The sequence below is a fragment of the Triticum urartu genome, chromosome 2A (genome assembly GCF_056163025.1).
Source record: "Triticum urartu cultivar PI428250 chromosome 2A, HENAU_Tu73, whole genome shotgun sequence".
Classification (NCBI taxonomy): Eukaryota; Viridiplantae; Streptophyta; class Magnoliopsida; order Poales; family Poaceae; genus Triticum; species Triticum urartu.
Genome location: NC_141874.1, coordinates 729,827,910 through 729,897,329, shown reverse-complemented (window position 1 = coordinate 729,897,329; position 69,420 = coordinate 729,827,910). Strand labels below are relative to the sequence as shown.

Genomic DNA, 69,420 nt, shown 5'->3' with positions numbered 1-69,420 from the left:
GCGTGAGGTCAAAGTGTGGAAGTCCGGCCTTTGACGAATGATGGAGGACATGGCCTTGTGGTAGGGCATCATTGCCTTGAGGAATTTGCGCTTGATACAATTGTCATCCGTGTCCTTGCTCCCATGATCTCGGAGTGAGACCACGAGTTTGGTTACTCTCCGATAAAGCTCACGAGGTTCTTCATCTTCTTTCATAGCAAACTCATCGGCCTCATCTTGCACCACTTCATAGTTGGAGCGTTGAATGCTTGCGCTTCCCCGGTAGAGTGAGACAACACAAAGCCATGCGTCTTTGGCCAAGGCGAAGGGCCTAAGATGAGGTAGATCTTCGGGTGGAATTGCATCTTGAATGATGAAGAGAGCATTCTCATTGAATTGATTATCCGCGACTTCTCGAGGAGTGAAGTTGCTTGGATCATGCGGATGGAAACCTTCTTCAATGATTCTCCAAAGATTAGTGTTCACATGATTTAAGTGACGTTTAAAGCAGTAAACCCAAGAATCAAAGTCCTCATTTTTCACAATCTTAGGGGGAGTACCGGCATCATTCAAATGAGTGGAAGGAACCGGTCCACCATAAACAAGTGGTGGTTCCACATGAGCAAAGATGTCGGTGCCATTCTTACCACTAGAAGAAGGAGCCTTTTCACTACTAGCTTCCCCCTTATCGGAGGTAGCATCCGTCACCTTGTCGGTGGGATTACCCACTTTCAACGGTGCGGTGGATAGTTTAAGCCCTTCAAGGAATTTAGTAAACATGCTTTCAACCTCGGTCGTCATGGAGGTTTTCAATGTCTCCAAGGCCACATTGAACTCCTCACGAGAGACCGAGGTTTCCCCATCGCCCGTAGACGAGATCGGATTCACACCGGAGTGTTCCTCCACACCGTCTACGGTATCAACCATACTCTTCAGACGGTAAAGTCCTTAATAAAGAGACGAGGCTCTGATACCAATTGAAAGGATCGATATGTTTGACTAGAGGGGGGTGAATAGGCAACTAACATTTTTTAACTTTTCTTTACCAAATTAAACTTTGCATCAAAGTAGGTTGTCTAGATGTGCAACTAGGTGAGCAACCTATATGATGCAATAACAACAAACAAGCAAGCAAGAGAAGTAACACTAAAGAGCTTGCACAAGTAAACGTAAGAGATAACCAAGAGTGGATCCGGTGATGACGAGGATGTGTTACCGAAGTTCCTTCCTTTTGAGGGGAAGTACGTCTCCGTTAGAGCGGTGTGGAGGCACAATGCTCCCCAAGAAGCCACTAGGGCCACCGTATTCTCCTCACGCCCTCACACAATGCGAGATGCCATGATTCCACTATTGGTGCCCTTGAAGGCGGCGACCAGACCTTTACAAACAAGGTTGGGACAATCTCCACAACTTAATCGGAAGCTCCCAACAATACCACAAAGCTTCACCACAATGGACTATGGCTCCATGGTGAGCTCAACCGTCTAGGGTGCTCAAACACCCAAGAGTAACAAGATCCGCTAGGGATAGGTGGGAGAATAAAAAATCTCTTGGTGGAAGTGTAGATCAGGGCCTTCTCGACCACTCCTGAGCAAATCAACAAGTTTTATTGGCTAGAGAGATAGATCGGGCGAAAATGGAGCTTGGAGCATTAATGGATCTTGAGGGGGAAGAGGTACACTACTAGGGAAAAGCTTATAGGCAGGCGCTTACTAGTAGCGAGGCCCTCGCTACTGCTACTTACTAGTAGTGCGGATTTTTACCCCTCGCTACTACTAAGTTGATAGTAGTAGCGCGGGTTTTTAACCCTCGCTACTACTAAGCTGTCTCTACCGTGCCCCCCCGGGACATGCCATAGTAGTAGCGAGGGGTATAAACCCGCGCTACTACTAAGTTGATAGTAGTAGCGCGGTTTTATACCCCTCGCTACTACTAAGTACGAGGTAGGTGAAGTCCCCATATCCTCGGCCGAATCCCTCCTCTCTCCCTCACTCTCCCCCTCTCTCCATAGGCTCTCCCATGGTGCTGCACACCTCCTCCTCCATGGCACCCAATGAATTCACCTCCTCACATCGTGTGCCTCCTCCTCCATGGCGCCAAAAGAGGGAGGTCGCCTCGCGCCGCTAGCGTCCCGAAGCTCGCCGGTCTTCCCCGCATCTCCATGACACCACGTCAGACCAACTCACCACCGGCGACGAGTCCCGGTGCGCCCTCCATCTCATTCCTTTCTTCCTTGTTTTTCTTTTTCCCTCTCCATCTCCCTCCAATTTTACTCACCTCCCATGCCCATCCCTGCGCAGGTCGTCGACATGGCCAACGAGGAGCTCTCTGCCTTGGCCGCGAAGAGGACCCTCACACCGTCATCTTGCTCTCCTCTGCACTGGATCCAATCCCTCTACAACAGTCGTCGCTGGATCTGGTCTCCGCTGCCCATCCGCACCTCCGGCGACCCTTGTCGTCGCTGGATCGAACCATTGACATCATTGACAGCACGCACGGGGTCGAATTTTTTTTTTGGTTTTTGAAATTAATAGTAGTAGCGCGGGTCACAGTCACACGCTACAGATAGTTAGTAGTAGCGCGTGTCAAACCCGCGCTACAACTAACATGCGTACTAGTAGCGCGGGATGCAGCGCGCTACTACTACTAGTTAGTTGTAGCGCCGTAGTAGTAGCGCAGCCACCCGTGCTACTACTAGCTTTTAACCCGCGCTACTACTAGGCTTTTTCCTAGTAGTGGTAGGTCAACGGGGAAGAAGGGACCCCCTTTTATAGTGGGGGCAACAATCCAACCGTTACCCCACTAAACAGCCCCGCAAAGGGCCATACTACCGCTTGGGTGGGCGGTACTACCGCTGAGCCAGCGGTACTGCCGATCCACCTAGCAGTACTGCCGCGCAAAGGAGAGAAGCAGGGACCTGGACCCAGAGCGGTACTACCGCGGTGGTAGGGGCGGTACTACCGCTGAGAAGCGGTACTACCACCTCTACTGCCACAACTAGTGCCGCAAAACCCGACACGAGAAAAAGAGCCCTCGAGTCGAGGCGGTAGGAACCTGACAAGCCAGCGGTAGTATAGCTGCGGAGTCACCGGCGGTACTGCCGCTTGTGACCCCTCAGCGGTACTACCGCTGGGTAGCACGGTACTACCGCTGGGACCCAGACAAGACACACAATTAGAGAAAAGATCTCTCTGTCGAAGCGGAAGGGCTCGGAGGGTGAGAAGCGGATGTGTACGTGTTGATTCCACCCAAGCAATACCACAGCGGACCCCCTCTTGATAGTACGGTGCCCTCTACGCAACTAGTCCACCGTCTTGAATGACACTCCGAGGGGAAGAAATCGTCTCGTGCCAAGGATGAATCTCTAAAATGCTCAAAGCACACGATTAGTCCGCAAACACGTTGTCATCAATCACCAAAACCACATTGAGAGAGATATGCCTCAACAACATCGACGTAACCATTTACTACGAGCTCTTTGTCACCTCCATATACGAGAAACATATCCTTAGTCCTTTTCAGGTATTTCAGGATGTTCTTGACCGCTGTCCAATGATCCACTCCTGGATTACTTTGGTACCTCCCTGCTAAACTTATAGCAAGGCACACAGCAGGTCGGGTACACAGCATTGCATACATGATAGAGCCTATGGCTGAAGCATAGGGAACACCTTTCATTTTCTCTCTATCTTCGGCAGTGGTCGGGCATTGAGTCTGACTCAACTTCACACCTTGTAATACAGGCAAGAACCCTTTCTTTGCCTGATCCATTTTGAACTTCTTCAAAACTTTATCAAGGTATGTGCTTTGTGAAAGTCCAATCAAGCGTCTTGATCTATCTCTATAGATATTGATGCCCAATACATAAGCAGCTCCATCGAGGTCTTTCGTTGAAAAAATCTTATTCAAGTATCCTTTTATGCTATTCAGAAATTCAATATCATTTACGATCAACAATATGTCATCTACATATAATATCAAAAATGCTACGGAGCTCCCACTCACTTTCTTGTAAATACTGGCTTCTCCAAAAGTCTGTATAAAACCATATGCTTTGATCACACTATCAAAGCGTATATTCCAACTCCGAGAGGCTTGCACCAGTCCATAAATGGATCGCTGGAGCTTGCACACTTTGTTAGCACCTTTTGGATCGACAAAACCTTCTGGTTGCATCATATACAACTCTTCTTTAAGGTATCCATTAAGGAATGCAGTTTTGACATCCATTTGCCAAATTTCACAATCATATAATGCGGCAATTGCTAACATGATTCGGACGGACTTAAGCAACGCTACGGGTGAGAAGGTCTCATCGTAGTCAACTCCTTGAACTTGTCGAAAACCTTTCGCAACAAGTCAAGCTTTGTAGACAGTAATATTACCGTCAGCGTCAGTCTTCTTCTTGAAGATCCATTTATTCTCTATGGCCCACCGATCATCAGGCAAGTCAACCAAAGTCCACACTTTGTTCTCATACATGGATCCCATCTCAGATTTCATGGCTTCAAGCCATTTTACGGAATATGGGCTCATCCTTCTTCATAGTTCGTAGGTTCGTCATGGTCAAGTAACATGACTTCCAGAACAGGATTACCGTACCACTCTGGTGCGGATCTTACTCTGGTTGACCTACGAGGTTCAGTAGTAACTTGATCAGAAGTTTCATGATCATCATCATTAGCTTCCTCACTTACTGGTGTAGGAATCACTGGAACTGATTTCAGTGATGAATTACTTTCCAATAAGGGGGAAGGTACAATTACCTCGTCAAGTTCTACTTTCCTCCCACTCACTTCTTTCGAGGAAACTCCTTCTCTATAAAGTATCCATTCTTAGCAACGAATATCTTGCATTCGGATCTGTGATAGAAGGTGTACCCAACAGTCTCCTTTGGGTATCCTATGAAGACACATTTCTCTGATTTGGGTTCGAGCTTATCAGGTTGAAGCTTTTTCACATAAGCATCGCAGCCCCAAACTTTAAGAAACGACAACTTGGGTTTCTTGCCAAACCACAGTTCATAAGGTGTTGTCTCGACGGATTTAGATGGTGCCCTATTTAATGTGAATGCAGCTGTCTCTAAAGCGTAACCCCAAAATGATAGCGGTAAATCAATGAGAGACATCATAGATCGCACCATATATAATAAAGTGCGGTTACGACATTCGGACACACCATTACGTTGTGGTGTTCCGGGTGGCGTGAGTTGCGAAACTATTCCACTTTGTTTCAAATGAAGTCCAAACTCATAACTCAAATACTCACCTCCACGATCAGATCGTAGAAACTTGATTTTCTTGTTACAATGATTTTCCACTTCACTTTGAACTTCTTTGAACTTTTCAAATGTTTCAGACTTATGTTTCATCAAGTAGATATACCCATATCTACTCAAATCATCCGTGAAGGTGAGAAAATAACGATATCTACCGCGAGCTTCGATGTTCATTGGACCACATACATCAGTATGTATGATTTCCAATAACTCTGTTGCTCGCTCCATTGTTCCGTAGAACGGAGTTTTAGTCATCTTGCCCATGAGGCATGGTTCGCAAGTACCAAGTGATTCATAATCAAGTGATTCCAGAAGTCCATCGGAATGGAGTTTCTTCATGCGCTTTACACCAATATGACCTAAACAGCAGTGCCACAAATAAGTTGCACTATCATTATCAACTCTGCATCTTTTGGCTTCAATACTATGAACATGTGTATCACTACTATCAAGATATAGTAAAAATAGACCACTCATTAGGGGTGCATGACCATAAAAGATATTACTCATATAAATAGAACAACCATTATTCTCTGATTTAAATGAATAACCATCTCCCATCAAACAAGATCCAGATATAATGTTCATGATCAACGCTGGCACAAAATAACAAATATTTAGGTATAATACTAATCCCGAAGGTAGATGTAGAGGTAGCGTGCTGACGCGATCACATCGACTTTGGAACCATTTCCCACGCGCACCGTCACCTCATCCTTAGCCAATCTTCGCTTAATCCGTAGCCCCTGTTTCGAGTTGCAAATGTTAGCAACTGAACCAGTATCAAATACCCAGACACTATTGTGAGCATTAGTAAGGTACACATCAATAACATGTATATCAAATATACTTTTCACTTTGCCATCCTTCTTCTCCGCCAAATACTTGGGGTAGTTCCGCTTCCAGTGACCAGTTCCTTTGCAGTAGAAGCACCCAGTCTCAGGCTTAGGTCCAGACTTGGGTTTCTTCACTTGAGCAGCAACTGGCTTTCTGTTCTTCTTGAAGTTCCCCTTCTTCCCTTTACCTTTTTTCTTGAAACTGGTGGTCTTGTTGACCATCAACACTTGATGCTCTTTCTTGATTTCTATCTCCGCAGCCTTTAGCATTGTGAAGAGCTCAGGAATCGTCTTATCCATCCCTTGCATATTATAGTTCATCACGAAGCTCTTGTAGCTTGGTGGCAGTGATTGAAGAACTCTGTCAGTGACACGATCATCAGGAAGATTAACTCCCAGTTGAGTCAAGTGGTTGTGGTACCCAGACATTTTGAATATATTTTTACTGACAGAACTATTCTCTTCCATCTTGCAGCTGTAGAACTTATTGGAGACTTCATATCTCTCAATCCGGGCATTTGCTTGAAATATTAACTTCAACTCCTGGAACATCTCATATGCTCCATGACGTTCAAAACGTCGTTGAAGTCCCGGTTCTAAGACGTAAAGCATGGCACACTAAACTATCGAGTAGTCATCAGCTTTGCTCTGCCAGGTGTTCATAACAGCTGGCGTTGCTCCTACAGCGGGTTTGTCACCTAGCGGTGCTTCCAGGACGTAATTCTTCTGTGCAGCAATGAGGATAATCCTCAAGTTACGGACCCAGTCCGTGTAGTTGCTACCATCATCTTTCAACTAAGCTTCCTCTAGGAACGCATTAAAATTCAACGGAATAACAGCACGGGCCATCTATCTACAACAACATAGACATGCAAAATACTATTAGGTACTAAGTTCATGATAAATTAAAGTTCAGTTAATCAAATTAATTAAGAAATCCCACTTAGATGGACATCTCTCTAATCATCTAAGTAATCACGTGATCCATATCAACTAAACCATCTCCGATCATCACGTGAGATGGAGTAGTTTTCAATGGTGAACATCGTTATGTTGATCATATCTACTATATGATTCATGCTCGACCTTTCGGTCTCCAGTGTTCTGAGGCCATATCTGCATATGCTAGGCTCGTCAAGTTTAACCCCAGTATTCCACGTGTGCAAAACTGGCTTGCACCCGTTGTATGTGAACGTAGAGCTTATCACACCCGATCATCACGTGGTGTCTCGGCACGACGAACTGTAGCAACGGTGCATACTCAGGGAGACACTTATACCTTGAAATTTAGTGAGAGATCATCTTATAATGGTACCGCTGAACTAAGAAAAATAAGATGCATAAATGATAAACATCACATGCAATCAATATAAGTGATATGGTATGGCCATCATCATCTTGTGCCTTTGATCTCCATCTCCGAAGCACCGTCATGATCACCATCTCACCGGCTTGACACCTTGATCTCCATCGAAGTATCATTGTCGTCTCGCCAACTATTGCTTCTACGACTACCGCTACCGCTTAGTGATAAAGTAAAGCAATTACATGGCGATTCCAATTCATACAATAAAGCGACAACGATTTGGCTCCTGCCAGTTGCCGATAACTGTGTTACAAAACATGATCATCTCATACAATAAAATTTAGCATCATGTCTTGACCATATCACATCACAACATGCCATGCAAAAACAAGTTAGATGTCCTCTACTTTATTATTGCAAGTTTTACGTGGCCGCTACGGGCTGAGCAAGAACCGTTCTTACCTACGCATAAAAAAAACCACAATGCGGTATAGTGATTGCTTTTTGATCTTCAGAAAGAACCTTGTTCATTGAATCCGATTCAACTAAAGCTGGAGAAACCGACACCCACTAGCCACTTGTGTGTGAAGCACGTCGGTAGAACCAGTCTCGCGTAAGCGTATGCGTAATGTCGGTCTGGGTCGCTTCATCCAACAATGTCGCCGAATCAAGAATCAACTAGTAACGGCAAGCAATATGTATATACCCACGCCCACAACTCCTTTGTGTTCTACTCATGCATATAACATCTACGCATAAACCTGGCTCAGATGCCACTGTTGGGGAACGCAATAATTTCAAAAAAAATCCTACACACACGCAAGATCATGGTGATGCATAGCAACAAGAGGGGAGAGTATTGTCTACGTACCCTAGTAGACCGTAAGCGGAAGCTTATGACAACACGGTTGATGTAGTCGTACGCCTTCACGATCGACCGATCTAGCACCGAAGGTAAGGCACCTCCGCGATCTGCACACGTTCGGCTCGGTGATGTCCCGCGAACTCACGATCTAGTAGAGCTTCGAGGGAGAGCTTCGTCAGCACGACGGCGTGATGACGGTGATGATGTTGCTACCGAAACAGGGGCTTCGCCTAAGCACCGCTACGATATTACCGAGGTGGATTATGGTGGAGGGGGGGCACCGCACACGGCTAAAGATCAATGATCAACTTGTGTGTCTATGGGGTGCCCCCCTCCCCCGTATATATAGGAGTGGAGGAGGGGGAGGGGGCCGGCCTCTCTAGGCGTGCCCTAAGGGAGTCCTACTCCCACCGGGAGTAGGATTCCCCTCCTTCCCTTTGTTGGTTCTAGGAGAGAAGGAAGGAAATGGGGGGGGACCCCCCCCTCCCAATTCGGATTGGGCTTGGGGGGCGCCCCCTCCTTTTCTTATTTTCCCTCTCTTCCACTAAGGCCCAATAAGGCCCATATACCTCCCGGGGGGTTCCGGTAACCTCCCGATGCTCCGGTATACTCCCGATTTCACCTGGAACCATTCCGATGTCCAAACATAGGCTTCCAATATATCGATCTTTACGTCTCGACCATTTCGAGAATCCTCGTTATGTCCATGATCAAATCCGGGACTCCGAACTACCTTCGATACATCAAAACACATAAACTCATAATACCGATCGTCACCGAACGCCTACGGCTTCGAGAACTATGTAGACATGACCGAGACATGTCTCCGGTCAATAACCAATAGCGGAACCTGGATGCTCATATTGGTTCCTACATATTCTATGAAGATCTTTATCGGTCAAACCGCATAACAATATACGTTGTTCCCTTTGTCATCGGTATGTTACTTGCCCGAGATTAGATCGTTGGTATCTCAATACCTAGTTCAATCTCGTTACCGACAAGTCTCTTTACTCATTCCGTAATGATACATCCCGTAACTAACTCATTAGCTACATTGCTTGCAAGGCTTATTGTGATGTACATTACCGAGAGGGCCCAGAGATACCTCTCCGACAATCGGAGTGACAAATCCTAATCTTGATCCATGCCAACTCAACAAACACCATCAGAGACACCTGTAGAGCCCCTTTATAATCACCCAGTTACGTTGTGACGTTTGGTAGCACACAAAGTGTTCCTCCGGTATTTGGGAGTTGCATGATCTCATAGTCATAGGAACATGTATAGTTATGGAGAAAGCAATAGCAACAAACTAAACGATCATCATGCTAAGCTAACAGATAGGTCAAGTCAATCACATCATTCTATAATGATGTGATCCCGTTAATCAAATGACAACTCATGTCTATGGTTAGGAAACATATCCATCATTGATTCAACGAGCTAGTCAAGTAGAGGCAAACTAGTGACACTTTGTTTGTCTATGTATTCACACATGTACTAAGTTTCTGGTTAATACAATTCTAGCATGAATAATAAGCATTCATCATGATATAAGGAAATATAAATAACAACTTTATTATTGGCTCTAGGGCATATTTCCTTCACCCAGTTAGTTATCATCCCAACAAAGAGCAAATGAGAGTTTTTATATTAGCGTTTCTGTCACACACAAGGTGTCACAATTCTTATGTGAAGTAACTACCCGTGATTCTGCAAATATTGTTACTGTACTGGTGGACAAATAAACCAGAGTGATAAGAATGATAGGCTTGTAGTAACAATGGTAAAAACACTTGAAAGTAAGTAACATAAATAGACTTGAAAATAGAATTGTGCTTCCTGCAACGGAGAAGTTAGGCACGAATAGAACTCAGCTCATGGTATATATCAAGAGTTTTTTACATCTATGCCCCTAGTTCCTTAGCTCTACTCATGCATCCCCGCGCTCTTAACTTTTGCTCAATTTTCCCCACTCCCTTGCGAGAAACCCTCATAACTGGTCACAACGGACGTTGTCGTCGGGTCAAAGGCTTGACCATTAACTCTGACGAGTGGGGCTGCGCTGGACTGTGTCATCCTTGGACCTGACAAGTGGGTCCATGTTGGGTGGTGTCGTTGTTCAACCGTTGGGCCGTGGTTTCGTTGGGTCGTCCCTTGCATTAAACGCCTACGCGTGCCGCCAGGACAGAAGCCTGCTACATGCACCCAGCAAATCTTTCCTGCATGCGTCGATGAAGCATGCATGCGCTGATGCCACGATGCGTTGACCGAGCCTGTATGGCCCGACCGAGCCTGCATGCGCCGATGCGTCTGCCACGATGCACTGACCGAGCAGCTTTCTTGCACGCCAGCCGCCACAGATGCAACGACAGTCACTGCCGCCGGTTCCTCTCTTCTAGCTAGGTGGCTACATATTCATCCCTACTAACAAAGCTTGTGTAAAAAAAGAGCCACTCCCTTGCTTAGCTCTACTCATTCATCCCTACTAACAAAGCTCGCTTGCATGCACTAGGTGGTTACTAACAAGGGAACCCTACTAACAAACCGAGCTCTCTAAGAAAACAATCAACAAATATGTAGTCCCAATATGTAGATAGGGCCAACAAACCCATAGCACGATCACATAGTTCAAACTAGGAAGAACTTAATAATAGAATAGATAGAAAACCATCTAGCTACTACTATGAACCCGTAGGTCCTAAAGGAACTATTCACACACCATCATGGAGACAGCAAGGTTGATAAAGATGGCCACCCCAATGGTTTCCCCCTCCGGTAGAACTCTGGAACAGGGCTCCAGATGGGATCACTTCGGAACAAAGGCTTGCGGCGGAGATAAAGTTGTTTCGGGTCTCGCTCCGAGGGTTTCTAAATATATGTGAATTTATAGGCCATGAATTAGGGCAAACGGAGAATCAGGGGCCCCACAAGGCTGGGTGGCGCGCCCCCTAGGTCTCCTCGGGTCTCGCGGGTCTTCTGGTCTCCTCCTGAAGCTTCTGGTCTTTCTTTTGGTCCAGAAAATTGGCATCGTGTTTGGACCTCCATAGGTATTGATATTTTGTAAAACCAAAAATAAGCAGAAAACAACAACTGAGACTAGGTACTCGATTAGTATGTTAGTTCAAAAAAATAAGATAAGGTAATGTAAAATGATGAAAAATGTATGTAAGAATAATAATATAATAGCATGAAACAATCAAAATTATAGATAACGTATCAGTCTCGCAGTCCGAGTGCCAGGTGTGCAGGCACTTGTTCTGAGCCCGGTGCCCTATTTTAGGGCAATTGTTGCTCTATTTTAGGGTTGCTGTTGGAGAAAATAAATCAGATTATTTAAAACCAACTTTTTGGTGCCTTGTGTTATAGGGTTACTGTTTTTTTATGTTATAGGGTTACTGTTGAAGATGATCTAAATTTACATCACTTCGAGCTGGGTTTTTGGACAACCCCAAAACGGGACCACAAAATTATACATTTAGGGCAACTATTGGAGCTCGTTTTTTCAGCCCAAGTGATGCAAACAACGGTTTTTTGGGCAGCTACCCTATTATAGAGCTATTGCTGGAGATGCTCTTATGCGATCCAAAATACAAATAATTAGGAGAAGGTTGTGTCAAAACTTCTACACTTTGCTATACTCTTGTTTGATATACTTCAGTTTATATCATATAGTCAAACATGACACATATTGATTTTAGACTACTATATGCATCCAGACATAGTATAAATTAAGCATCTACAATTAATATCGTAATGTTTTAGTTGTAATATGTCTATTGCTTTTGCAAAAGTATGTTGATGGTTGCAAACAAATTTCTTGAGGAATGGTTGCACCTAGTGAACGTATGAATCCATAAATATATGAACCTCCATTGAGCATCTAGCTCGGGAGGTAGTGCAATAGGGTCTGCATCCAGTGGCGTAGCTAGGATCGGGCCAAGCCCCAGGCAAGCCCTAGGCTGAACGACTGCTATAGTGTTGAACGGTGTCACCCCATGGTAGTCAATAAAGAACCACGATGCCACGACCCGGACGGTGACCCTGGTTCCAAACTACACCGTTGTCTGCATCGATGGCAACTGAAAGACCGTGGATCATGTGTTGGGTTCGTGGTTGGTAACTAGCAGGTAAGCTTTCCTTCTCCGACATCACTGTCGAGCGGGGGGTGCCATATCTGAGTTTGATGGTGTGTCTGGGGTGCTGCTCCGGCTAAATTTTGTCAATGACAGAAACTTTGCATTCGCTATGCTATTTTGGAGGTCCAAAAAGTTATATATCAGTGATGGAGCCGTGTTGAGCTCAGGTGAAAAGGTGATCCATCACATTTTCTTTTGATGGTTGGTGCGATGATGCTGGAGGCGAGTGACAGTCGTCGTCTCAACGAACTCTTTGCCTTGATTGCAATTTTCCTTCTTGTCTTATATGGTCTTTTTTGAAAAAACTCTTTGCGTAAACCGACTGATTTCTCGTTGTTTTAAGCTGCGTCGCTCGGGTGACGCGTGTCCCATATGGGCCCACGAATGCTTATCCCTTGTCCGCTCGTTCTTCCACATCCCCATCCTCTTCCCATACCGAGGCAGCAAGCTAGCCATAGCTGTGCACGGAGACGCCGGAGGCGATGCCCGGCAGCGCCTTGGTGCAAGATCTCGGCGCCTGGCAGCAGCGATGCTGCAGGAGGAGGCGCTGCTCGCTGCTCGCCGTGCTGCCCCCGTGCTCCTGCCAGCGTGATGCCGGATGCACACATCGTGCTGCGAGCAGTGGGCATCTTCGCTGGCGACGCCTGCTTCAGAGCAACACGAGGAAGGGAGGTATGTGCTTGAGGAAGGTGCAGTGCTGCAGGCGCCTGACGTATGGCGGCGACGAGAACTCGGCACGGATGTCACTGCTGCATCCCCCGCTTCATCTCCACGCTGGTGTTGCAATGGAGCTTCGCCAGAGCCGTCGGTGCTGCATTGGAGCTTCGAGAAGTTGCAATGGAGCTTCGCTGGAGCTGTCGGCGCTGCGTTGAAGCTCCGCCGGAGCCCGTCGGTGCTGCATTGGAGCTTCGGCGGGGCTGTAATGGAGTTCCACCGGACTCCGTCGGTGATGCCATTAGAGTTGCTATGAAGCTTTGTTGAATGCCATCCGTCATGCGTTGAAGCAGTTGCAGGCTCGGTGCTCCCGTGACACGTTGCTACGATTGAACGGTCATCAACGCGTAGATGTGACGGATGAGGCGGATGATTTCTTTAAGGCTGGTCGTAATGGGAGTATCATGTATGTTAAGTAGGCAATTTTGATGATGTGATATAGCATTAAATAAAGAAAAAGATGATTAAGTATTATATCATAATACCGTATCATAATAAATGCAATGCTACTGTGTGTCATGCATGATAATAAATAAAGTTATCTATGATACTAGTACATAATACTATGCATTAAGGAGGTAGTATCACACACTAGTATCATATACTCCCTCCGGTCCTTTTTACTCTGCATATTAGGTTTGTCCGAAGTCAATCTCATCCAACTTTAACCAAGTTTATATAAAAAATTGTAGACATTCACATAACAACACCAATATCATTAAATTCATCTTGGAATATATTTTCATATTATATTTATTAAATATTATAGATGCTAATGATTTTTAATATAAATTAGTCAAACTTTCGGCAAATCCAATGTGCAGAGTAAAAAGGATCGGAGGGAGTACATGATACTAACTTATGATACTACTCATTAGGCCAACTCCACCGCGCGACCCTATCCTGTCCGGTCCCGTCTGTTTGGGGTAAAACGGACAAAGGAGTCGGCTCAGCGCGCGACGGCCCAGATCCATCTTGTCTGTTTTGTGTCCGAGCCGATCCATTTCGAGCGCAAACTTGCGCCGGGTTTGGGCCGCGACGGACACCAAACGGACGCGCGCCTCGTTTGTGTAGGGGCCGCGTGGTAGGCGGCCACCTACCTCCCACCCGCCCACATCAATGCACACGAGCGGGCGGCCCCACCTGTCATCCACACGTTGAACGGTCGTCGTCCTTCTTTAAGTGGGAAACATGGACGGGTCGTCGTCCACACTGTCCCACGCCATCCCGTGGCCTTCTCGAAACCCGACAGCCCTAGTCCCAAACCCTAGCCAACACCTCGCCGGCCGGCCGCCCGCAGCCATGGGCCGCAAAGGCAAGCACGACCGCGAGGCTGGTTCCTCGTCGGGACGCCGCCGCGGCTCGCCATCGCCACCACGCCGGGCCCCCGCGCCGCTCGCCTTCTCCATCGCGCCCATGTCCGCCGGCGAGCGCGACCGGCATTATGTCCGCTCGTCGGTGTGCCGCCGTTATTGGGAGACGAGGACGCCGCTCCCCTGGAGCGACGTCCATCTCCCCAATAACTGGCATCTCTCCGCCGACCGGGTCCCGATCCCGCCGGTCCCGACGAGCGGCCGTGCGCGCGACAAGGAGATCGAGCGCCGCCGCCGCCTCCTCCCCAACGATCTCTTCTATGACCCTAGGTACGCCCCCGACTCCGGGCTCTGGGACACCTGGTTTCGTGACGAGCACAACACCAGGCGCGCGTCGTTCTTCGCCGGCACCTCGACGGGGCCGCGGCGGCCACGACAGGAGCGCGCAGCGCCTGCTCCCCAGGAGTGCGGGCGTAGGCGGGTGCGCGGCATCACGCCCACGCCGTCGCCTTCGCCGTCTCCATCGCCGCCACCACCTCCTCGCATGACGGAGGAGGAGGAGGCCCGTCTCATGGCGCGTGTCATGGAGGACTCCATGTACACGCATGATGAGCGGCAATGGGAGGGCCTGGAGGAGATGACGGCCCGCTCCGCTGCCAGCGAGGTAGCCATCCCCGAGGAGGAGGAGCCGGTGGCCGCGTTCCAGCAGCTGCTGGGCCAGGGGTGGGGTTGGTCCTGCACTGCTCCGGAGATGGTCGCCGGCGTGGGCGTGAACTTGTGCCCCACTTCGTCGCGGTCATCGGAGCGGGAGGCGTCGCCACGGGAGGAGGTGGTGCAGGCACCTCCGGCTGTCCAGCCCGCCCCCGTCTACCACGCACTGCCGGCCTTCGTCGACCTCGTCAGCGACGACGACGACACCGGCGGCCAGTGAAGACGGCGACGGCCACGGCATCGACGGGCGCGGCAGGAGCGCACGGGAAGCTTTTTTTTATTTTAGTTTTATATGTTAATTATGAAACTGGGCCTTTTAAGTGGCCGTGGAAATTAGGCCGTTTTGTGACCGACCCCTATATATGTTTTATGTTTTTTAATTATGTTTATTTACTTTTTTAGTTATTTCATTATAGTTTTTATTTTATTTTTATTCACGTCCACCCCGGACATGATTTGGGGTGCGGCCGCACGGTGGGCGCACGCACGACCCATCTGACAAAGCCGGACACGGGCGAACCCATCGGCGCCCCAAAGGAACAAAATCCGGCCAATTCGAACATTCGTTTAAGGTCGCGCGGGTGGAGTTGGCCTTACAAGCAGCCTAAGAAATCATCCGGTTTATTTGTAGCGGCGGTCACTTTGTGAGTGGTGTCTGATTGGCGCTTTGTGCGAAGGTGTCAAAATCGAGGTCTACGGGGCGAAGCAGCTTTGGGTTTGGGTTTGCGCGGAAGTAGGCGGGGCCGTTGCCTGGCGCGGGCGGGCGGGCCCACCTGTCGGCGCACGCGTGGAGCTCCCGCTGACCGACCTCCACGGGTTCCTCCCGCACATGCATGCCGTTCGGTTCGTTCGTCTCGTCTTCTCTCCTGGTTTTTCCTTTTCCTTTCCCTTTCTCCGATCTCGTCGCGGCGTCTCCCGGCCGGCCGGCTCCTCCCTCCCTCCCCACGCGCGATCGATGATACAGTGACCCGCTGACTGGCTGATTGATGGCGGCGGCTACGACGAGGGTTCTCGGATCCAAATCGCCCGACTGCTTCCAGCTCCGGGACCCTAATTCCTGGTACCTCCCTCCTCCTCATCACATAACCGTGTTGATCGATTTCCCGTCGTCCCATCTCCCTGCGTCGCTTTCCATTTTAGAAAATCCACTGCTGCATTTGGTGAAAGGAATTTGTTCCTTGGCGGTAAGATCATGTGGGAGCGCTGGCCTGGCCATATCCGCCACCTGACCGAATCTGAGTGAACACCTTGGACAAATGATGTAGCAGTACAAGGTAGTGGCGAATGAGAGGAAGATTTCAGTAGCCATTTGTCTCAGGAGAAACTTTCAGATTATTCAGGAGCGAAACAGCACATAACCTTCAGTAGATACCTTTCCTGCACTTCTGCAATTGGGAACACAGTTCAAAACAACAGCATTACAGAGTACTAGTATGTTGTTGATCTTGTGGCTCACAAATCACACTGCCTTCCTTGCCATTCTTGCAGGGTTTGCTTGACCGAGCTTGCGAGCGATGTGGTCGTCGAGGTCGGGGACATCTCCTTTCATCTCCACAAGGTACGTACGTTTCCTTTCTGTATCTCTGTCGTATATTGCTCAACCGAGACACGTCTCCGTTCCGGTGATTCTGGAATCCAGTGTCAAATTGTCACATGATGCTTAGAGTTTGAAAATTCTATCCATCCACATGCACTAATCAAAATCCTCCATGAATGATTATGACTTGATTTTTGGCAAAAGAAAAAAGATTATGACTTGATATGCTACCTAAAGCAGCCGCCGGGCTAGCCCGCGCGCTGCTGATGAAGGTGGCGGCGGGGCCCTCGCTGCCCCGCCTCGCTCGCGGGGGGCCCCGGGTTCCGGGGCGGCGGCCCCGGCTGGTGAGGCGCCCCAGCTTTCGGCATCTAGTGGCGCGGGCGCGGGCCGGCGGATCTCGGCCGTGCGGGCGGCGAATCCACCGGAGGACGCGGGCTAGGGCGTGGCGGCGTCAGATCTGGCCATCTCCATTCCTACACCTCTCCAGCGAGCTCATCCCCCAGATCTGGCCTGCTCCGTTGAGGAGCTTCGGTTTTCGTCAGGTGGGAGCGGGTGCCGGGATGCAGGACCGGGGGAAACCCTGCTAGCCTTGCCGGCTGCGACGGCGGCGACGCCCACGGGCGCCGCTCACCTTCCTGGAGGCGTCGGTCAGGTCCTGTTCCCCACCCCCGTCCCCCTTGTCTCCCGGGTTAACACCTCAACTCTGTTGGACGGTGGCGACGCCTCTGGCGTCGTAACCTTCTTGAAGGCGCTGATTTTGGGAACAAGGATGGGATGTGGGCTTTGTTGCGGTGTGGGCGGAGGGCGTGTTCATCCTAGCTGCTCACCCTCTTTCGTGCCAGAGCTTTGGTCTTTGGCGTTTGGTTGCTCTAGGTGAGTCGACGGCGGCAAGCGGGGATCGCCTAGTTCCGCTCTTGTGGCTTCCTTGGATACCAGCCATCCAGGTTCTAGGGTGAACATGTCCATCACTCAACGGTTCGGCGCCCTTGAGCTGGGCGAGGAGGCAGGGGCCTTCTTTGATGATGGATCCGGTAGGCTGCGTCTTCTCCAAGTCCTAGAGTTTTTTGGCAACGACATGCTTTGTTTTGTCGTCGTTCCCCTCTCCTGAGCCGGCTGCCGTCTCCTCCTTGGCTCTGTGCATGCAAGAGGTCGCTGACATCTCCAAGCATTTGCTCTTTGTTTCTCTAGCTTGTTGTATGTAAGCATTGTGAGCTGCTCCCGGCGTCTCTGTACCTTTCGCCGTTTTTCTGTTCTTTTTCTTTGTTTGGTGTGTGGTTGTAATCTTGCTTTGTAATCCTGGCCGGTTGTTGGCTTTGTTAATTCAAAGCCGGGCTCCTCTAAAGCCTTCGTTCTAAAAAAAATATGCTACTCACAACTGAAACTGTCCCATCTCTTTCACTGGCTTGTAATTTGCTTGCTGCACTTGTAAATTGTTGATTCTTTCATATTTACTCTACTGACAACATGCAGCAAGATAACTTCCCTCTGTGTTTCCATCCAGTTCCCCTTAATCAGCCGGAGCACCACGCTGCAGAAGCTCATCGCCGAGTCCACCACCTCTTCCGACGACCAAGACGGCGGCAAGCCTTGCACCGTGCAGCTCGACGACCTCCCGGGCGGCGCGGCGACCTTCAGGCTCGCCGCCAAGTTCTGCTACGATATCCAATTCGAGCTCAACGCGGCCAACGTCGTCCCCGTGCGCTGCGCGGCCCAGCGCCTGGGCATGGCCGGCGAGGGCAACCTCGCCGCCCACGCCGAGGCCTTCTTCGTCCGCGACGTGCTAGGCAGCTGGGACGCGGCCGTGCGCGCGCTGCAGGCGTGCGACGACGGCGATGACGTCGTGCGGCAGCTCGCCGAGGACCTCCTCCTCGCGCCCCAGTGCATCGAGTCGCTGGCGGCCAAGGCGTGCGCCGACCCGACGCTCTTCGGCTGGCCCATGGTCGAGAACTACACGGCGAGGTGCGTCGATGCCGCGGCGCCGCCCGTGATGTGGAACGGGATCAGCACCTACGGGAAGCCGCGGTCGCCGGGCGCCGGGTGGTGGTACAGGCAGGCGTCGTCGCTCCGGCTGCCCCTGTACAAGCGGCTCATCTCCGAGATGCGGTCCAGGGGCATGAGCCCCGAGGGCATCGCCGGCTCGCTCGCGCACTACGCCAGGCGGCACCTCTCCGGCCTCAACCGGCGCGACGTTGCCGGCGACGTCGGCGCGTCGGACACCACGTCGTCCGATGACGTGGTCGGCGAGCAGCGTGTGCTGCTGGAGGAGATCGTGGCGCTGCTCCCCGCGGAGAAGGGCGTCGCGACGACGAGGTTCCTGCTCGGCATGCTCCGCACGGCGACGGTCCTGCACGCCAGCGCGGCGTGCCGGGATGCTCTGGAGAGGCGGGCCGGCGAGCAGCTGGAAAAGGCGGCGCTGGAGGACCTCCTGATCCCCAACACCAGCTACTCCACGGACACGCTCTACGACGTGGACTGCATGCAGCGCATGCTGGAGCAGTTCCTGCTGTCCAACACGACGGCGTACGCCGATCCCTTGCCGGAGATCACGGCGGACGAGGCCCCGCCCGGAGAGCTCATGCCGGCCAGCACGGTAGCCAAGCTCGTCGACGGGTACCTCGCCGAGGTCGGCACGGACGCCAACCTCAAGTGCTCCCAGTTCCAGCAAATCGTGGCGCTTGTCCCTGACTACGCCCGGTCCCTCGACGATGGCCTCTACCGCGCCATCGACATCTTCATCAAGGTAGGTAATGGCCGGCGGCGGCCATGGATTACTGAATGTTCTTGAGCTTGAGTTTGATACCTTTCTGTCATGGCAGGCGCACCCGTGGCTGACGGAGTCGGAGCGGGAGCAGCTGTGCCGGCTGATGAACTGCCAGAAGCTGTCGCTGGAGGCGTGCACGCACGCGGCGCAGAACGAGCGGCTGCCGCTGCGGGTGGTGGTGCAGGTGCTCTTCTTCGAGCAGCTGCGGCTGCGCACCACGGTGGCCAGCTGGTTCTTCGTCGGCGACAACAACGCCGCCGTCGCCGACCAGGGGTCCCCAAGGAGCTCCCGCCCGAGGAAGAGCCGGACCGGCGAGGTGGACTTCGGCATGGGGTCGGAGAACAACGACCACGAAGAGGTCGAGGTGTACACGCCCGGGAGCAGCAGCGAGCCGGCGTCGGCGATGAGCGTGCACGAGATCCGGCAGAGGGTGGTGGGCCTGGAGGGGGAGTGCTCCAGCATGCGGCAGGAGATGCACCGGCTAGGGAAGCCCAAGGGAGCGCTCAGTAGGCTGTTCCGGAAGCTCGGGCTCAGTGGCGGCGGCAGGACGTCGTCGTCACGCCAGCAGCAGCCACGATTGCCAAGCTCGGGCGACGAGAAGCGCAGCAGGTTCTTGGATTTGGGGTGTTAGTTTTGGAAGATGTAGCTCGGTCGCATGTGATTTTCAGATTGTAAAATAGGAGCACTTAGCACACTGGTTCCGTTTTATTCCCGCTGGAATAAGAATTTTTTGAACAGCTGATTATTTCTTCAGGTATTGATTTAGGTGAAAGCAGATATACAAGTTTTCCTAGCATAATTTTGGCAAGAAATAGATACAGTCTGGAAGAAAGAATAGGAGCAGCTAGCTTTGATAATTCTCCTCGAGACAGGACTTTCAACACCTACACCTTCTATGAACAGTAAATTAGTAAACAACTGAAAGTGAAATAAAATAAAAATCTGAAACTCCGGGGGACCAAAGATGATCAAACATCCGATGTTCTTGCAAAGTTTCAGCCATAAATAACATTCGAGGAGACCTCACCTAAAGAAATAACATCAGTGTTCAAAGTTTATGTGCACTTTTGAGCAGTGATTTTTTTTTGGTGGGGGCTCCTCGAATGTTATTTGTGGCAGAAACTTTGCAAGAACGTCAAATTTTTTATCATGTTTGATCCCCCAAAGTTTCATATTTTTTTATTATGTTTTCAATTTTTTTATGTACTGTTCATGAGGGTGTAGTGGTACCCAGGGGCTGTCATACATTTTCCTTATCCTAAATAATCATATCGTTCTCCCAAGAACACTGTTAAATTTACAGGTTCCAAGTTGAGTAATTGCACGAAGAGTTAAAAACATTCACGAACACCGAAAAGATCTGCTAATGTTCCATCTGAATCTAAAAAGGGAGTGATGGAAACTTCTGCTATTAACTTTCACCCTGCATTTTCTGTCGAAGCTTTGCTCTTCATCCAAAGTGGCTGTTGATTTTGTGCCCCTTGTGCAAAATGATCTGCTCCCTGTTTCTGATGCTCCTTCATTGTGCTATATTCTGAAGCTGATTTTCTATCAGATGCTCCTACTGTGGAAACTTTTGACAGCAATCCTTACTGCAGAAAATTTACTGCTCCAACTTGCTGAAAATACTTGACGATTCCGTTAATTTCTTGCGAACAGCCCAAAAGAGATCAATCATCCATTAGTAAAAGAACATCCTTTTGATGATCCCGTTGGAACCAAGGAGCATGCTAGATGTGCCACAGGCACCCATCCAGTAAAAAAAGAGAGAGAGACTTTACTCTTGGAAGCTAATGTGAAAGTGATGAAAAGAAAGGATGAACAGATAGAATAACATCTGAGTCGAGCCATGAAATGCAAACAGATCGATTACAAAGACTTCAACATTCTAACAAACCACTAAGAGTTAAATAGTCGGGTACACAGATAATTTAACAAACAACTAAGAGTTAAATAGTCGGTACACAAATATTTTAACAAACCACCCAGAGTTAAATAGTTGGATAGCATAAGCTAGAGTCGAACACCTTACATGCATGATACACAAATTCTTCAAGGCTCTACCGCTGGGCAATCCACCAGGAGGTCCTGCTTCTCCTTGACAAGGAGGGACCAAGCAACAACGATCTTCACCTTACTGTTGCCAACCGAACATTCACTCTCACTAGTTTGGCAAAGCTTGGCAGGGAATTCAACCTTCGAATCTTGAGCGGCGTGACCAGACTCCAAGTAGGTTCGTATGACAACTACCATTGTTCCTTGTGATTGCGCTGACACAACATTCCTTGACAGATGAAGGTAACCATCTGATCCTACACGCACTTCATCATCACCGCGACAATCAAGCAACACAATTTCATCTGCATCAGCCACAACTTCATCTGCAGCAGCAGATAAGGAGCAAGCAACTCGGCATCCATGTTCGAAAGGCCAATCCCCTTCAACAACGCATACACCCAAGACAGTGGCCTGGACCGCTTCAGAAATCTGCTTAAATTTTAACTCCGCTACACACAAACTGTTCTCGAACTTGAGAGAGGTACCTGTACCGTCATACCGCTTGCTAAGAGTGATCAATTCTTTGTCTTGGGATTCCTCTCCCTCTTCTATTTTCAGTTCAATTTCAAAGTCAACAGGACCCAGAGCTACAATTGCATGAGCCGGACCAGTCAAACATAAAGAAGAGCCCTGCAAGCATCATATCATTAACACTTAATTGCGATGGTTTGGCAAAAACTGCTTACTTAATTGCAATATAGACTACAAAAGCACAAAGAAGAAACAATGGAAAACAAAGAGAAAACTGAATACAATACTTACATTTTCATTGAGTTCTTGAGAGTTAAGACTTGACCGAGAGAAGACAATGTTGCGGTTGCGATCCACGCTGTCTCGAGCAGCGACCACTCCGTACAGTTTTAGTGGCCAGTTCAATCCTTTTTTTAGTTCAAGAATTTGCATGGAGTAGATCTGCAAGGTGCTCCCAGTGACACCACAAGAGGATCGGATGGTATTGGGTGTGTAGTGCGTAAAATGCATAGGGCTCAATGTGGCTGCAGTAAAAAGTAAAGGCGAGTGCACACTGTCAGAAATATAATATTGAACAACCAAATTAAGCAAAGTATATTCCTTTTACTTATACAAGGAGAACGGAAGCTAGTGATCTGCTACAACTTGATTCGAATTTTACAACCAATAACATGTACGTATGTGTCCCTTGTTTTTGCTTGTGTGTGGCGACTCTCGACTAACAGCCCTGCAAAAAGTTATAGTGGGTTTGCTTTTGACACATTTTGAAGTTTGAACCAGTTTTCTACCAAGCTTAATTAATGGAGTCCCACAAGTACATTCCATAGTTCAGCTAGCAACGCGACAAATTGCACTAATATTTGAAGCAAAAATATGAATACTCCACACTGTAAATCATGAACATTGTAACCGTAAAAAGTGTTTAAGTATAACAGTGAATGATAAAAGTGCTTACAGGTAGAAGCAAAGAAATTTTAAACTTCATAAATGATCATGAAACAAATACAAGAAAGAAAAAGCACCAGAAATTACACGACCCTATAAAGCAGAACTACATGTAGAAAAAAAAACTTATAGAAATGATCACTATAAAAAAAAGGTAAATGGCAAGTCATGCTTGTGAACCTATACTGAAAATAAATTCTACCCTGAACCATGAAGCAAAAAAGATACGAGCCCTTACAACATGTCACTTGTGATGTGTTGAGAATAATAATACCACGGAAAACACATTTACTCAACACTGTAAAAACTAGACAGGTAAAAATTAAAATAGCTTAAGAAGCACAGTAATCCATGTACAAACACTAATGAATACCAAGCTACAAAACAAGCCCTTAATGCTATAAGCCTATAACTGATGTTTCTCTATACTAGTAGAAAAGTTCAGAAGTAGAGGGATCACTTTGCACTTACAGTTTGACCAAAAATTACAACTGCCTACAGAATGTAATTCGTGAACATTTGAACTATAATAAAGTTCAGACAACACTGTAAGATCTTGAAGTGAACACATGAACTTAAAGTGGATTTATTGAACCAAAAGAATATAATGACAGCAGGCTGAAACTCCTTATCATTTGAACAGCAACAAAAAAGCTCTAAAAACTGAAACTCATATGCACTTCTCAAGACAGAAAAGCAACTTCTAAAAAATTTGGCCATATGCATTTTGACTGCAACTGTTATGCATTTTTGACTCTACAACCTGACATTCAAGAAAATGAAAAGTTTAATTCATGAACATGAGGACTGCAATTTCTGTAGGAGTCAACGGGAAACAGAACACATGTTTCCTACCAAGTTAAGAACAAAAGAATACATCACTATATAAATCAAATCATATTGTAGCATTGGAGGGAATACTGTAACCCCCAACATACATACAAACATACATTAGGCCTCACAGGGGAAAAGTATTAGTCAACATATACAATAGAAATTAGTGCTTAAAGTAAACTCTATACGTCGCAACTATAAGAAATTAAATCAACTACCAAGTGTTCTGACGCATGAAAAAAAAGCCTAGCATAACAAAATCCACATCATGTAGGAAGCTGCAAAGCAAGTGTTGAATGACATAACTCTTGTTTCTCTAAACTGACAGAAAGGCCTCAACATGAGAATTTGCAGTTAGATTTGGACCAAAATGACTAACAAACAAGGCTTACTCAGAACATTCCCTAAACCGGGGGCCATATAAAAGACATAATCATTTATATTAATGAGCACCCAAATAACAGAGCGCAACAACCAGCTCGAGAGAAACAAAAACAGCCAGTGGTAATAAAAAAATACTCCTACAAATTTGAGTTCTATGCTAGTGATATGCTAGAATTTCTAGACAATCAAAGAGATTAAAGTTAAACAAATCAAAAGATGCATGTTTTGCTTACTTTTGTCTCGGAAGTCGCCGCACCTTACACTCTTGCTGCCCCATCCAGTTTCCCAACCGTCACGATGATCCGCGAAGAATTCCTCGCTCACCTCCATCCGCTTCTTGAGATACTCCATTGTGGCCATCTCCTTCTTCTCCCTCTCATCCTCCTCCTTGTCCTTCTTCTCCCTCTCCTCCTGCTCCTTCTCCCTCTCCTTCTTCCACCTCAACTCAATCTCCTTGTCCTTCCCACTCCCCATCTTCTTCTCCGTGTAGTACCTCTCCCTCTCCTTCTCCTTCTCCTCCCATCGCTTCCACTTCAACATGTTGTGCTGACGCACCTCCTCCGCCCTTTTCTTCAGCGTCTCCACCACCTTCTCGTAGAACTCCTCCTCCTCCCTGGTAACTACTAACGCCAGCTCGTTCTCGTGACTCAAGGGTTCTCTCAGGAACTTGTCGTGGAGATCCAAGAATGTGTTCTTCTGCTCCTCCTCCGCCTGCTCATTATCGTGGGTGTCTTCGTACAACTCCTTGCAGGCGTGCATTAATCCGGACGTCGAGTTAACCAGCTCACCGGCCGTGTACGAGGAGAGGGTGGCACCGTCGGGTTTGACCACAGCATACGCCATAGACAGCATACGTGGCTCAGGTCCTCCGTATCCTGCAATATAGAATCGAAGTACCTCCCGAGTTGTTCCTCTGTCGAAGCCGATTCTTCCGTCTCCATCTCCGGAACCTGGACCTGGACGGGCGCCGTGTAATCCTTTCCAGCGAGCCTCCGGACTAGAGTTATTTCTTCTCCTAGCCCTCGCCGCTTCCAGACGGAGACCCCGGAGGTGAGGGAGGCGAGCAGGTACCTGCGCTCCCTGTGCAGAGACATGATCTCCTTTACCACGATGGAGGACTCAGGAGCAGGGCCGGCCCATAGGCCGGGCAAAAGGGGCGACCGCCCCGGGCCCCAAGAGGGGAGGGGCCCAACTAAAACTTACACTAGTAAGATTTTTGGTAAGCACAAAACTGCAGCGAGAGGAGTGGCTGAGGGCAGATCGGGATCATCTGCAGGCCAGGAGGAAGGAAAAGCCTGGTCGGCACTTTGAAATATACCTATACTCTCGAAGATCAAACTATTCATCTGGCGTTTGGCACGGCATTCGCTGCATACCACGGATGTGTTACACCACAGGAATATGGCAACCCAGGGCACATGTCCTTTGTGTGGATGCCAAGACTCGTGGCGGCATGCTTTGATCTCCTGTACGATGTCGAGGTGTGTGTGGGCACTATCGGATGCAGATGTGCTGCTAGCGATGGCAGAACTAGAGGAACCAAGTGCAAAGAGATGGTTGTTTGAATTATACAGCAGGATGGATCACTCCAAGTTTACAACAATGGTTGTCACACTTTGAGCGATTTGGTATGCTCGGCGAAAAGCTGTGTACGAGGCAATCTTTCAAGCGCCGCACCAAACTGTTTCTTTTGTGAACAACTTCCTTGCGGACTTGCAACATATCCCTAAGGTGAACATGACGGTGAGCATGTCAGCACGGGCGGCCAGGACTCAACGCTGGCTCGCTTCAGGAACCGCCACTGTCAAAGTGAACGTTGATGGAGCAGTAGCTCGGAGCAGAAGGGCGAAGCTGTGGCTGCACTATGTCGAGATGAGAATGGCAACTACCTAGGGTCTTCTGGAGTGTTCTACAAAGGTGTCGTTGATCCAACGGTCTTAGAAACCTTTTCTTGCAGAGAGGGACTAGCTTTGGCAGAAGATCTGGATGTTCATGATGTGGTTCTGGCTTCCGATTGTGAAGGAGTAATTAATGACATCAACTGGGGAACAAGTGGACCGAACGCAACAATCACACATGAAATAATAGCTCGTAGTTCTGGTTTTTCTTCTTCCAAGTTTATTTTTGAGCGTAGAAACTTCAATTTGGAGGCTCATAATCTCGCAAAATATGCATATAATCTAGGCATAGATAGAGATGTGTGGTTGGGCAATCCTCATGACTCAACTATTGTACCTATGAACATGTCTTTGAATCAATAAAGCTTGCGAGATCTCTCCAAAAAAGAATATACATTACATCTGGAATATTATTCAATGGATAAAATAGAGCCTCAATTAGCATAAGCATAAGTTCACACCACATACTGATAAGTTATACCACGCTTAGGCAAACCAATCCGACTGTGGAGTTGAGTTCAAATACATTAGTCTCTCTTTTACAATGCATGTCTTAGTATCATAATAAAAATTATGATATATCGATTTCAATGTTTAAATCAATGCACAATTTTTAATTTGATAAACGTCTAGGCATCTCATTTGCACCAAACTAAATTAAGTGAATCTGGACGAGCACATTAGGTAATCGAATCATGCGTAAAAGTATAACCAACAACATTTTTGGTTCTTCGAATTACTAAACCTATTATGCAGGCCACATTTTCTATGCCCTAGAAGTTTCCATGAATATGACCACCTAATATATACTAGAAATTGCTATAAAAATATTTGTTGGTATGTCTATAATTTATAAATCTATATCGTAATATTCAATATAACATGAAAAGATATATGAACACACGCATGTATAAGCAAATGTGTATACACTACACCGTTTATGCAATATTAGAAAAATAAATATGAAAGATTGTCTTAACAATAAAGAAAAGTTTTGATACATCATAAATTTTTCATTTTGTAAAATTAAAATTTTCAATTATATACATTACAGATGCATACCAAATAATAATATAAATGTTATTTGAAAACATTTCATGTGGCTAAGTAATAAAAAATATTAATTACAATTATAATATGATACACTTAGTTTAAAATAAGTATAAAAGTTTAATATGAAAAACAATTATTTTACATTGCCTCGGGCCCAAAAATATATTGGACCAGCCCTGCTCAGGAGACTGCTGCTCCTCCGGGACACCCTCCATCTCGCTAGTATTCAGGCTTGCCGTCTACGACTACGAGCGAGTATACTCGCCGCCGCGGCTGCGTGGTCCTATGAGATGAGATTAGCGTTTCAAGGAAACAGCCCGGTCCTATCCTATTAATCGCTCCTAGCTGCGCGCTTTGTTTAGTTTAGATTCCGTTTCTAGCCGCGCGTACGCTACGAGTACGTGAGTACATCTCGTATCGCTCTTTTTCTTAGATTGGATGGATTGCATCGGAACGCATATATCTCGCGTACAAATTCAAGACCGAAACGCACGCACGCCGCCTGTTGACTTTTTCCTTCCGCCACGTACGCCTGCAGACTCGACCTCTTCTTCCTCTCCAATTTCGGTTCGGCCCAAATTTTTGATCCGTCCGCCGGGAACTCAGCTCAGGCACCCACGTCCATCTGCAACAGTTATATAGTTTTTTTTAGAAAAGGAGGATGACCCCCGGCCTCTGCATCTGGGCGATGCATACGGCCACTTTATTAATTATTAACACAAAACCTTACAAAGCCATATAACAGCAAGACTAAAGCCACCGTCTAAGCAACAACTGTCGCTACACCTATCCAATTGATTAAGGGGCGCAGATAGTCTGGGCCTAATACCAAACAGACATCGCAGCCAAACATAAACATCTAATACCTGAGGTCTCAACCAGGACGCCTGCCGGATATGGGACACCTACCAGTCCGGCGCACTCCTCAACCAGGACGCCTGCCGGGTATGAGGCCACCGCAGCCACCTGCCACAAATCCATCTTCAGAGCTGTACTGTTGCATGTACCGTGCCAGGTCTCTCTGCCATCGACGCCACCACGACGCCCGACAGCGTCGTCCTCCTGCACGAGTCCATCCTCCCACAGCGAACTCCGAATCTGCACTGCGCCGCGTCGTCAAGATCCGTCACCATCAGTGTGTAGGATGAAGCACCGCTCCACCAAAGAATCCGTCCTCTGGTCCCTCGATCACGTGTGTACCTCCAAAAATGACGCCCCCAAGGGAGGAACTACACCAGAGCGCCGCCGTCATCCGATCATCCGATCTAGGGTTTCCCCCGGAGATAGCAGAGAGTGGCCTTGAACTTCTCCACCGCGATGCCTTCAAGAAGGGAACGACGCAGATAGCGCCGCCACCGCCGGCCTTAGCAGAAGCCGAAGGCAAGTTTTCACCCAGATCAGTTCGAAGGAATCCAACTCTCGTGCACGGGCCGCCGTCACCACCGGCACCACCGCATCCAGATCGCCGGCCACGCCGGGCCGCCGCCATCCCCCGCGCCGTTCGGGTCAAAGATGGAGCTGCCGACCGCGCACAGGGACCGCCGCCGCCTACACACGCCGGAGCGCCGCCGAGATCCCAGCGCCCGCCACCGCTTGCCGACGCCAACCGCCGCCCGAGCACTGGCGCCACCGTGGAGCCATCAGATCGGGGAGGAAGACGTCGCACGCCGACCACCCTCGCGGACCCCGCCGCACGCCCGGTGCGCCGGCACCACCGCGGCGCCATCAGATCGGGAAGAGGAGGAGCCCGCGCCTCGCCGCCCCGCGTAGACCACACTGCCGCCATCGCCGCAGTGCCACCAAAGGGGAGCCCCGCAGATCCGCCGGCGACCCGACCTGCCACCGAGCCGAGCACCGCCGCGAGGGCCGGCCGTCCCGCGCCGCCCAAGAGCCTCGCGAGGAGGGAGGGAGCCCCGCCGCCGCCGACGCACACGCGGGCTTTGCCCGGCAGCGTCCCCTGGCGGCGGCGAGGGAGAAGGAAGGCGAAGGAAGGGAGCGGCGACGGCGATCTAGGGTTCCGCCCGGGCCGCTCGCGGGAACGGCACGGGGGACGGCTCTAACGAGCAACTTATATATAGTTCATTCACTCACTGTTACTTCGTTCAAAAGTTGAAAGAAAGATTCAGGATGGAGTGTGTACCTTAGTGATCTTTAATTTTCTACTCCCTTTGTTCCGATTTATTTGTCGTTTAAGATCTGTTCCGACCAGGTGAAAAACGTATGAAATTACATGTTTGCCCCTCCACCCAGAACGATACCCCTCCGCCAGATTTGAAACCACCCAGCTGCACCTCCGCCGCCTTGCTCCTCCGCCCCCACCTTTGCCGCCCTGCTCCTCCTGGGCCTGGTCATCCTGTCGCCCCGTCCTCCTGGGCGTGGTCATCTCCACGACAGCCATCTCCTGGGCGTGGTCTGCTCCTCTGCCTCGTCCTGCAAATCAAATACAGCAAGCAGGCAGCAGCAGTTCATCACAGCAAATCAAATCAAGGGAAGTAAGGCTAGTAGTAATCCAGGGAAGTACTCCAACAAATCAAATCAAATCCAGGGGAGTAAGGTAGCATCAGTTAATGTCAGCAGAACACAACAACAGTTGAGGGCTCGACAAACGCCTCAGAGAAGAGAAGTTAAAGGATAAGTTTCATTACTTTTATCTGAAAGGAGTACTTAGAGAAGAGAAGAGAGAAGAAGACAGAAAGAAGAGAAAAGAAGAGAGAGAAAAGAGCATGAGGAGTACTTTCATTTACTGAAATTTTTACTTAAATTCAGTTAAAGTTTCAGTTAAGAAAAGGAAAAGGAAAAGGAAAAGGAAAAGAAGAGAGAGAAAAGAGAGCATGAGGAGTATCTAAAAGGAGTGCTCAGAGAAGAGAAGAGAGATTAAGAGAGGAAGAAGAGAGAAAGAAGAAAGAAGAAGAGAGCAAGAAGAGAGAAGAGAGAAACAAGAAAGAAATGGAAAAGTATCAGTTAAAGGAAAGGTTTCAGTTAAATAAAATTAAAGAAAAAGTTCCAGTTAATTAAAATTAAGCTACAACAGCAGCAAGCTACTCCTTTAAGCACAGAAGCAAGCAGCAGCAGGAGTAGTAGTTTCATTAAGAGAAGAGAAAGAGAAGAGAAGAGAAGAGAAGAGAAGAGAAAGAGAAGAGACAGAGAAGAGAAGCTGCACTGTACTCCTTCAAGCTACTCCTACTACTGGAGGAGTACTCCTGAATGACCAATGCTACTGGAGTACTCCTGAATGACTAAATGATTGGCCTATTCATTTGTTAACTGAAAAGGTTTACGTTAAATAAAGGAAAATATTTCAGTTTATTTTAATTAATAAAAGTGTTTCAGTTAATTTTAATTAACACAAAAGGTTTCAGTTAGTTTTAATTAACTAAAAAGGTTTAAGTTAATTAAAGGAAAATGTTTCAATTTATATTAATTAACAGAAAAATGTTTCAGTTAAAGTAGAGAAGAAAATACTCCTACACTTTACTGAAAAAGAAGAGAGGAAGAGAGGACATTGCTGCACTTGCTACAGAGAAGAGAAAGCAAATCAGCTACTGATCTTGTAGGGGACTGGAGTATTTATAATGTCTGCATTTGTGTCTTGGAAGGAGTATTTTCTGCATTTGTGTCTTGGAAGGAGTATTTATAATGTCTGCAAGGAAACTAGAGTATTTATAATGTCTGCATTTGTGTCTTGGAAGGAGTATTTTCTGTACTTACTGCTACTGATCTTGTAGGGGACAACTACTCAAGCAGTGCACTGCAAGCAAGCACACAAGAAGCAAGCAAAATTGCCAAGTTAGTGCACCAAGTCCAAATTCAGTTAAAACAGTTCTTCCTACTATTGAACTTTCGAACTGTAGAAATTTTGTTGCTTTCACTTGCCATAATCTACTCCAGCTAGTTGCTGCAAGTGGGTGCAATTATAAACTGCATGGCTACAGAAAACATGAGGACCAGCAAGCTAGTACTCCAAACTGTATGTAAAATGTGTTCCTACTAAAAAAACACAGGACATTATGCCTGTCAAATCTTTCAGTTCTCTTTATCAACCTACCGGTACAAAGAAAACTCATGCAGCGCCTACATGAGTACCAGGAGTATTTCTGAATTGTGATGCTAGGTTATTTATTTCTTACACAGTGCACCATTTAAAGACATTGATGTGATTATTTCTCTGCAAGACACTCTCTGTATTGAAAGTATCATGGCATGTGTTTGCAGGCAAGGAGCAGGGCAGGGCACCCTTTGTACACAATCCAGCAAGGATGAGTACCTACCCGACGCAGGGGACGGAGAGGACGACGACGGTGACGCTTCTCCGGTGCTCCAGGCGCAGGCATATTGGAAGTGGCAAATACTCCAGGCCCAGGAATGGTGTGTGCCTCCTCTTTCTGCTGCAACCCTTTCCCTTGCTCTGAAACTCTCTCTGTTGCTGCTCTTCCTTTCCTGTTGCTCGCTGCTACTGCTCTCTTCCTGCTGCCCCTACTGCTGCTCCTTCTCTCTAATCCGTTGCTCCTTCCTCTGCTCCGGTGCTCCACACGCTCTGCTCCGGTCCAGCAGCGCCGTCCTCCTCCCGCTGATCCAGCACCGATCGAGCACCACCGCCCACAGATCGAGCAACGCCGCCCACAGATCGAGTACCGTGGTTGTAAAAATGTCACCTTTGACCAAGACCTAGCACGCGGGATGCTAGGGTCAGGGGTGCGAATCGAGGTGGTGAGGAGCAAGGCCACGGTGAGGAAGACACCGACGAGAGGGTGGCGACGGGGAGATTGAGTGGCCGGCAAGCTATGTGGGAGAGGAAGGGGAAGAGAGCGAGTGGGTGAGGAGAGAGCGAGTGTCGCAAACCTCTTTTTACCGGTGTCGGGAGATACCGCCAGACTACACCCAATCACAATATGCCACCGCATAGAATATCTGAAAAATCTTTGCAGTATTCTGTTTATTTGGAGCTCGTATTTCTCTGTCTTTGGTCCCACCATGCACATGCAAAGGACGCATGCATGGTCCTTCTTCTGTGTTTTTACTGTTTATGGTACAGACTTTGACATGCATGTCTCTGACGGACAGGGATTGAATCTGAAAAAAATCATGCATGTTCATAGCACATATTAAGATAATTCCTAAAAAATTCAGATCAAAATTCGAAACATACATCAAGAAGCAAAAAAGAGAAATCTGTTATGAATAGTTGCGAATGGTTCTCTGTATACTATTCACATATGAATTTCTCTTTTTTGCTTCTTGGTGTATGTTTCGAATTTTGATCTGAATTTTTTAGGGATTATCTTAATATGTGCTATGAACATGCATGAGTTTTTCAGATTTTTTTACAATGTTTAAATATGAATTTGGGCCGCAAGTCACACGGTGACATGCAAAGGTGCATGTCACCTGATCCCTGTCCGTCTCTGAACATCATCTCCTCTCCATCTCCAAATCCATCACTTTTAATTATCTTTTCACTATTTAAATTGTTCATATCTTCAAAACAAAAATTCCATTTTCGAAACTTTTTATATATTTGAACTCCTGGAGCCAAGACCTTTAGAACAAGATCAATCTTGAATATATTCAAACATGTTTAAATTTCAACTTTTGAAATAAGTGAAATCGGCTTTCTGAAAATAGTGAAATATGATTTTAGAATTGAGTGAAACCAATTTTTTTAAATGAGTGAAATATGTTTTTCATACACATGAGACATTTTTGGGTGTAAAATACGTGAAACTTGTTATTTCAGATAAGTGAAATCATTTTTTAACATAATGAAATGAGTTTTTTGAAATGAGTGAAATCAGTTTTACGAAATTAGTCTAACTATTTCTTTGAAACGAATGAAATATGTTTTTTCGAATATGTGAAATCGGTGTTTAAATTGGTCTTTTGAGACGAGCATAATCTGTTTTTGAATGAGTGAAATTGTCTTATTAAATGAGTGAACTATGTGTTTCGGAATAAGTGAGATTAGTGTTTCAAAATGAGTGAATTTAGTTTTTTTTAAATGAGTGAAATCACCTTTTCGAAATGAGCGAAACCATTTCTCTGAAATGACTTAAATATGTGTTTCAAAATGAGTGATTTTATTTCTTTTGCAATGTCATTTCAGTTATTCAATTCCAATTTCATTTTTTCACAATGATTGAAACTAATTATTTGGACTCTCAAAGAACTGATTTCAATTCTTCAAAAAAGAAGATTTCAATCCAGTAAAAAACATACACTACCATATTTAAAAAATAGTACTGAACTTAGTATTTTCAAAAGAGTGGCATAAACATTTTTTTGCAATCTCATTTCAGTTATTCCAATTTCAATTTCTTATTTCACAATGAGTGAACTGGTTATTTCAACTATCAAAGAACTGTTTTCAATACTTCAAAAAGAAGATTTAAATCCTTTCAAAAACATATTTCACTATCATATTTTACAAAAGACTGAAACTTAGTATTTCAAAAGAGTGAAATCATTCTGTAAATGAGTGAATCCGTATTTTCAAATTAGTGCAATAATTTGTTTGGAATGAGTAAACTTTATTCATTGAAATGAGTGAATTCTATCTTTTGCAAATGAGTGTAATGTGTTTTAAACTAGCGAAACGAGTGAAATATATCTTTTGTAACAAGTGAAATCAGTTTCTAGAAACATATGAAATATGTATTTCAATTGAGTGAGTGTAAATGTATCCTATTTAATTGAGTGTAATGTGTTTTCTAAAATGAGGGAAATCTATCTTTTGTAAATGAGTGTAGTGCGTTTTCTAAAACTAGTTAAATGAGTGAAATATGTTTCTTTTCGTTGAGTGAAATATGTTTTCTTGAAATCAGTTAAATAAAATTAGTTGAAATATCTTATTTTAAAGTTCCTGGCACGAGCAATTCAAATCTATAAAAAGTTTCAAAGACGAATAATTATTTCAAAAGTTATGAACTATTCTAACTATCACAATGAAATAAAATACTAGTCTTCATTTTGAAGAGAGAGAACAGTATAGGCATGCAACCACTCACCCTTCTCTCCGCTCACATTCTCTTCCCTAACACACAACAGTGTACCATACTGAAAAGATGTCAGGTATGACAGATTGTATTTGGTGGTATTAGGACTACTGCGCAGAAGAAGCACATAGAAAAAGAAAAATGCTAACCTGATTTCAACGCAAGTACACGGTGGATCCAACACCGGTACATCCCAGCTCTGGTAAAATTACTTATTCGGAGCGAGTGTTGCAGTTGGTGGAGTTGTGCGAGTGGGAGGGTAATTTGGGAAAGCAAAGAAAGTTTGTAACGTGAGATAAATTAAACTAAGATTGCTTAAACGACAAATAAAACATATGTTACAAAAATTGTTTTCGACTATCCTCAGGAGTTGACCTATTGATTCAAAAGAAAGAATTGGTTAGCAAAAAAAATTCAATCATTGTTTAATGATCCCGTCAAGCAGCATACTAAATGCCCCGCAGGCACCCATCAAGTAAAGAGAGAGACTTGCTCTGGGAAGCTAAGTGAAAGTGGTGAAAATAAAGGGAAAACAACAGATAGAATGACAAGCTGATTCGAGCCATGCATGAAAGTGCAAGCAGGTTGACATACAAAGACTTCAACTTTTTAACTAACCATCAAGACTTAAATAGTTGATACACATATAAACCCAGCAAGAGTTAAATAGTCGGTACACATAAGTTTCAACAAACCACCAAGAGTTAAATAGTCGGTACACAAATAGTTGGATAGCATAAGCTAGAGTCGAACATCTTACGTACATAGATGATACACAAATTCTTCAAGGCTCTACCCCTGGCCAATCCACCAGGAGGTCCTGCTTCTCCTTGACAAGGAGGGACCAAGCAACAACGATCTTCACCTTACTGTTGCCAACTAAACATTCACTCTCACTTGTCTGGCAAAGCTTGGCAGGGAATTCAACCTTCCAATCTTGAGGAGCGCAACCAGACTCCAAGTAGGTTCGTATGACAACTACCAGTGTTCCTTGTGATTGCACTGAGACAACATTCCTTGACAGATGAAGGCAACCATCTGATCCTACACACACTTCTTCATCATCACCGCGACAATCAAGCAACACAATTTCATCTGCATCAACCACAACTTCATCTGCAGCAGCAGATAAGAAGCAAGCAACTCGGCATCCATGTTCAAAAGGCCAGTCCCCTTCAACAAGGCATACACCCAAGACAGTGGCCTGGACTGCTTCAGAAATCTGCTTAAATTTTAACTCCGCTACACACAAACTGTTCTCGAACACGAGGGAGGTACTTGTACCCTCATACCGCTTGCTAAGAGTGATCAATTCTTTGTCTTGGGACTCCTCTCTCTCTTGTATTTTCAGTTCAATTTCAAACTCAACAGGGCCCATAGCTAAAATTGCACGAGACGGACCAGTCAAACATAAAGAAGAACCCTGCAAGCATCATATCATTAACACTTAATTGCGATGGTTTGGCAAAAACTGCTTACTTAATTGCAATATAGACTACAAAAGCACAAAGAAGAAACAATGGAAAACGAAGAGAAAACTGAATACAATACTTACATTTTCATTGAGTTCTTGAGAGTTAAGACTTGACCGAGAGAAGACAATGTTGCGGTTGCGATCCACGGTGTCTCGAGCAGCGACCACTCCGTACAGTTTGAGTGGCCAGTTCAATCCTCCTTTTAGTTCAAGAATTTGGATGGAGTAGATCTGCAAGGTGCTCCCAGTGACACCACAAGAGGATGGGATGGTATTGGGTGTGTAATGCGTAAAGTGCATAGGGCTCAATGTCGCTGGAGCAAAAAGTAAAGCCAAGTGCATAGTGTCAGAAATCTAATATGAGCAACCAAATTAAGCAAAATATATTCCATTTACTTATACAAGGAGAAAGGAAGCTAGTGATCTGCTACAATTTGATTCGAATTTTACAACCAATAACATGTATATATGAGCCCTGCAAATAATTCTAGTGGGTTTGCTTTTGACACACTTTGTACTAGTTTTCTATAAGCTTAATGGTGGAGTCCCACAAGTACATTCCGTATGACTACTCTAAGTTCAGTTTGCAATGAGAAGTATTGCACTAATATTTCAAGCAAAAATATGAATAGTCCAACTGTAAATCATGAACATCGGAACTGTAAGAAGTCTTTAAATATAACAGTGACTGATAAAAGTGCTTACAATTAGAAGCAAAGAAATTTTAACTTCACAAATGATCATGAAACAAATACAAGAAGAAAAAAGCAGCAGAAACTACACTACCCTATAAAGCAGAAGTACAAGTAGAAAAAACAGTACCACCCTGAACCATGAATTATAGAAATGATCAGTGTAAAAAAAAACTAAACGGCAAGTCATGCTTGTGAACATATATACACCGAAAATAAACTCTACCCTGAACCATGAAGCAAAAAGATACAAGCCCTGACAAATGTTACTTCTGATGTTTTGAGAATAATACCAGAGAAAACACATTTACTCAACACTGTAAATCATGTACAACTAGACAGTAAAAATAGCTTAAGAAGCACAGTAATCCATATACAAACACTAATAGAAAACAAGTCTAAATGCTATAACTGATGTTTCTCTAAACTAATAGAGAAGTTCAGAGATAAAAATATCGCTTTGCACTTAGAATTCGACCAAAATTACAACTGCTTACACAATGTAATTTGTGATTATTTGAACTGTAAGAAAGTTCAGACAACACTGTAAGATCTTGAAGTGAACACATGAACTTAAAGTGGATTTATTAAATCAAAAAATACAATGGTAGCAGACTGAAACTCCTTATCATTGAATTGTAAGGAAGTTCTAGAAACTGAAAACTCATATGCACTTGACTCAAGACAGAGAAGCAGGCTGAAACTCCTTATGATTTGAACTGTGAGGAAGTTCTAGAAACTGAAACTCATATGCACTTGACTCAAGACAGAAAAGCAAGTTCTAGAAAGTACAAATTTAAGTGATATGCTAGAACTTCCAGACAAGCAGAGAGTCAAGAACTCAAGATGCACGTTTTGCTTATGTCTTGGAAGCCGCCGCATCTTACACCCTTGCTGCCCCATCTGGTCTCCCAACCGAACCGATAATCCGCGAATAATTCCCCGGTCGCCTTCATCCCCGTCTTGAGATACTCCATTGTGGCCTCCTCCTTCTTGTTCTGCTCCTCCTGGTCCTTCTGCCTCTTCTTCTTCTCCTCCTTTTCCTTCGCCTTCGCCTTCGCCCACCTCAACTCATACTCCTTCACCTCCTCGCTTCCCATCTCCTTCAACTTCTCGTACCTATCCCTCTGCTTCTGCCTCTCCTCCCATTGCTTACTATACGCCATGCTCTTCTGACGCAGCTCCTCCGCCATTTTCCTCTGCTTCTCCACCTCCTGCTCGTGCTCCTCCACCTCCTCCCTGGTAACCACTAACGCCGACTCGTTCTCGTAATTCAAGGGTTCTCTCATGAACTTGCCGCAGAGATCCAAGAATGTGTTCCTCTGCTCCTCCTCTGCTTCCGCCTGCTCATTATCGTCGGTGTCTTGGTACAGCTCCTTGCAGGCGTGCATTAATGCGGACGTCGAGTTAACCAGCTCGTCGGCCATGTACGACGAGGAGAGGGTGGCACCATTATCGGGTCTGACCACAGCGTCCGCCATGGAGAGCATCCGGTGGCCCAGGTCCCCCGTGTCCTGCACGATAGAATCGAAGTACCTCCCGAGCTGTTCCGCTGCCGAGGCCGATTCCGTCTCCATCTCCTGGACCTGGACCTGGACGGGCGCCGTGTAATCCTTCCCGGCGAGCTTCCGGACAAGGGTCTCTTCTCCTGGCCCTCGCCGCTTCCAGACGGAGACCCCGGGGGTGAGGGAGGCGAGCAGGTCCCTGCGCTCCCTCTGCAGGGACATGATCTCCTTCACCACGTTGAAGAACTCAGACTGCTGCTCCTCGGCGGAGTCATCCGCCATCTCCTTCAAAGATGAGGTATGTCCAAATCCTCTCGCTCTCTGGTTTGTTTGGGGGATTCAGGCTTGCCGTCTGCGAGTATAATCGCCGCCGCCGCTGCCTGGTCCTACGGGGGATAGAGTCATAGAGATCGAATAATGTGTTCTCCTGCTTTGTTTCTTTTTTTTTAGCATCATGTTTTTTTTTTAGGGATTCTGAGCATCATGTGTTCTCCTGCTCAGACTCCGCCTCACGCTCAGCACGCCACGAGCCCAGTAGGGCTGGCCCAACTAAACGCCGGGCCTATCCGAATTCTACTCCCTTTTGCGCTTTTGGCCCTAAAAAAAACAAACTCTACTCATCTAAAAAGAAAAAGAAAACCTTCAACTCAAAAAAAAATCTAAAAAGAAAAAGAAAACCTTCAACTCAAAAAAAATCTAAAAAGAAAACCTTCTACTTCTTCCTAGCAACATTGCTAAGTATGCTACTCCCCTTCCCCACGCCCCTCCGAGTATCGGCGGAAACTTAGGACTAGTCCGGGCAGCAGAGTCGTCATTGTCGAGTAGGAGTGTGGTGGAAATTCTCTGAAGGGTGCAACGGTTGCGGGTCATCATCATTTTCGTCGATCCGACTCTGTTGACATTAGTTTCTTTTTTCTTTCTCTTTTATTTCTTTTGTGCGTGCTTGTGCTGTTTGCCCCAGCATTAGACTCACAGATGTATCGGGCGAAAGCTATATCTACATAGCAGGGCGAAAGCCTATTTCGAGGATTGATCGATCACGATAACAAATCGATCTCATCCGGAACCAACGCCTTCCGCCGCCACAAAAGAGGACCAATCCCGCCGTGTCTTCGTGCCTGGTCATCGATCGAGATTAGCTGATGGCATCCCGATCCACTTCTGGTGGCTTTCGGAGGGTTTGATCTGATGCCTAAACAGTTGCTGCTGCAGCACCGGCATTGCACGCCAAGAAGACTCGCAACAGGCCGTCCACGGCCTCATCACCGACTTCTACGAGGAGGCGTTCGACTGACTACCTTGCGCGACCATGCCGGGCCTAGCCCGCTCCCTCGCCACCGACGGCCTCGCCTCCTCGACCCCGTCTCCAACATCGTCCTCAACGTCGTCTCCCTCTTCTGGGGAAGATGCGGCACGCAGATTGGGAGGAAGAGCCTCCCCCACCAAGAAGAGCTCGCATGCGCGCGAGGGAGCTCTTCGCCGCCGCCGTCCGCCGGGAGGGCTTAGCCCACCGGCATCCTTCGGTGGTGGCGAGGGGAAGGAGGCACGGGAAAGGGGTGACGACGGCGGCGGACTGGGGTTCCGCTCGAGCCGCTGCGGGAGCGACGCCGGCATGGATTAGGTCATGGGGATTAGACCCTACGATAGTTGCACGCATCTTAAGATTTACGAAGTCATCGTATAGGCGCCTCGTAGTCGACAGGAACGTCTCCTCCCACTGAACGTGCATCGCCGAAAAAATGTGAGCACTAGGACTTGAACCTCATGGGCTAGGGTATACCACTATCCTCCTAAGCGTCCAACCATAGGTTGATTCGGTAATTAACTTTTTTAGGAGTAATCAGTGATTAACTGATCGCTATCGAGGGATGGGGCGATTGGGGGGGGGGGGGGGGGGGCGGGGCTCGTCCCCCCTTAAATCCGTTGCTGACTATAGTTGGCTAAAAAAGTCATATATTTAAATATTTGTATCATATAACATGGTTATCTCCGGTTGTAAAAAAGTGTGTATTTTCAGAATGGGTGGGCCCCGAGCGACAGTCACTTAGCAAAAACCGGATGCAGTAGATTGAAGTTTCGAGGAAAAGCGAAAGAACTGTTGTGTGCGTTTCCGCGGAGGTACGTTTAATTGTTCTATATCCTTTGCTAGCCAGTCCATTTCGCGTACGGTCCAAGCTAAGCTCAGCTTCCAGCCGTGTTTTTCATCTATGTATCGGCCACGCATAGCCGCGAAAGCATTTAGCAACAACGTAGACATATACGATTATTCGCAAAAAAAAAAACGTAGATATAGTACGATGGTAGCAGCGCACGTCTTCCTGACGTACCGAAATACCTCACGTTTGACCCATATTGTGTCCCCATGACGCAAAAAATACTTACTACACCTACGGCTACGGGCTCCCCCCAACGTCGCCGGTTTGGAACAAAACATTCCAGTTACTAGATAGATTAAAGAAGTGCAAAAAGGGAAGGGAAACAGGCCACGCAACGGCGACGGAGGCGGCCGGCTGATTTGAGGAACGAGAGCTGAAATTTCGACGGTGTTGCCGTGGCGGCGAGTCGTACGCGGACATGCTTGAGCCGTACGCGGAGCGGGGGGCTATCTCACAGCTGAAAGACCTTGACCGGACGGATCGCACTCTCACAGCGACGGTGGATTCGGAGAAGCGCGATGCCGTTGGCCGGGATCGTGTCCTCCTCCGCCGCGGCTTTTCTCCTCCTATTCGTCCTCTTGGCCGAGGGGCAGCCGGCGGAAGGCCTCATGGCCAAGAACAGGAGCGAGGCCTTCTTGGCGCCTACAGAGCCAGAGGTGCGCTACTGCTACCATAGGAGCATCACAGAGGAGCTGGGCCTGGGCGCAGTGCCGACGTCAAAGACAAGAGCAATCCCGGCGGACACACACGTGCCTACACCTCCAGCGCTAGCCCCGCCTGCCGCTGAAACGGGCTTGAGCTGGCGAGCCAAGGCATGGTGCTGCTGGGTCCTCGCCGTGGCAACGGTGGTCGTGGTGTTCGTGGTGAGGTGAGTTCTCTTTACTTTCTCGCGCCTGGTTAATTAAATTCTTTCTACCACCGCGCGCGGCGTGTGGGTGTATCTGTATTGCCTAGAAACAATCGAGCTCAAAACTTGCCCACTCTACTCACTCAGGCCTGAAACGTTCCTAGTATCACCGCGAATCGACGGCATGTTCATCACCGACGACGGCGAGGGAAATCCGCCGGTTGACGGCAACGAACATACCACCATGGGCATGGATGCGGTGCCCGACATCCTCAAAGCCAGCGTCGACTCGAGCGAAACTAGGCGAGAACGTGGCTCGAGCCCGATGCCCCGACCCCAGCCGCGCGACCCCATGTTGATCGCCGATAGCAATGGGGATTCGCCCGTGGACGGCCGCGGTGAGCTCTTCTACTGCCCCATGTGCATGGAGACGGCGCCTATCATCCTCAAATCCCGCTTCGGCTCGTGCGACGACCACGTCTTCTGCTCGAGCTGCGTCGCCAAGTACGTCGCTGTGAAGCAGCTCCAGGACGTCGCTCTTCCCGTCGAATGCCCCGACTGCGAGGACGACCCCTCGTTGAACAGCGATGGCGAGGGCAATGAAGATTCACCGGCGGACGGCAACGGTAAGCGGCGCTTCTACTGCGCCAAGTGCATGCATGTGGTGCCATGCGCATGTGTACGGCCCGGCTTTTCCTCGTGCGCCCATGACTTGTGCTCGAGTTGTGTTTCTCGTCAACTGCAAGGACGCCGCCGCCAAGCCGGAAAGCTTCCGCGACATCAGCCCGCCGACCTCCTCCCCAAGCCCAAGGGCAATGGAGATTTGCCGGTCGACGTTGACGGGGAGCTCTTCGACTGCGCCATCTGCATGGAGCTGGTGCCCGGCACCCTCAAGTTCCGCGTCAACTCGTGCGCCCACGCCTTCTGCTCGAGCTGCGTCGCCCAGTACATCGCCGCCAAGCTTGACGACAAGGTCGCTCGCATCGAATGCCCGCACCCAGGCTGTGAGGAAGGTGCCGTCGAGCCGGAGAGCTGCCACGGCATCATCCCCACGGACCTCCTCGACAAGTGGGGCTTGCTGCTGTGCGAGCTCGCGGTAGGCGCCAAGAGGATGTACTGCCCGTACCGGGAATGCTCGGCGCTCCTGCTCGCCGACAGCGAGGCCGGGGCGGCGGCGATCGCCGAGGCGGAGTGCCCACACTGCCACCGGCTTTTCTGCGCCCGGTGCGCCGTGCCGTGGCACGACGGCTTCGGGTGCGAGGAGTTCCAGAAGCTCGGGCCGGACGAGCGCGGCCGGGAGGACCTCTTGCTCCGGCGTCTCGTCGGCAAGGAGGGCTGGCAGCGGTGCCCCGAGTGTCAGATGTTCGTGGAGAAATCGGAAGGGTGCAATTACATCAGATGCAGGTACGACAAATCCATCATCTATCGTTCTCCTTGTAAATTTCGATCTCATCATGCATGCATGCATGATTTGAGCTCATCCCCGGCTTGGTTTATAGTAGTAATTTGATTTTCTCCGGCCGATTGTAGGTGTGGATACAGCTTCTGCTACCGATGCGCATCCGAGTTGTCCGCGCAAAACCATTACTGCAACAAGTGCAAGCGCTAATATCAACGGTCTGGTTGGCTATGGAGGGACGCTTCTTACCACCAACTACCACATGAGTTCATCTCGGCCATGTTAATTTCCTCGAGCCTTTATCCAAAAAATGTTTCCTCAAGCGAAAAATGGAAATCTACTCAGGAAAAGAACCTTGATTAATCTAGTCAGGAAAATGTTTCCCGCTTAGGTTGATTCTCCACTTGTCGGTGTGCGTTGGTGAAAATAATATTCTTGCCACTTTAAATTTGTAATTAGGGTAGAGTCAACCATGTCTTTGAGCTAGCAATCGCCGTGCTTGTTTTATAATGTCCGGCTTGCACGAACTATGCACACTACTACAAATTAAATTACTACTGATCACTCATCACTGACGGTGTCAGTGATGATTTATACATTCGTCTACTGATATGCCTCAAATATATCTATATTTTTTTAAGTATTCATGCTATATTCATAATTTATACATGGGTTTTGCATATTTTCATTGATTTTTATTGGACTAACATATTAATCTAGTGTGTAGAGTCAGTTGTTATTTCTTGGAATTTTCAGGATATAAAATTTTCGAATCCAAAAAAAAGAAAATAAAAATAGGACGCTAATTTTCAAGCTAGAAGAGCCACTGGGTGAGAGGTTCAACTGGAGCGGGAGGGGGCACAACCTCCACGCGCCACCGTTGGCGTGACCGCGTGAGCTCGGGGCGTGGGCATCACCTCCACCGCATTTCGACGCCCTGGCTCCATATCTACTGAAAAACACCGGCATAATTGAACCCTAATTTGTTCGCCGCTGCCACTTGCTGATCTTGGTTTTGGCCATGTTTCGGCACCATGCTGTAGGGAAATTTTGATCTTCATGGACCTCTCCATCATCCCTTGTTGCTGCTATGATGATCCGGGAGTAGTTAAAGGGTTTTAGTTGGAAGAATAATTAGTATTTTTCCTCCTCAAATGTTCACATTTTGTCCCCCCCCCCCACCTCCCCCCAGGAATTTTGGTGTACATCCGCCATTGTGTTCTATCTTTCTCCTCTGGTCATGTAAGCGTCCGATCTTGATTGCGGTCAGATTTGTTAATGGAATTGAACTGTGTGATGTATCCCCTCATATTATCTTTGTCGTCAATTGAATCTTGCTCATGCTATAAGTTTCTTTATGTTGGATTGAAACTTTGGGCAACCAATGAGATTATGATGTGGGTCTAGTACAATTTCCGGAGGTGCCTGTAGTGGCATTGGGGTGACTCCATGGATAACAGTTAAAGCTAAAGATGTATATTGCCAAAACAAATCAAGAATCTTAGAGCAATCGACGACCCATATAGACAGGGGATGTCCGTTTAGGTGTGAAGTTGCATTTTCGGTTGATGTGGTCATGTCACTTTCCCATGTTCTTAGCGTCGCCTTGAGCAGAGGTCCAACCACCAGCCATTACTTTCTTGTGCTTCCAGCCAAATCTCGGCGCCATCTGCCCACCCAAGCACAACGACCCAATGGCTAGCGATTTGAAGGAGGTCATCACGAACAGTAGCGGAGCTTCATGGAGTGCAACCTGGGCCGCCACCCCCCATCCCATGAAGAAATCTATCACTACCCCTAGGCATTTGGGCCATAAGTACAGGAAAATAAGGCCAGACCTCATAACTTAGCCCCCCCTCAGCCCATTGCCCCTCCAGAATTTTGGCCCAAGCTCCGCCACTGATCACGAAGGCCACCAGCAGCATGCCCTGTCCCCATGGCCACGCTGGCCAAGAAGGCTAAGGTCACCACGAAGACCAATACACCTCACCCATCTGGCTCCTATCTCTATTGGGTGGGCTTGGGCAATAGCCCAAGGTCCTTGCCCTTCTCGGCTTTTGCAGCGATGCCCACCGACTATGAGAGGGCAGGGAAGGCTTCAACGCTAGCGCTTCTGCGGCAGGTGTGAGGCCAACTCCAACACAACTAAGGCCTCACTAAGACAAGCAAAACCAAAATAAGGCAGCCAAACATAACAGCCTGCCAACCAAATTAAAATAAAAATCTTATCCAATAAGTGAAAAACGGTGTGTCCAAGCGCGCGTTTCCCTCTAGTAATATCTAAGAGCATTTCCAGCCGTGCCCCCAACAAGCCTCCCAGGCGACTTTTTCCGCGCCGGCACCGAAAAAACGCCCCAGTCGCGCCCCCAGGACGCCGAAATCCGCCGACTCAGCCCGTTTTTGGGCCCGGTGATCGCAGGCCGAACCCGACGCACTGGGGGGCACTCGGGGGTTCCTACGCAAGGGAAAAGCACGTCTGGCCCACACTGTCAGGCAAAAAGTCAAGTCTATCTTCCAGATTCGTCTCCCACCCCCCGCGCGCTCGGCCGCCAACCGGCTGATCCCGGCGCTGCCCACCACCCACCACCGCTAGATAGCCCATTCCCCGCCGGAAAAAGAGCAGAGGTTTCGCCGAGGCAGCCTCTCCACCATCGGCTGGGCGATTTTTCTGGCATTCCGGCCGCGGAGGGGCAGTGTAGCGGCGAGTGCGCGCCCACCGCGCCCGCAAGGTGTTCGGCAATTTGCCTGCCTCGGCAATGGACTCGAACGACGAGGAAGCGCTCGCCGCGCTGCTGGAGGGGGAAGCCGAGGCCGGCATCCAGGAAGAGGAACATCTCATGGTCCTCGCCGCCCTCGCCGGCCTGTTGGCGAGCAATGAAAAGCCGCGGCGAGGTGGCTCGGCGCCAGGGCGGATGAAAGCAAAGAACTGGCATCATCTCGAAGGCTACTGCATGCTCTACTCCGACTACTCCGCCGACGCTCCACTGCACGGCGACAAAACATTTCGGCGCCGTTACCGGATGAGCCAAAAGCTTTTCCTCGGGATTGTAAATTCCATTCGGGAGTTCGACAGCTACTTCAAGTGCAAGAAGGATTGCACCGGCAAACTTGGATTCACCTCAATCCAGAAGTGCACGACAACGACGAGGATGCTTGCATACAGAGCTCCCGGTGATTCACTCGACGACTATGGGCGCATGACCGAGTCCACCACCATTGAGTGTTTCTACAAATTCTGTCGGGCAGTAGTGGTAGTGTTTGGACCGCAATACTTGCGGAACACCCAATGCGGAAGACACTGCTCGGATCCTAGCTAGCACAGAATGCAGCAAGAGGATTTCCTAGGATGCTTGGAAGCATCGACTACATGCATTGGAAATGGAAGAAGTACCCATTTGCTTGGCAGGGGATGTACAAAGGCGCCGAAGGCGGTTGCAGTGTGATACTTTAGGCGGTGGCCACACAAGACCTCTGAATTAGGCACTCCTTCTTTGGTATGCCAGGAACTCACAATGACATCAACGTGCTGCAGTGCTCCCCTGTCTTTGCCAAGCTTGTTGAAGGTCATTCTCCTCCGGTGAACTTCGAGGTTAATGGGCGGCACTACAACCAGGGGTACTACCTAGCTGATGGCATCTATCCGAGATGGTCTACATTTGTGAAGACTATCTCAAACGTTGTGCCAGGAGGCAAGAAGTCTCACTTTGCCAAGGTGCAGGAGGCTTGCAGGAAGGATGTCGAGCGGGCATTTGGTGTGCTCCAATCTCGATTTGCTGTTGTCCGGTATCCTGCTCAGACCTGGTCGAAAGATCAAATGTGGGAGATCATGACTTGTTGTGTCATCTTGCACAACATGATCATTGAGAGCGAGCAGGAAAAGCCAGTGTTTGACACTGAACCATACTACAGGCAGTCCTCCAACCGAAGTTGATCACCAGCTACCGGCAACCTGAACTGCCTACCTAAGTATGCGTCAGGAGATCCACCCACAGGTGCATCATCAACTGCAGCAGGATCTGGTGGAGCATCTATGGAGGATCAAGGGCGACGTCGGGCTCGACGTGTGATGAAATATGAGTTTTTATTTGTTGAACTATATAATTTGTATTGAACTATTTGTTGTTGCACTATTTTGTTGAACTATTTGATTTTCTGTGATGAACTATGTGATAAAAAATTGTTTATATTGAAAATTCAACACCGAACCACGCCGAATATGGGCCGTTTCTCGCCGATATCGGACCATTTTCCTACTTATCTGGGCCGAAAAGCGGCCACGAATGGCACGATAACTGTGCCTGGAGACGACGGCTGGATGCCCAACCGCTCCAGCGCCGATTCTGCCGCCGGCTCATCTCCAGACGGCGATTTTTATGACTCCTGGGGAGCAGCGGCTGGAGATGCTCTATACGTCTAGCTAGCTAGCCAGTGGATGCTGCGCTTCCTTGAAGTACGAGTCCACCCACTCAGCATCTCACTTTGGCACGTGAAGCATGACACCGTATGATAATGGCAGTGAAAAATCACTTCTCTTATTTAACAAGTGATGAAGCGGTAATACTCTATTGACCCAGGGGCACGATTTACTATCAGTGTTTTATTTATGTAGTATTGGCTAAATGACTATGCAATCAGCCATGCATGCACTCACTGCAGCCGGCCATGCAGGCACACCAGCCCTGAGTGAGGAAGAGTGGACTGCGGCAGTTCATGTCTGAGTGTACTCTACCTACGTCCTATTACAACACATGTTTCTTCACTATTCACGGTGCAATATATATGGTTGTCATATGTAGTGGCGTCTATACGGTCCTATCGTTGTTAGCCTTAATGTTGATTCGTGTATCAATATGTCTAGAAAAAGGTTGTACAGTTGGGCGGGAGGGAGTGAAATGATCAACACATTTTGTGGGGTAACAAAAGAAGAGATCATGTCATCCCTAGCTAGCAGGGACACCATACTCTGATCGTCCCTAGTGAAAACGATAAGATGTTATTTAGGGTTTAATGTGTGATTATCAGAGTTAGTGCATTTGATTTATTTATTTTAACTTTCTTGATGGCCATGCCCGCTAATTTGTCTGAATTGTTAGATGTTAATAGATGTATGTCTGTCAGGGAGAGGTTTGAGCTAAGGGAAACCCTCGAAAAACCCTGGGTCCTCTTCCTCGAAAATATTGGCCGGAAGGGTTGCCACACAATGGCAATTCAAAGGGGAGCAGGCGCTCAGTCCTATCCTGACAAAAGCAGTCTCTACCTGGAAAAAACCCTATCCATGACGCGCTGGTGAGCTCGCTGATGACATCTGCCCTAGTGCGCCGTGTCTTCGTGGTCTTCTCGCACCGAAGTGGTAGGCTTTGGAACTTGCTTTGGGGGGGAGGTAGCCGCCGCTGCTCCTTTATCACCAAAAAGGAAACCTCCCCTGACCGCGCCTACTGGCATGGCCCCGCCTACTGGCATGGCCCCTACTGTTGTCATCTTGCGCAGGTGTGTCACCCATGTGGTGGGCACGTAGCTACGTGATCCATGCCGCGCAGCTTCCCCCCACAGAGGGCCTCACGGGAGGCCGCCTTATGAGACAGGCCTCGCGAGTCTACCTGCCGCGGGAGACGGTTTTCGGTAGTGCTTGCTTCGCGGAGAGGGTCCTCACGAGGCATGGCCCTCGCGAGTCATCTTACGTCGCGGCTCCCATGGTTGGGTCGCCTCTTGAGTCCTTCACCTGGTGTCGCTTCATGGGCCGCAGGCAAACGGCTCGTGATACTCTGGTTCCCACTGGGCCGACAATGTCCTATTAAGAAACTTGAGATTGAAATTATTTGTTATTGTCATGGTTGTTTAATTGGTATGAGTGATATTGCATGCTAAAATAATTAGAGATGTTCATCACTCCCTCCGTCTGGATATAAACAATGGTCGCGGAGACGCGGGCCGGCGAGCAGCTAGAGGACGCTGTGCTGGAAGACCTGCTGTCCCTCCTTTGCCTACCGCGGTCGTCTGAATATAAAACGCGTCGGATCCCTCCTTTGCCTACCGCGGTCGTGTGAATATAAAACGCATTGGATCCCTCCTTTGGCTACCGCGGTGCTGGAGGTGGAGCACAACAGTTGGTTCGAAGCATGGTGGTCTGGAGGTCAAGCTTTTAGGTTTTCTCAAAGAACAAAATACTTTGAAGCTATTGATTCTTTGATAAGTAGGATGGGCAGTATGTGATGCAGAGCACTGAATTAGAAACTCGTGCATTTAAGCGTTTTAGTATTTTGTTCCTTTCTCAAAAAACAATACTCGCTCAATCATGTTGCTCATACACCTGAACAATAGTTGCAACCGAGCCCTGTTGGAAGAGATAGTAAAGTGACGGACTGAGATATAAGAGCACTCTGACTGATAAAATTGTAATCTCTACACAGAAACTTTTTGTTTTCCAAGCCCGAATTATATATGGTCAGAGCGGCTATTCTGTGCCCAGCCTCATTAAAGAGGTACTGAACTCAAACCTTTCAGTGGATCACTTCCAGTGAGGAAATTCCTGCATGCAACATAAGCGTTCCTCCCCCTGCAACCTTACACTGTGCCATAGCAGCTAGACCACAAACATCACATTTTCAGTAAAAAGAAGGAAAAAAAGGTTTGACATATCTATCCAAACTTGTCTGGCGACTGGAGTATCACAATACCAAGTGGCTACACGGCAAAATTTATTATCTCTGTTTACAAGGACCATGCATTTGCGACATGGTATAGAGAAACATGTGAGTATCGTAAAATCTGCAGCGCTGGCATGTAAATCTTGCCAAATAGAAGAAAAAAAAAAGATCCATCAATGATCGAGATCACGAAAATGTGATCGAAGAAGCGTACGAGTGAAGCAGGGTGAGCGTCTGCTCTGCAATCGCGCGTTTCCTTGCCTGCTTCGCCCACTCGGCAGCTGCTTCCTCCGCTGCGGTCCCCTGCAACCCTCCTGTCAGGGCGTCAGCTGCTGCGGTCAAATCTCCTCCTACAATCAAGTCTTCCACTCTGCTTATGAGAGACTCAAGACCATCTCCAGATGGGTCCTCTTCGACCTGAAACCAGTTGCAACAGATTTAGAAGCATAATTTGTAATTTCAACAGTATCTCATCAGTGCAGGTATTTTTTATTAAGGACGGCCGAATTTACTAATAAGATGATCACTGATTGTAACCATGCCAGAAGGATCCATTGCTATAAGGAGTCCAAAGGATAACCATGCTCTATCAAGCCTGGTGGAGAGAACCCAGGGGGTCAACTAGGACAACTATTACTCCCTCCGTTCCTAAATATAAGTCTTTTTAGAGATTTCAATACGAACTACATACAGATGTATATAGACATATTTTAGAGTGTACATTCACTCATTTTGCTCCGTATGTAGTCCATATTGAAATCTCTAGAAAGACATATTTAGAAACGGAGGGAGTACAAGTGAAAAATGTGGAGGCAATACAATGTCTGGACTTGAAATTAGATAATGCTTTGAATAAATAGTAGCATTAGATAGCTCTTGATCAGAAGATTCAGATACAAAATTTTCAGGTTCCACAATATAGAATTCTCATTGACCAGTAGAAAGTTGCCTGTATCAACACACCTTGATGTTAGAAGCAACATGAGCGACAGCATGCGTAAGTATACCACCACCACCTGATGGTATAAGACCGAAATGTCTGACTGTTGCCTTCAAGGAATTAAACTGCAAAAAGAAATGATGGTAAGGGTAGCCAGACTAGTTTTTGCTCAATAAGTGTCATGACAACTGACAGTACATCATTGCATGATTAATAGAGATATGACTTTTACCAAGTATTCAGGTTCTCAAATGGGAATGAATATTGTTTTGGGCATCAAAAGTACTTGCAGATCATTATAGTTATTCTACATATAACTAGAAAAATAATGGTCAAAGGTATGGATGTGAAAGGTGTGTGTTGCAGGGTGTACCCCTATCTGAAACGACTTGTATGTGTTTACAAACAAAACAAGTAATTAACATCTGCAAGTAAATAGCGATCTCTAATATTCAAAATGATACAACAATCAGGAATGCATTACTATTACTTGAGTTTTCACACTGAGTTCATATTAAACAACAGTACATTACACAAATAAAAAGCTGTAAGCAGATGTGAACATTTATTGCAGCACAAAACCTACCTTCTGTTTTAACTCCATCCGGGTATCTGATCCATACTTGAGAACATCTTCTGGAAGCGATGAAAGAGCCAATTCTAACAGTGAATCTTTATCAATACCTTCAAGAGATTTACGCAATTGATCGACCTCTGTCCGGATTGGCGAGCCGCTGGATAGAGCTTCTTCCAAAGCAAGAGTGCCCTGCAGAGAATTAAGAATTATGTCATTAGAAATCTGAAAGCAGAGGATTAGACAATAATAACTAAGCTTCCAGCCTTCCGAAGTGAGTACATGATGGGATCAAAGTGAAATACTTACTAGAGCAAGCTTATGAACAGAATGACTCTGCCGAGCTTCTTCAGATCGCGCATAGAATGCCATACACAAAGCATCTATCTGAAAATAAACCCAAAAAGGCAGTAAACAAGTGCAAGCAAGCTGAAACTGTACACACTGCACAAATTGTCTAGCAATGGAAGATGTATACATGGAAGATAGAACAAACAGAGATCGCCTATTATTTTAAAAGAAGGAAAACAGTCCCTTCTTAGATAATGTTCTGCCTTTGATTGCAATAAAATCCATCCAATTTCACTAGTCAACCAATTCGCTTGCTCCTTAGTTCATTGCAAGTGAGCATGTTCTAGTACCATGGTCTCTAAGAATTTTCTGGAGTGCACTTACTCAATTGATATGTCCACATGATCTTAAGATAATCTGTACTTTTAATGAAAGCTGTAGGGGAGACTCCAGCAGTATATAGATATTACCATTTTTGTGCGACCACTAAAGCTTTCAAGGAAACCGCTCAATTCAGCAAACCGCATTTGAGAGACACGTGCTACTATCACGCGCATCTCCTGAAGTATTGGTATAGGGTACTGGGGTTGCAGTATGCCAACCTCATAAGGCTGTTTACAACATTGCCTATCATCGTAAAAGAAAAGATGGTACAGGTTCATACATTGAGATCTGCTTCAGCAATCTGTTCGATCTGGGATGCTTTCTCCTTTGCAAGAGCTGCGGCCAGTTCGGCTTTTGCCAACTCTTGTACCTTCTCAACTTGTTGACTTGCTTCCTCATCCTATTATGTCAGTCATAGTACAGTCACATAAAGAATTGATGTAAGGAGGGTAGAAAAAATATGGCACACCGAAGCACATCTGACAGACCTTCCGCTGCAGCTCATCCATCAGCTTTTGTTCAGTTTTTTCTTGAAGTTCTTTAACTGCAGCAGCAGCCTTCATTTTCTCTTTCTTCAGCTCCTGAAGCAACATCATGAAATTCAAAATGCCACAAAATTAAAGCAATCATCTGAAACTAAAACACAGACAAAAGATACTATATACAAGTATAGTGCATACTAAAATACACTGACAAGAGTGAAGAAAAGCATGCACATTGTGCAGATATAATTCTGATGTTTTGATTTTATTTAATCCATATTTCACTAACATTTGAGAAATATTGTTAAACTACTACTCCTTCAACGTCTACACGTACGTCGACGCGATATTTGTTGGGTGGAACACTCGAAATATACATAGAAATACCTGGATTGATCACGTTAGTGCCATCTCAACGTAACAATGAAAAAGATTATCCATATATTGTCGTTTTCATGAAATTTCCAATAATATTACCAATTTTACATCTAGCAAACTGGCTCATCACTGAAGAAACATACAAGCGTACACATGACTTGAGCATGCATAAGGAAACCAGAAAAAGCATGCCTGACTCACCTTATCCAGAATTGCTGCCTCTTCAGCGTACATGAGCTCCCGGGCCCTCGTATCCTTCAGCTCCTTTTCGTATCTTTCCTGAAAAAACACAAGCATACCCAAGAAAAAATTATTACTGTCAACTCTGTGCTACTCCGTCCATTCAGATGTAAGGTGTTACTTTGTTTGCCACGAGTGGATTGGGAATGGTATGAAACCAAGAGAAGTAGAGGGAAGTAAACATGATATCCATGGTATTGATGTCTTGGTAATAAGAGAGGGATAAATTAATACTCCCTCAGTTCACTTTTGTAAGACCTTTTAGACATTTAAGACAGCACCTAAAACAATTCAATTTCAGCTGTCTTAAACGACTTACAAAAGTGAACAGAGGGAGTAGCAGTGTTTAGTTATAAATGTCGAAGAAAGGGGGGAAACAAACTAGGGCAAAAAGAAGAAAGTGTCATTAAATTTGCAAGCCTTGTAGTGTTGGAGAATAATATGCTCTTATTTTTTAATAGGGGAGTATATATGCTCAAAAGGTTCAATGACTATTGTCATTATCAATAAAAACATGAACTAATTTAGCAGCACTGCAGCTGCTATGGAACTGCTGGATGTCCATGAGAACTGAAACAGCTCAACAGGAGGAAAACAATACTGTACAAAAAAATACATAGGCATGCTAAGCTACTGCTAATCCTTGATGTGTACAAAGCAACGACCATGGCTAAGTAGAAACATCACGTGCAAATGGATAACAAACCTTCAACTTCCTTTTCTCTTCAGAATACGTGTAAGCATCTGTATCTGCCTGCTTTTTTTCAGCGGCATGAATAGCATCTATAATATCCAGCATAATTTTCCCATCATCGGAAGCTTTTACACCACCAACAATGCCATCACTTTTAGTCTCCTTAGCACTCTGTTTAACAACATAAATAGATAAAGTAAACATTGAAATATGAATATTAAGTGTCATCAACTTATTTCTAGCAGCCTCTCCATCAATAGGAAGTATTTCTTCCAATGTTGGTATTGTCCAATTTTTAAAGGTGGGAATACATACCACATCTTTAGGAATATCATGCTCCTCCTGTAGTAAATATGTCTCAGCAAGAGATTTATGTTCACCTACATCAGCACCTAATGGATCCTACAGATAAGGATTTATCAATTAGACGATTCTACCAGCGTCCTTATTCAATATATACTTAGAAACAGCATGGAACAACTGGTGGTGTGTTACTAAAATGTAACTTACAATCTAGTGGTTCTAAACTTCACAGTGATATAACTCAAAGTCAATATACTATCAACTCAAAATTGCTCAAGAGCGCCAGCTCTAAATGTCAAATTCCAATCGAATAAAAAATTCAGAAATCACAAACATAGATAGATGATAGTACTGTTAAACAACAAGCTGTGACAGCTGCATGACTAATCATGTTTTTTAAAACTAGATTACTGGAGGATTTCATTCAGATCTCCATTTCTAGATATTTCTTCTGCATAAATCATATGGCATAACCTCTACAGTGTATAATCTATAAAAACTAAAAGCAACACAGTAATCCTTGTTAAGCCTATAGAATCCATCGAATTACCAATTTGGAATGAGAAAATATAAGTACTTTGATATACCAATCAACATGCAAATGATGATAAATCGGTGGTTATATAACAAGTTCAGGACGAACTCAAACCTTTTGTACTTCAGCCGTTGTTGGGCTTGATTCTACTGGAGAAACTGTGCTACTTATCTTGTCAGCTTGTCCAAGAGGAACTTCACCTGCTGCCTTATTTACAACATTTGGCTTTATATCAACAGAGAGAGTATCTTGAGACGGCAGTTTAGTATCAGCACCATGCTCATCTTGAACTGGCAGTGTTCCCTGGGTTACGGTTTCTGTTTCTTTTTCTTCTGCAGGAGTAGGCTGCTCACCGGCAGTTGGAATCCCTTCAGCTGGAAGGCCCTTGGGTGTATCCTGAACAATGTCATTCTTTGGATCCAACATGGTTTGTTTCTGATCAACCTTTTGTTCAAAAGGGGACTTCAGATTTTCATACATCTTTGTGAGATTTTGTTCCCTGATGGTCGAAGGCAATTTTTCATCCATAAACTGAAGGTCTATGTAGCCAGCTTGATAAGCGGCCATACCAGCAGCACCAACAAGCAGAGTTCCAAGCAGAAGCTTTGGAACCTTGCTTCCAGACTTAGAAGGTTCTTCTTTAGGTCCAGGGACAGATTTCTGTGCTGAACCTTGTTGGGATGCTTTTGTTGAGTTTCTTCTGAGTTGACCGAATGTTGGACTTTGGACCTGATAAATAGGTTATTCTGTCACTTTCTTGCACTTCAGGCCTATCAGCAATAGAAAGAGAAAAAAATGCAAAAATACTCCCAACTATTGTGCAAACTTCCAAAGCTAAGGAACGGAATGAGGAAAGGCGGTTGCAAAAGCATTACAAACCTAATAACATAAATTGTGTGCATTCATTGCACATAGAAAATCACAGCATTTATGTAAATATATGTGATGAGCACATAGAATAAAAACATAGACATGGCTTTTGACAGGTCCGATCAACTCGCAGTAGAAGTTTGCGTTTGCACTGACAATATTACTAACGAATAATTAACAACGTAACATTACAAAGTATCACAAGAAGGTGTGGTCCTATTTCCTTCTAGAAGCATTCATCAAGGGTTTGCGAGTAATCAGTGTTCCGTACGAAAAATAATACAAACCGCATATGTAGCAAAATAAGTAGAAAATACATGATTCATGTCAGGCCAATCTAATTGGATTCTTTCATTACCAACTAAGCTAATGTCAACTCATATTAAGTTCCAAACATTGCCACATGTACCACAGCATCATGCTCCAAACACAGACAGCCCTTAGTTAATCTCATCTCAAATCAGAGGAACACAAACGGGCTACATTAACTAAAACAAATGACATGACGAGCAGCATTCCCAAAAACTAATCAGACATGAACACCCATAACACAACCCCTCCACTGACAGCTTAATCAACGAATCTACCAATCCCAGGTAAGCTCTCACAAGCAACCGAATTCTCAGCCCAGCACACGCCTACCAGAGCAAGCAATTCGACCAGCTGCAACCACCAGAGACCGTCCTAATGGGGATCGAGCCATGAGACATAACGGGGACGCTTAATTACCTCGCTGGAGATCGGCCTGGGGATCCTCCTGAGGGACCGCAGTGGGTACAGATCCCGCACGCACCTGCGAAAGCAGAGAGAGAGCCCGGCATTAGGCGTGGAAACCCTAATTCGGCGGGGCGGGGCGGAAACCTAGGTCGGTGCCCGTACCGGCGCAACATGGCGGGCGATGCCGGGGGAGGCCTCCGCCTCTCGGTCTACTCGGCGCTGGGGAGGGCGGAGGAGGCGAAGAGCGACGCGGCTCCGATCGTCCTGCAGGGTCACCGCCTTGCGCCGCGGGGGCGAGCCGGCGACGGCGGGGGAGAGGGGGAGCGGCGGGGGGAGAACGGGGAAGACGGCCGTGCGACGCGGCCTGGTTATGTGCGGCTTCGGGAGAATACGAGACTGTTTTTCTGGTAAAAGGAATTGTTTTTCTAGTGAATGGTAAAAGGAATTTCTAGTGGTAGATTGTAAAAGTCACCGCACCGGTAAACCTGTGGGAAGCCGGGGTAAAAGGCCCAGGGCCGAAAGCCCGGCATCTGGGCCCGACTCGTGCTTAACTTTTTGCTCCCAAAGCCTGGCCTAGAAGCTCGGAAAAAACTCGAAACTGGGACGTCGGTATTTTTAAATGTGCCTCAAAAAATGTATTTAAATAATCCAAAAATGATTAAGTTAAATAATAAAATAATCCCTCTGTATCATAATGTAAGACATTTTTTGACACTACACATTGTGGAACGGAGTAGTACTATTCATGTGTTTTTGAGGAATAAATACTATTCATGTTTGTTCATGTTTTTTAGGGGCAAACACTATACATGTGTTTTGGGTCGGGGTTGGCATTCTAGGACTGCTTTGTTAAGCCTACCTGGCCCAATCCGGAGTATGATCAGGTCTCTATTGCATAGTTTAAATAATTGTTTTCAAGTGTTTTCTAGTAAATGGAGTTATGCATAAATCTCACGAGTTTAGCTACTGCACTCACTTTTATCTTAGTATGAGATATTATCATTCTAGAGGTTCCTCTTTTTTTGTGGAAATCATTTTAGAGGTTCACATGAGCGAAAAAAAAGATAATTGTACATGAGGTATATGAACTTGTCCCGCTTATTCACTTTAGTCCATAAAATTTGTAAAATGCAATGTATTAGTCCATGAACTTGGCTCATGGGTTAATTTTTATCTAAACTAAGCTGGTTAGAAAGAGCTACATGGGCTGGACCATCGCTCCGATAATAAATCCCCCGATCTAAAGGATGATCAGGGATGTTCACATAACACATATACACATCTAATACATTCGTTCCACCACTTTGCTGTTCACATAACACTACACATGAAATACAACAAAGGGTAAACATATCACTTTGCGATGCCACGGCAATGCCCTTCGGAACATTTGACCCTTTTGCACTTCCCTTCCCTTCAGGGTCAAGTTATCAATGTCACACCACCTCCTGGATCCGCATTTTTGCTGGCAAGAAAAGGTGTTCTACTCAGCTTCGTCATCAAACCCATAAAATACTGCATTTGTGTTCTACATCGGCTCCCTACATTATCCTAGTCATACTGAACTTGACGTATTAAACGAGGCAAGTTATTAGGCCTCACTTGCGGGGTTGATGTTTTTGTGCAGTGTGGCATAACTATAATCACCTATTAAAATGTAAAGGACAACTTATATTAAGTTTAGTGTTACTGTTACAAAATCTTAATTTGTAGTATTTTCAAAGCATCTTTAAAGTTGCAAGTGTAGTTAGCCAAGTTTGATTGTTTGCGCTTGAAGAGTTGGCAAAAGCCTTACTGTAAAAGATAATATAAGTTAGGGCGCCGGAGAGCGGAGGCTGTCCATAGGACAACTAAACAACTCCTTCACTCTGAGGCCCTTGAGGCACAGAAACCTCCTTCCTGTCCCTCATAAGCTTTCGTTCAAGAAGAACAACCTCACATAGGACAACTCAAACCCATGCAAAAACATTTTTATACAATGCAACAGATAGTATATCAATTCGTAAAAAAGTAAGATTAAAAGAAGCAATGAAAGGAAAAAAATGTTCAGACATATAAATGTTTATTGGTCTATAGGCTAGTTACACACTGTCCAAGAATGGCTAATGATAGATGGTGGGTTGTATATGTCTTTTTATTTTGTTTACAAATATAACAAATGGTGGGTTGTTTGTTCAGATGAGATGAGAGGTAATAAGATAAGGAGGAACATTATTTCACTAGATTTTTTTGTTACTTTAGAATAACTTATAAACTTACATCTCTATGATACGATGATTTTTTTTCCGAAAAAGAGGATGATCCCCAGCCTATGCATCAGGGCGATGCATACAACCATTTTATTAATTATGCACTAAGGCCTTACAAAGTAATACATCTTGGCAACATTTATCGCTACTCCTATCAACTTGATCATAGAAGGAGGGGGGGAGCGTATTGTCCAGGCCGCATGCCCATACCTCACACCAAAGCCCAACACCTAAAATAGGAGGCTTCAGCCAAGCCACAATCACCGGGTCTGGGGCACACAACGATCCAACGCATTCTTAGCAGGCACCGCATGTGCACGCTGTAGAGGCCGCCACCACCTTGATATGGTGGAGAACCTCTTGATATCATAGAGGCTTGTTGAAAACCTTCACTCCAACCGATTTGTTGCCTGGCTTGATGGTTTCTCAATTGGTAACCTTTGTATGTGATCTAAACATTTTCGTTGACATCGAATAAGACTTGGGATGAAAAATGTATACAGGGGCACTTGGATTTGGATATTTGCTTCAAGGATACACGTGGTGGTCGCTGTGCAAGTGCAAGGCAAGCAACCATTCACCGTTGCCAGTTGCAACTACTTGAGCCCTCCGGCTGTGAACAGTGTCATCCCCACAACGGCCGGGATCACGGGTGATCCTTGAGGAAGCCGAGGAGGAGCTCGTTGACCTGCGCCGGGAACTGCTCCTGCACGAAATGGCTGCCCTCCGGGACGAAGGCGACCTTGAGGTCAGGCGCGAAGCCGGCCATCATGCCGCCCCTCACGGCGGCCTCGAACCCCGGCAGCTTCATGACGTAGTCCTTCTCCCCCATCACCATCAGCACCGGCACCTCGAACCTGGCCTCCAGCTGGGTGGCCATCTTGTCCAGCGACCCGTACGGCATTTTGATCGGGTACCCGAAGCCGGAGTTCTCGTAGAGCGCGGCGTACACGTCGAGGTCCTCCTCGGTGAACCACTCCGGCAGGGGCGCGGAGCCGTCGGCTAGGTCCATGGTCTCCTGGCCTTGCTCGGCGACCGGGACCTCGCGGCCGGAGAAGAGCACGTAGATGGTGCGCACCACGCGCCGGATGTCGTACCGCCCGAAGTCCGCCTCCGCCCGCCCCGGCTGGCGCCACCGCAGCGGGTAGAAGCCCTCCGGCATGGTGCCGGCGAAGTCGAAGGGCACGGGGCTGAAGGGGATGCCCAGGCACGCCACGCCCCAGGTGCGTCCCGGGTGCCGCAGCGCGAAGTCGTACGCCGGCATGGCGCCGAAGTCCTTGCCCACCAGGAACACCTGCACTCACGCACGCACGCACGAGGAAAGGAAACGAGACGTCGGTCACTCATGGACGCTTGGGAGTTGGGACTTGGGGCCATGGTTTTCTTCGGTGGTGCTGCTTACCTTGGGGATGGAGAGGGCGTCGAGGATGGCGAGCACGTCGGCGACGAGGTCCTCCCAGGAGGGCTCCTCGTGCTCCGGCGGCTGGTCCGACAGGCCGTACCCGCGGCAGTCCGGCGCGATGGCGCGGTACCCTGCGGCGGCCACGGCCTGCATCTGGTGGCGCCACGAGTACCATATCTCCGGGAAGCCGTGCAGGAACACCACCGTCCCAAGCTCATCTACAAGATGAACACAAAGCATGCACAGATCCATTAGCTGCTCACTTACTCTGCTGGCCGTCGCCATGGCTATGACAACGGAGAGAAAAGCCACCGACCTTTTCCTACTTGAGCAATGTGCAGGTTGAGGCCGCGGACAGAGAGCTGGGTGTGCTCTTGCGCCATTGCTGCTCCTTCAGACCTCCAAGGCGGTCTGATCGATGCTTCTCTTTTATATGCACGTAGAAAGAAAGAATATTCTTTTTCCTGGTAATAATATTACCGTTTTGGCTTCATGCAAGTCTTTGGCTTTTTTTCTCGAGGCCGGCCAGGATGAACATAGTAATGTAGCATAGCACGCATCGATGGAATCGACAATCGAGCGTAGCCACAGATAACCGAATGATTATCCACACTTTGTTTATAGCTATATCAGGCATCTTATGTCCATCCCTATTTTTTTAAGAGGTAAATACACCGGTGGTGTCTGAACTTGTTATCGATATTCATTTTAGTGTCTGAACTTGAAAAATACGCCGAACTGATTCTAAAACTTGACACGAACGTACAAATACGATGCTAATCCTATCCATACAGATAAAGCGCGTCGACGTGGCATCGTGTATGGCTGACATGATGTAGGGCCCATTTATGACTACAAAACTGAATTACTTGAGTACTATATATAAACCTGACTAATGGGGCCATCTGTCGGTAAGTAATTAGTAAGAAAATTAATATAAAAATATACAAGACGGGCATTGAACCTGCGACCTAACGATTGGGAAATACCTGCGCTCACCATTCCACTAAACATGTTTTCAAGAGAATGCAACCCCCGCATGCTTAATGTATGTGAACCGAAAACTCCTGCATACATAAATGGGTTGCAACCTGTGCCCATTTTGTGCACATTATTTTGTAATGTAAGAAGTATGTCAATAATAATCATAATAATAAAAGCTAGATTTGAATATTCATGTGTTATATAATCCGTGTGCACACAAAATAAATATATAGAGGTTTGTAATAAAATATCTTACTTAAAAATGTTTCTGTAATTTTTAGAAATATTAATTTGTTATTCGAAAATACTTTTTTTAATATAATCCATGAGTGTTTAATTATTTTTCTAAATAATAAAATTTAAAATATATTTTATAAATAATAATTTTGTTATAAAAATAGTATTTTCTAAATAATAAGTTAATATTTCTATATATTGCAGGATTATTTTTTAATAATTTATTTTATTTTATAGGGTATACCTCTATATATTTACTTTGTGTGCACATGGATAATTGTGTGGCATGAGTACTTTCTTATAACACATGAATATTTGAATCGTACTTTTATTATTATGATTATTATTTATGTATTATATTTACTGTAAAAAAATAACGTGTGCAATATGGGCCGCTGGCTGCATCCCGTTTCAGGACACAGGAGTTTGTGGTTAAGTATATTATGCTTAAGGGGCCTAGTTTAATGTCAAAACTTGTTCTATTTGGTGGCTAGCGCAGGCAATGTGCCATCAGGCTGCTGGTTCGATCCCAGTTTTTGCAATTTTCATTTTATTTTTGCTAAGGTACTGACAGGAGGGCCCACTAATCATAGAGACGTTTACCATTCCAGTAATTATGTTTCGTAATTATAAGTGGGCCCCACATCATGTCTGTGCCACATCAGTCATATACGGTCAGTAGCGGAGCCAGGATTCGAGTATAGGGGGGCCGAGTACATATATTGATCTAATCTCGTTGTTAATTACTCATCGCTGCTACTAAAATTGTCGATGGTTGGAGGGGGGGGGGGGGGGGGGGGGCAGGCCCCGGCTCGTCCCCCTGGCTCCGCCCCTGTATACGGTGTCACCTCGACGCACATTACGTCGACGGATGTGATTAGCACCGTATTTGCACGTTCGTGCCAAGTTTTACAACCAGTTCGATGTATTTTTCAAGTTTAGGCACTAAACTAAACATCCGTGGCAAGTTGAAGCACCACGGATGTATTTACCTATTTTTTTAATGCCCCCATCTCATCCCCTATCCTTCAATTTCTTATATTGAGGGTTACACTTTTGTCGTCTAGGCCAACCTCCAAACTTAATCCCAAAATAAACCTAACCCCACATGAAAGCTTCTTTTGTAATTTATTCTTCCTTCTTCCTTCTTCCTTCTACAAGGTCAACGATGACTTTTCCGCCTCTAGGTGATGGCCATGAGCTTATGGTAGAGGCTCATCGCGCGCGACGTGAACGTGCAACGATGGATCATTCGACAAAGTAGGCAAAATTCGTCCTCCATAGGGCCACGACTTGGGGGCTTCTTCTCTTCATCCTTCTCCTAGTGGCACGATGACGTGGTCCGATATGCAATGATTCTTCAGAATTGGCGATGGCGGTGGGCAGTCAGGTTTCACTATATTTCCTTATGTAGGTTTCCCTCCATGCGTGGTGCGACTTTGCTGGAAGTCGAGGAGAAGCGATGGGTAAGACGAAAAGGTGAACAAAATATGTTAAAATCTCGCTGGAGACGGTGAGGGAGGGAGGCGAGGCTGCGGGGAGGTGCCATGGATGACAATGTGGTCCCGCAGTTGGGCGACGACGAGTTGTGCGGCGGTGCCGGTGTCCACAGGTGGTCCCACTATAGCTTCCCCATTTGACTAAGTGTTGCTCTCCTGAAGCAAATAAGGGCTAGAGGAGAAAAAAATGAGGAAGGGGGAGCGGGCGTTAAAGAGATGGACCAGAGCGAAAAGTGACTTCAGTGCACGGCGTCCACTGGTATGCATATCCGCACCTCCCGTTTGCATGTGGATCACCCTCAAGCATTAACTGCGCCTGTGTATATGGACATCGCAGTTCATTCCACGTTGCAGTATCTCACGCGGTTTCCACCGTATTGCCCTGATTTTGGTCCTGGACCCCCGTGGTCGTCCATGTTGTAGTGCATAGCTCGCACCTTAAGGGGAGCATTTTGGAACTGGTTGCAACAAGTGCCACCTCACCTCAGGTAACATTTTGTACCATGAAGCGTGCCCTTACCGACCATTTATTTATCATTTTTCTTTGCCACTCTATTATTGCATTGCATTTATTCCTTTTGTTTCTCAAAATCTAAAAAACACAGGCCCTCGTCGTCGACCACCATTAATGATGGTGAATGTATTAATAGACCCCACCCGTAACACTATTTTTTAATGAACACAGCTCATGATACGGCACAGATTTTTGTTGTAAGCTATGGGTGCGCGTACTATAGCACTTTTTATGGCCCGGGCCTGCTCCAGATAACTCCATGCCCTCAGCTATCCAACCATTTACTGTTCTTCTCCCCCCTCACCTGCATTTCACCTACCCAAAAAAAAAAAGAACTGCTTCGCCTCGTCGAAGAACGGATCGAGCTGGTGCCAGATGCTGAGCGGCAGGTCCGGCACACATCTCCCACGGGCGCACCCTGTGTGGGCTCGTTAAGCTTCCCAACAACAGTCCTTCAACCTCTCCCACACCGTCCCGCTCCACATCCACCAGGTAAGTTGAAGTCTAGATGGAGTAGTTTCTTTTTGGGTAAAGATTTGTTTTGCTAGATCTGTGAATCGATGTGCCTAGTCATGGCTTTATCCCAACCAACAATATCACAGTTTTGGGTTTGTTGACCCAGCGATCTGTTAGAATAGATGCGTTTTTTCTGAACCAATTTGATTCAATCAAAAATATTTCAACACAGGTTTTCCCCCCCTTTTCCCAGACTGGTATCAATGGCAGGAATGTTCTGGCTGATGCAACTCTTACCTCTCGCATATCGATCCAGAAATTTTGTTGTCTAGTCTCACAGTTTAGCAATTTCAAACGCGGGCTTGTCACCGAGACTGGATTTGGTGGACTCATGCATTTGAAAATTACCCACAAGCTCAATTTGAAATTCAGTTCTTCACTGATGGTGAGAGTAGATCCCGAGCAATGCATCTTAGCACTAGATCAAACCAGGAAAATACCAATCACAGAACAAGAAATAAATGATGCCTTTGGTCTGCCCCAAGGTAGTAGGATTACTCCCCCAGGACATACAGACTTATCGGAAGTATGCATAGAGTTCAACAGACTGGACTCAAGCATTAGTACAAAAGGGGTACACAGCCTGAAGGCCGCTGAATTCATAGTATCGAAGCCATTAGACGAGAATTCAAGCAGAGTCAATTGCGAATGCTTCAAGGTAGTAGGATTATTCCCCCAGGGCATTTTTCAAATGTGCGGAATCAATGTACTCTAGCTTGCCTTGCAATTCTATTGGATGGACTAGAGCATACCCCACGGTAATGACTGAAAAGTTCTCAAGGTAATATCAAGACCCCCCATTTTGATCTTATGATTTAGCCAAGCTTCATAAAACAAGAAGGAATATACTTACGTTAGCTTGCTCGCTCTGCAGTGAGCAGTCAGGCATTTGTTCGATTTACATCACGAGGAAATACCGACGGCGACAATCTTCAGAGCCCGACCACAAAGGTATCTAGATGAATTTTGTACTGGAACAAGTCCATACCACAGAGTATTCACGTTCATTGTACATTCCAACAGGAAACACATAGCATTGGCACGCATCGCCACCCTGCACGAAATTCTGAAGCTTGAACGGAACCGATCCGATGCACATAACACAGCGGTGCAGCATATCAGATCATCTATAAACACTCTGTGGTCATCTTTTCGGAGTTCAGCATGTCAGTATTCAGGAGAGGAATGTACCCTAGTCGGCTTTGATATATTTTTCAGAATTATTTTCGGTCACGCCCGTCCCTGACAACATTCAAGATTTCTTGCATTTTCTTCTAGCTGTGAACTCGGTGCAATATACGATTTTTGTTCAAACGCATACAATGCTTAAAAAATATAACTAAACCAGACATTACAGCCAGCAAGCCCCACGGGCCATACACATACATATTGGTACGCTTTGTTCAAACGGATACAATGCTTGAGAAATATAATCCAAGCATACACTAGAGCAAGCAAGTCCCATGATAACAACCGTGTTCGATTGCATTCAGGCTAGACATATTCTAACAAATTCACCAGATCAGCTTTCAGTCTCCAAAATGGATGAGGACGCTAGCGCCGATCACTATGCACGCTAGCAGTGCGAACAGCATCATCTTACGTTGCCGCTGCAGCCTGGATATTGCTACCCGCATGGCATCTAGTTCACCCTCTCCACCATCAATCAGCAAATTTCTTCACGGACTAGAACAACTTCAGCAACTGATCGAGCATGCTGGTGATGATCCGGATGCGCACTTTGTTGGGGTGGCGAGCACATCCAGATCACGATCGCACGATGTGAATCCGTGCGGGATCAAGCTTGAAGGAGATCTACAAAAGCCATATCATTGACAATCGATAGTAAGTTTGGGACTATAACCTAAGCAACTGCAAATTTCAATATGTACCTTAGATTTCCTTCCATGGCGACAAACTCCATTAACATCTGAAGTTTGTCGAATGGCAGATCGGCGCTCCTCGCGTGTTTTTTGTGTTGTGACGATGACCACCACCCCACACACTAAAGATATAGAGAACCGGTGCCACTGCTCACCCGAAACTAGTGGGGTCTATCAGAGTCCAGTCTCCAGTGCGATATCAGCATTTAAGCTCCGGCACAATGTGTGCGAAGAACAGATACCACTCTCAGCTCGAACTAGTTCCAAACCTAGGATAGGTTAAGAATGCACGGTGGCACACATATAGCTGCGCATGTTATACTGGACCAAGGCACGGGTATTATGCTCTGTAGGACGAATAGTATATTGTCAGTTGCAGTAGCTATATAACAGGCTGGCAGACCTTAGTTACATCTCGATGCACGCCACGAACGCGGCAGATAAAGTGCACCGTTGACAATAATGAGTTCCGCTCTCAGTTGTCCATATTGTCCATATTGTCCAGTTCCGCTCTCAGCACTCCGAGGCATTTGTCCATGTTGCAAGGGTGCAATGAGTTCCGCTCTCAGTTGTCCCAATGTATCGTGTGCTTGTATCTTTCAACTCGCCAGTTGGCAATAATGGATCAATTTGGAAAAATACAAGTTCCTCTAAAAAATAATGATTTTTCTATGGTGTCTTTGAAGAGGAGTTATCCCGACCAAGGACGATCTTGAAACACGTAGCTGGACGGGAAAACAATGTTATTACTCACAAATCACCACTACCCTCGCCGACCCTTAGACACTATGATGCCAACGCATCTCTGTCGTAGAAGCCTTGATAAGTAGTGTACCATTTGTGGACATCTGGCCAATTTCCGTCCCACTCCATGTGCACCGACACAGTGGTAGCGCGAGATGACTCAGGGCTGAGGCGGGCTGCCATGATGGATTTGTAGCTCTGTTGCCGGCCCTGATCCTGCGAGAAGAAGTCATGGGAGTGGATACCTAAGGTGAGGTTGTTCTTTGTCATGCACCTTAGTCGCTACACAGACGAAAGAGGCTGATCTTGTATTTATGGAGGCCTTGGTAGTAGTTCATGTTTGTGAGGATTGTCGCTACAGAGACTAAATCTTCAAGATGTTTTATTGTAATTTTAGTGTAGGAGTTATTCTGCAATTTTTGGGTCTATGATCCAAAACATTGTACAAGTAATGGTTGTTGGCTTTGAATAAAATTACACGTGATTTTTTTTAAAGAAATAAGAGAGGCGGACGAGTGGAAAGACCGAGAATGAGGATTTGGGAAAACGCTTAAAATACAATCGCAACAAGTACACGACGCCCTGCCCATTGTCACTCTGATTGATTTGCGAGTATGGCGCGCCATGTAGATGCAGTCAGTCCGAGCAAGGCTTATTAACATGAGCCCCCAAGTTGGTGGACTAATGCCTTTTGCATTTTACAACTTCAGGTTCCATGATAGGAGCAATATCTTGATAAGATATGATGGTATTTATCTCCATCTTAAGTGTTTTCCCCTCTACGTGACATGTTTCTTTTAGACCCAAGATGTTAGTTTATTAACAAAATGAAGACTTACAACGAATCAAAGACGGAATGAACAAACATGACTAGCAAAGAACATTACTGGACTTAAAAGTTATATTAGAACACTCTAATTTAGTCATCTCTAGCTCCACCAATCACATCCTGATGTTCTTCTTCGCACTTGGAAAACAAACCGCATAAGACCATACATGCACAAGATTAACCAACTTCGAAAGTTTTGAATAGCCACATCAACCGTCCACCGTCAGTGGTGAAAATCTTAAACCATTGAATGCACCGTACCTAAAGACACATCCTCATAAGGCAGGTTATCAAACCAACACTTCATTGCCAAATTGTTGAAAGAAAAGACCATGATCACACTATGATGAAATGTTTTTTTTCCCAAAATACCACTATCTCACCGATGTTGGCCGCGAAAGCTAGACATGCCAGGATGAGGATGGAGTTTGCAAACGATAATTACTTATTCCACACTATGTCGCCCCCACCTTGGCTACCCCACCGCCAAGGATGCACAAAATTAACATAGAAAGTTTTAATCTACACAGGATCCAGATCCCCGGTCTCAGTGACAAGAAGTCTGACGGGGAGGAGAACCAACGTACTGGGCGAGGAGATTGTTGGTGGCTAGGGTTTGTCACGTGGCATGCTTTAGATACAAGTGAGTTGGAGTATGACTGTATGAGAGTACCAAATTGCCTCATTTGTAATTCTAAATGCATCGTACTATTTAAAAATCCCTCCTATTTTGTTCAATCTTACCTATGTTTGCTTTCTCACCTCCTTCTCTCCCTATTTGATTTTTTCCTCTCCCATATCTGATTTTCCATCGGGTTTTCTTGACAGACGCCTTAACTGCCCCACCTCTTATTTACTTACCAAATAAATTTTTGTCTTCTGTGATAATCATATTTCTTTTGCATAACCAAATTAATATGGGCAGATAAATCATGGGTTAACCTATTTATGCCTGTTGCAATGCATGGAAATTTTCATTTTTAGTATAAATTTGCATACGTTAATCAAACTCATATGGGAAAAGACCTTGGACAACTGGCTATCTTGTGACCAAGAAAAATTGAGCCACAAATTTACGGAATTGCTTTACACACGACATTGTCTGCACGATCCGCGAGCGATGCGTCCTCCTCAACATCGCTTCCTGCATGCATGCTAGCTCTTAACTCTGTCAAGTAGGATCGTGCAGGCGTCGGCCGGTAAATTTATCGTCCGTGTAGCAGCGCTTACAAATTTAAGAGCACATACATTTATTTGGACTTGTAGACACATAAGTTTAAAGCTTGTCAACAATACCAGATAGATACACGATAATGCATCATAGTATTGGAATTCAACATACAAGTTCATTGATCTTTAATGTTTGTAATTTGAATTAATTTTCTATATCTAAATATAAGCCACTCTCTAGTGTGTTTTCTTTTGCGAAAAATGACCCAAATAATACTATAAAGGTTCATAAGATGTACAAAGCATCCCAAACGCAACAATGATTACATCAAGGACTTTGCACCACCTAGAGCAAGCTACCGACACACCGTTTCACTGTTTCCCTATAGGAGTCGCTTAATCTTGTCGATAACAGCCGGAAAGTCTTAGTGCACGTGTACCTAAGGACCTGCGCCTCATAGCCGCAGTCATCAAATTGAACCCTTGAATCAATCTAAAGCGCCCGACGCAAAATCTCGTCGTCGCACACAAACGACGAGAAACCCTAATCCCGGTGACCCAAGGAAACGACGGAAATCTAGGCCATAGCTCCGTTGATTCCGTCCCGATGGACAAACTCGAGGTGAATCAGAGCCGAAAAGACTAGCTCAAAGATGAAACGCCACCATCCACCCAAATAGCGCCCCTACGAGAAAAAACCTAACCTAAACTACTAGCCGGAGACGGAGCACTGGGATCCTCTCTCGCCACCGGTCACCTAACCTAAACTATTAGTCAGAGCCGAGGCACTGGGATCCTTTTCCTGCCATTGGCCGCTCCATGGGTTCATTGATGAAGCTTGGAGAGGATGATTGCCTTATCAATCGCAACCGCCAAAGGGAAAAAGAAACCTCCTATCAGGGATGTAACGATTCTTACTTCTCTGAAGGGTGGCATCAAGTGGCACTTTGGCACCTTCCTAGATCACGCCTATGGGTGTGACATCTGAGCCATGCCGCTTGGACAGTGTGCAAAGACCAAGGGAGATGTTCTTTTATTTTCTTTTGGACAGAGATGTGTTCTGTTTAATTATATAGAAAATACCCCCTTCGTCTTAAAATAAGTGTCATAACTTCAGTATAATTTTATATTAAAATAAGTTAGTACAAAGTTGAGACAATTATTTTGAAACGGAGGGGGTACTACACTAACAAGCCATATATCTAGACATTAGTGTAATCATCTAGTCACCATCATCAGCAGAATTATGCAGAAACCAGACAGCACCCACGATAAATCCAGGAGCTATCAACAATGTGATTTGGCCTTATTTAAGGAGCTACCAACACAATGTGTTCTGAACAAGATTGCACAGAACGATGCCGGAAGGAGATAAAAAGAGTTGACTGACATATTCAAATCTTGAGGCTTTCGCCACTCAGGTACAATTATGTTAGCGAAACATCTGTTCGATCAACTCCACAGAAGCAAAGCAACGGTGACAACAAAGTTCCCTCTAATCGCTCCTACAAGCCCACACATTGTGATCGTGTGGGGCATTTTTAACTCTAAGGAAAGTTTCCAGAACACAGTGAAGAACAGGCACATCTCATTGCATGGTGACTAAAGCAGCCGCGTCGAAGGGCTTCACTTCTTCCTCTTCTTCGGGGGCTGGAGCGAGTCCTCGTCATCGTCCTCCTCATCATCGTCGTTGTCCTGGTCGTCATCCTCCTCTTCTACTCCATCCTCATCGTCTTCAGCAGCGACATCGTCGTCATCATCGTTGTCGTCCTCATTGTCATCATCATCGTCATCATCATCATCGTCGTCACCTCCTCCACCGTCCTGCTCCTCTTGTTCTTCCTCATCATCCTCGCCATTCTCCTCACCCTCGCCTATTTGTTTCTTCTTGGCGTCACTGGCCTTGGGGTTGTCATACTCCTCTCCTTCCGAGATTTCCTCTTCGCCCTCCGCGAAGTCACCATCCTCATCCCCGTCATCATCTTCGCCATCTTCATCACCAGCATCAGTAGGGGCAGATTCATCGCCCCTCTTTCCACCCATCTTGAAGTCTGGCATGCCACAAATAATGCCCTGTACAAGGATCAGGCAAACATAGTTAAGTCAAAAAACCAGCATCCAGACCAAAGCTTGAAACAAAACTGAAAAACCCACAAGCACAAACAGCATCCAGACCAAAGCTTGAAACAAAGCT

The 69,420-nt window shown here is 46.5% G+C and overlaps 7 protein-coding genes and 1 long non-coding RNA gene across 14 annotated transcripts in view; 3 read left to right on the top strand and 5 right to left on the bottom strand.

Annotated features, from left to right (window-relative positions):
* The first annotated feature begins 15,918 nt into the window (after positions 1-15,918).
* Positions 15,919-20,214, top strand: LOC125534379 (BTB/POZ domain-containing protein At5g03250-like). The gene is made up of 4 exons (XM_048697630.2): positions 15,919-16,204; positions 16,633-16,702; positions 18,183-19,421; positions 19,498-20,214. The coding sequence occupies exons 1-4, from the start codon at positions 16,131-16,133 to the stop codon at positions 20,071-20,073; spliced, it is 1,959 nt and encodes a 652-aa protein (XP_048553587.1). The 5' UTR covers positions 15,919-16,130; the 3' UTR covers positions 20,074-20,214.
* A 6,936-nt stretch (positions 20,215-27,150) lies between these two features.
* Positions 27,151-31,935, bottom strand: LOC147987288 (uncharacterized). Of its 6 annotated transcripts, none has more exons than XM_087545206.1 (4): positions 31,354-31,935; positions 30,794-30,833; positions 29,226-29,515; positions 27,728-29,141 (listed from the first exon to the last, which is right to left on the bottom strand). In XM_087545206.1, the coding sequence occupies exons 3-4, from the start codon at positions 29,481-29,483 to the stop codon at positions 28,218-28,220; spliced, it is 1,182 nt and encodes a 393-aa protein (XP_087401332.1). In that variant the 5' UTR covers positions 29,484-29,515; positions 30,794-30,833; positions 31,354-31,935; the 3' UTR covers positions 27,728-28,217. The 6 variants fall into 6 exon arrangements, 5 of the variants coding, with proteins under 5 accessions (XP_087401332.1, XP_087401331.1, XP_087401330.1 ...); XM_087545205.1 differs by having other exon boundaries at positions 27,730-29,141; positions 29,226-30,725; XM_087545204.1 differs by having other exon boundaries at positions 27,730-29,141; positions 29,226-30,725; positions 30,794-31,935.
* A 2,923-nt stretch (positions 31,936-34,858) lies between these two features.
* On the bottom strand, positions 34,859-38,037 carry LOC147987287 (uncharacterized). Its single transcript, XM_087542336.1, has 3 exons — positions 37,100-38,037; positions 35,630-35,862; positions 34,859-35,497 (listed from the first exon to the last, which is right to left on the bottom strand). Exons 1-3 carry the CDS (start codon positions 38,025-38,027, stop codon positions 34,859-34,861), a joined length of 1,800 nt encoding a protein of 599 aa, XP_087398462.1. The 5' UTR covers positions 38,028-38,037.
* On the top strand, positions 37,906-42,701 carry LOC125540151 (uncharacterized). Its single transcript, XM_048703740.2, has 4 exons — positions 37,906-38,043; positions 39,763-40,769; positions 40,896-42,152; positions 42,279-42,701. Exons 2-4 carry the CDS (start codon positions 40,420-40,422, stop codon positions 42,355-42,357), a joined length of 1,686 nt encoding a protein of 561 aa, XP_048559697.2. The 5' UTR covers positions 37,906-38,043; positions 39,763-40,419; the 3' UTR covers positions 42,358-42,701.
* A 6,058-nt stretch (positions 42,702-48,759) lies between these two features.
* On the bottom strand, positions 48,760-55,601 carry LOC125540150 (MICOS complex subunit). Its single transcript, XM_048703739.2, has 12 exons — positions 55,362-55,601; positions 55,212-55,275; positions 53,727-54,341; positions 53,090-53,176; positions 52,787-52,945; positions 52,042-52,119; positions 51,469-51,561; positions 51,261-51,380; positions 50,615-50,692; positions 50,318-50,497; positions 49,755-49,856; positions 48,760-49,208 (listed from the first exon to the last, which is right to left on the bottom strand). The coding sequence occupies exons 1-12, from the start codon at positions 55,370-55,372 to the stop codon at positions 48,978-48,980; spliced, it is 1,818 nt and encodes a 605-aa protein (XP_048559696.1). The 5' UTR covers positions 55,373-55,601; the 3' UTR covers positions 48,760-48,977.
* A 2,334-nt stretch (positions 55,602-57,935) lies between these two features.
* LOC125534378 (epoxide hydrolase 2) lies at positions 57,936-59,326 on the bottom strand. The gene is made up of 3 exons (XM_048697629.2): positions 59,167-59,326; positions 58,851-59,068; positions 57,936-58,742 (listed from the first exon to the last, which is right to left on the bottom strand). Exons 1-3 carry the CDS (start codon positions 59,231-59,233, stop codon positions 58,095-58,097), a joined length of 933 nt encoding a protein of 310 aa, XP_048553586.2. The 5' UTR covers positions 59,234-59,326; the 3' UTR covers positions 57,936-58,094.
* Positions 59,327-62,316: 2,990 nt separating this feature from the next.
* Positions 62,317-63,833, top strand: LOC125540149 (uncharacterized). The gene is made up of 4 exons (XR_007297219.2): positions 62,317-62,576; positions 62,773-63,381; positions 63,475-63,551; positions 63,624-63,833. It is a non-coding gene; the product is annotated as an uncharacterized LOC125540149 (long non-coding RNA).
* A 4,761-nt stretch (positions 63,834-68,594) lies between these two features.
* The window catches only part of LOC125540147 (uncharacterized), a 3,360-nt gene continuing 2,534 nt past the window's right edge, over positions 68,595-69,420 (bottom strand). Inside the window, exon 3 of one of the 2 annotated variants that reach the window (XM_087545201.1) lies at positions 68,595-69,301. In XM_087545201.1, the coding sequence (XP_087401327.1) occupies positions 68,853-69,301 (449 nt within the window). In that variant the 3' untranslated portion in view covers positions 68,595-68,852. The remainder of the gene's footprint in view (positions 69,302-69,420) is intronic. The other variant, XM_048703738.2, reaches the window with a different exon arrangement.

Excerpts from the sequence above, each read along its gene's own strand:
- LOC125534379 (XM_048697630.2), top strand. The coding sequence starts at position 16,131 with ATGGCGGCGGCTACGACGAGGGTTCTCGGATCCAAATCGCCCGACTGC. Across the intron at positions 16,205-16,632 it reads CTCCGGGACCCTAATTCCTG|GGTTTGCTTGACCGAGCTTG; the intron begins GTACCTCCCTCC and ends CCATTCTTGCAG. Across the intron at positions 16,703-18,182 it reads TCTCCTTTCATCTCCACAAG|TTCCCCTTAATCAGCCGGAG; the intron begins GTACGTACGTTT and ends GTTTCCATCCAG.
- LOC147987287 (XM_087542336.1), bottom strand. The coding sequence starts at position 38,027 with ATGGCGGATGACTCCGCCGAGGAGCAGCAGTCTGAGTTCTTCAACGTG. Across the intron at positions 35,863-37,099 it reads CGGCGGCTTCCAAGACATAA|CGACATTGAGCCCTATGCAC; the intron begins GCAAAACGTGCA and ends TTTTTGCTCCAG. Across the intron at positions 35,498-35,629 it reads CTCAAGAACTCAATGAAAAT|GGTTCTTCTTTATGTTTGAC; the intron begins GTAAGTATTGTA and ends TGATGCTTGCAG.
- LOC125534378 (XM_048697629.2), bottom strand. The coding sequence starts at position 59,233 with ATGGCGCAAGAGCACACCCAGCTCTCTGTCCGCGGCCTCAACCTGCAC. Across the intron at positions 59,069-59,166 it reads CATTGCTCAAGTAGGAAAAG|ATGAGCTTGGGACGGTGGTG; the intron begins GTCGGTGGCTTT and ends TTCATCTTGTAG. Across the intron at positions 58,743-58,850 it reads ACGCCCTCTCCATCCCCAAG|GTGTTCCTGGTGGGCAAGGA; the intron begins GTAAGCAGCACC and ends GCGTGAGTGCAG.
- LOC125540151 (XM_048703740.2), top strand. The coding sequence starts at position 40,420 with ATGCCGTTGGCCGGGATCGTGTCCTCCTCCGCCGCGGCTTTTCTCCTC. Across the intron at positions 40,770-40,895 it reads GTCGTGGTGTTCGTGGTGAG|GCCTGAAACGTTCCTAGTAT; the intron begins GTGAGTTCTCTT and ends CTACTCACTCAG. Across the intron at positions 42,153-42,278 it reads TGCAATTACATCAGATGCAG|GTGTGGATACAGCTTCTGCT; the intron begins GTACGACAAATC and ends GGCCGATTGTAG.
- LOC125540150 (XM_048703739.2), bottom strand. Across the intron at positions 53,177-53,726 it reads CAACGGCTGAAGTACAAAAG|GATCCATTAGGTGCTGATGT; the intron begins GTTTGAGTTCGT and ends CCTTATCTGTAG. Across the intron at positions 51,381-51,468 it reads TGGATGAGCTGCAGCGGAAG|GATGAGGAAGCAAGTCAACA; the intron begins GTCTGTCAGATG and ends CTGACATAATAG.
- LOC147987288 (XM_087545206.1), bottom strand. The coding sequence starts at position 29,483 with ATGGCTGTCGTGGAGATGACCACGCCCAGGAGGACGGGGCGACAGGAT. Across the intron at positions 29,142-29,225 it reads GAAAATTAAAGATCACTAAG|AGCCGTCCCCCGTGCCGTTC; the intron begins GTACACACTCCA and ends GTTGCTCGTTAG.